This window comes from Nothoprocta perdicaria, unplaced genomic scaffold (genome assembly GCF_003342845.1).
Source record: "Nothoprocta perdicaria isolate Ctin4 unplaced genomic scaffold, notPer1 scaffold_11, whole genome shotgun sequence".
NCBI classification, from domain to species: Eukaryota; Metazoa; Chordata; class Aves; order Tinamiformes; family Tinamidae; genus Nothoprocta; species Nothoprocta perdicaria.
Genome location: NW_020454205.1, coordinates 8168741 through 8233669, shown reverse-complemented (window position 1 = coordinate 8233669; position 64929 = coordinate 8168741). Strand labels below are relative to the sequence as shown.

The window sequence follows — 64929 nt, the reverse complement described above, 5'->3', positions numbered from 1 at the left end:
GCGCACCCGAAAGGCGGCGGTTTAGCAGCAAAGCGGGGCCGGTGCTGGGCCGGGGTGGGGGGGGGAACGTCTTATTGTTTGTTTTCCGGGGAAGGGTGGACGTAGAAACTGCACTGCAGCGGGCAGCTCGCACACCCAGGCGGCTCCCTGGCGTGACCCTTGCTGTGCTTCTGCGCAGGCACAGCACGCGCACACAGATGGGTTCTGGAAGAGCAGGGAAACCGGGGAGCGTGAACCAAAGGCGGAATAAAAAAGGGAGAGGGATCAAGGAGGAGCCCGTAAAACCGTCTGGGCCTTGTACCCGGCGCGGGTTTTATTTTGCCCGGCGAGCAGACGGCTCAGCAGGAGCTGCAGCCCTCAGGCAAGGCGGCACAGAGGCCCCGGTGGCCTTGCCCGGGGCGAGCGCGGCGCCTGCACTGCTCTGGGGGCAGCCGTGGGCTCGCGTGCCCCTGAGCACGCGCCAGGTTCCCAGCACAAGGAGCCGGTCTAACCCCAACCCCCTTCTAGCTGCAGCCTCCGTCCTAAACCCTCCCACGAGGCTGGCTCAGTCGCCCAAGGGTTGCGCTGGAGGCCAGGCCTTGGGTGGCCCTAGCCCTGGTTCCCCCCATCAACACAGCTCTTCCAAGGCGGCCAGCCGCCCTATCTTACCCTTTATTGACAAAGTTACTACACTTTATAAAGGTACCTCGGTTGACATAACAGACTTGGACACCTCTAAGGCGCTAGGGCTGGCCCTGCAGAACACGCTCATTCAAACGAGTGGTGTTCTCATTGCCTGATGACTGGACTCCTTGGGATGAAACTTCTCAAGCAAAAGACCTTATCTCCTAAAGGATCAGTTTTTCGTACTATTTTCCTCCAGCTTGCGTGACCTTCCACCCCAAATTCCCTTCAGGGGCTGAGTTTTCACTCAGCAACAGCCTCTGGGGATGACCCAGCAGGTGTCGGAGCTGCTGCTTACCCCCTGCCCGTCCTGACTAGGCTTCCAGCTGACATCTGTCCTCCTCCTGCAGCAGAGCTGCCGACAGCCTTGCGGAGAGATGTTGTTCTTTCACTTCTCACTTCACCCGAGTTTTATCATTCCTCCAGGTCTCCAAATCCCTTCAATCTTTGAAAGTTACAGAATTCCTGAAAACACAAGACGTCGCAAACTAGGAGCATCACTTGTGCAGCTGGTTCTCCCCGCAAAGAGTCAAGTGCCAAACCCGTTTTTGTGCATGGGGCAGGCACCATTGCAGCTCGGTTTTGCTTTGTCCCACCTGTGGTCCTCTGTGCATCAGTCCAAAACCTCGGCGCAGTTGCCCTCTGGCTGGCACGGCAAGGCCAGCAGATGTCTGCAGCACCCAGATACCTCTGGAAATCACAAGCACGCTGAGAAATCTCCACCGGCCGTGTCCCTAGCAGACCATGTACCAGACCATCCAAAGGTGGAGGAGTTTTTCAGAGCTGCTTCCAGGACTCTTTACCCCATGGTTTATGTGGAAAGTCATTCAGCCTTTTGCTGTTACAGGCAGGAACATCAGCTCTTTATAACCAGGTTTGGAAACCTCAAGGAGAGAGATCCTCCATCCCTGGGGACCTGTCCCGGCGCTGCTCTGTTCCCGGGGAAGGAGACTTGCTCAGTGCCTGACCCAAACTCCCCATCTCCGAGTTCAGCCCGTGCCCTTTGTTGCAACATCTGTGACCATCCAGCCTGCAAAACGGGTGGTTGCTCCTGCCCACGGTGCTGACAAGCTACACAAGCGGCCATGCAAGGACCGGGAAAGCCCAGGTGCTTCCAGCCCTGTATCGCAGAGCGTTACCGCGCCCAGAGCTCTGGCACCCTGCCCCGCTTTGCCCTGCGAATCCTGCCCAGGTATCAGAGCGGCGTGCTATCAGATAAGAGTAATAAATCTGCCAATATTAAACAACGTAGCTTGATATGATTAAAAGGTATTCCTGAGAGCTTGTGTTTCCTCATCTATGTCTATAGTATTTAAGCAGTAACAAAGGGATATCACACTGTGTTAAGGTTTCTTCCATACTTTCCACCACCTAAATACAGCACAAGCAACAGGAAGCTCTTTGCTGAGCTGCTCTTCTGTTTACATTTAAGTTTGCTCTCTCACACTGTTTCTTCCTGGTAGCATAAAAACTCGTATACACACTCTTGAAGCGGATAAAATGGACTGGCCTGTGCTGGAATCAACAACCTATTTTTAAACTTCCTCTTCTGGAAAGGCAATAATCCGGCCCCGGCGCCGGCCGGCGCAGCACTGCAGACGGCCCGCTCCGGGCACCAGAACCGGGCAAGAATGCTGTGAGCCAAAGCGGCCAGACCTTTGCTAGGGAAACGCCTGTGAAATTCCCTCTGATGCTGCTCCGATGCGTCAGGCAGCTAGGAAACCCTCAGACATTGTGGGAAGCTCTTAGCAGCACAGGAGAGGGAAGAGCTGAGGGTTCTCATCTGATAATGCTCATGGTGATGGAGAGAGTGCAAAACGCAAGGGTTTTGCTCCTGATTCAGTTCCCTCCCTATCCCCACAGACAAAAACTTCCTTTCCCTGTTAAAGCCTGCAGAGCTATCCAAGCCCCAGCAAATCTGGCAGGGCCAGGAATGGGGCTCACCATGGGGAGGGCAGAGGGTGCAGGTCAGCATCGCTCCCGACTCCTCAGGAGAAACCTCTCCGATCTCCCCAGCATGACAAAACCTGCTCACCTTTTATTTCCCCCCGTAGGAAACAATCTAGTTCCAAAAGACAAACGTAAGACATTTGATGGTGCTTAGGAAATGCCACTTTCTTCCAAAGAACTTCCTCTTCTTCTTTTTATCAAAAGGTTTTGTTTAAACAACTTTTATTTTTTAGATTGCTTCCCCCCAACTCACTTTAACAAAGGAATGCTTTGGTTTTTCCTTTCTTTCCAGAATTTTTATAAGTTCTGGGAAACTCAGCAGATTAGGCCGCCGCTTGTAAAACAGAGTGGTGCATTTCAAACGCTGCAAGCCCAAAGCAGCTTCACAGTTTTCCAGGTCGTAAAACTGTTTTCTGCTTTGGGGCTGCTTGATTTACACGGCGGCCGCAGCAGGGCCGGGGCTCGCAGGCCGTCGGCTCCATCCCGCTTGGCACGAGGCCACGGGCCGGACACGGCGCCCGCTTTGCCGTCGCGCTGCGGCCGCGGCCGGCTCCTCCAGCCGGCCTCCAGCCAGGTTTGTCCCTCCTTCGAGGTCCCTGTGGTATGTGGTGGGGTTTCAGGAGCTGGGAGGGTTGTGCGAGTGCCAGAGCCACAGATTTCGGAAGCGAGCAGCCCTTCCCAGAACTGTTGCTTAGGATTTCAGGGAATTTCTTCTCGAAATCTTGCCTTACTCTTGCATTTGACTATTGTCCCTGCGAGCAGCTGAAAGCTCCTACTGTTTTAATAGCTCTGCCTGCATGTGCTCTGCACACACTGCGTTAACTTGCTCGCAAGCCCAAGCTGAAGAGCACATGTTATGGTGTCCAGACAGCCTTCAGTGGAGGCACTGAGCACCACCATGCGCCTCTGTCCAATTCAAAATCAGTCTGTGCTCAACTCATCCCCAATCCATGACATGAGCACAGGCTGTGGGTGCAGCAAAGAGAGACTTCTCCTTCCCCAGATCAGAAAGACCTTCAAAACTCTCGTGCACACAAGAATCCTCATCAGGAGCCTCAGTCTACGTTATCTGAGATGTGGCAGAAAAAGCAACCAAACTGCAGTAGGTGCTAGTGCGACTCCAGGCTGGCTGGCCAGGGTCCAGCTCTTAGCTACATGGGCACATGGACACATGCTTTTCTTAGGGAAAATCAATAGGAAGTTTTGGCTCCCTCTCAGTAAGACACCTAGGAAACACTGAACAGATTCCAGAGAGTCTTCGACCCTTGGGCTGAAGAGCAGCGGGTACCAAAACCAACGCGGTAATTCCCATTAGGCCCTACCCTGCGTAGAACTCTCTGTGCCCTGGCACAAGGGCAAACAGTTGTCTCGAGAATCCTCATCTACTTAATCTCCCTGTTAAAATATTTACAGTAGGGCTGGTTCTCTGCCATCAACATTGGGCAGTGTTCTTCTGGCCAGTTTTGACCCTAACTGTAACATACCCACTCTGCAGTTGTTTGAAAGAAAGAGGATGAAAACACTGTGCTAGCAGAAAGACAAGATTTGGACAAATCTTGGGAAAATCCTGATTTTTTTCCTTAGAATAGGGAAAAACACAGGGGAAATGCCCCAAAACAAGCAGCATTCAGTACATTTACCTAAAAGAGAAGCCCCTGCCCACCTGCAGCAGGTAGCGGATGCAGAGAGCAGGTATCCCGCAGGGAAGCTACGGTCCCTCTGCCACGGAAGGACGGGAAGCAGTGGGAACGGGCTCGCGGCAGAGGGATGCCATCGCTCCATCACCTCCGACGTTCCTGCAACATTCCCAGCCCAAGGCAAGCGGGCACGACAGCACTGCCTGCCTCAGAGCATCTCCCCACGACCCAGGCTGCTCATCAATCTGGACCGAGAACCAGTTGGCCGTCGGTCGTGACTGCCACTTCCTCAGCCAAAGCTTAGTGACTTTGGACCCCGGAGGTGCCTGGCACAGCGCAAGGGCTGCACTGGCCCCATAGATGCTCCCAGACGGAGCCTCAGCAGGGGCGAGCACCATCACCGGCCCATTCTAGGAGCTGCTCGCTAGCATCTATTTTTACAGCACGGAGCAGTGTTTTATGCTCCTGCGGATGCCAACCGAAAGGCCCTGCCAGGCCTCCCCCGGGCGGCCCAGCCCTTACGTGGGGAGAACTGCCTTGTTTGTTCCCCTCGCCATGACGACTCCTTAGGCCTCCCTCGGGCCCCGCATTGCTCCAGGCTTGCTCAGCGCCTCGCACGGGCCCGGCTTGGCCCCCAGCGGACCGAGAAGACACAGGCAGCACCGAGGGGTGCTCGTTCCCCCACAGCTGAGGACCAGGAGATGCCCTCGGAGCCGGGGGGAGACACGGCCTCTCCCATCGCTTCCCATCAGTGACTCACCTCAGCGAGGCCCCGGCTCCCTGCGCAGCTGCTCTCGGGGCCGTGGGCCCTGCAGCACCACTGGCTGCTCCGTGCTGTGACACACTGTGGAAAATGCGTTAATTAACACCGTGCACCACAGCACAGGGCCCGGTGCAGAAAGCAGGAAGTTATATTTAGATACGAATGAATAATCTGCAAAGAATGATCTGTTCTCCAAAGGCTGCCTCCCTTTCTGCTCCTGGCTCTCCCCGCAAGCCCCCTGATGCCTTTCAGAAGGTGCTTGTGATCCGATTTATTCACCAAATCACCTTCCTTCCACACTGCCCAGCGGGACAAGGGCTAGGGCCGGCTCCTCCAGCACACCGGACACAGGAGCTCAGGGTGCGTCAGCCTCCAGCTGGAAGGGGCTGCACCACCTTCCAACACGGTGCTGGACGTCTCCATAAGCAGCCCCTCCTTGTGTCCCCTGAACGTGCCCAGCTCAGTCCCGGGGTGTCCTGGGGCCGAGCAAGAGAGGGGTCCGGGCCTGGCGGCTGTGTGATGTCCCTATCCTGCAAGGCCCATCAGCACACGTGCTTGTAGCTCGCTCCTGAGGCAGTTTTCCAGAATAGAGATATACATGGATATACAGTAGACCCCAGCCCAGCTGGACAACCATCCCTGACCACGATGCCTTGACTGTGCAGGCTTTTGACTTCATTTGTTCACCAGTGGTGACCAGGCACCATCCCTGCCCAGCAGTTTGTCCATTAGTCAGTATCTAATCCCAGGGGATCTTCTTAGTCTTGGGTTCACGGCAGCTCACTGGGCTCTGGGCACCGTGTCCCATTGGACGCCTGCCTGGGCAGGGCCACACTCTGTCCCCAAGGCCTCCACAGAGACAGCAAAGCCAAAATATCCATCTCTTTGCTTGTGCAGCCCTCCCTGCTGAGCTTGCCAAGCTCTAAAACCCTTCCTAGAGCTCAGCGCTGGCCATCAACACACGCTGTGTGACCCTGCAGACACAAACAATGCATTTCCCAGCAGAGTTTCTCCATAGAGCATGTAATTTCACTCTCTTATAAAAATCATCAATGTTTCAATTATTCATCACGCTCACTCCACTGCCCAAGCTCACCTCATGATGTTTCCATGCTACCAAGATATCAAATTTTTTTTTGTTCTATAATTGGCGCTGGTTGCAAGGACAGACGCGTGAAAAATGGAGCCTGTAACTTACAGAAATGAGTTCAGCGGCCTGCGATACACACAGGCTGTCCTGTGCTGGGGACATCATAAAACCCAATTCCTATCTTCTAATATCCATGAGCCTAGAGTCTAGGCTCATGTTTCTATGTGATTGATTTCACATGCTCACAGATATCAGCACACCAGAAAACTACTTTGTATGCAGCATACACATGCTCTGCAAAATGAGCTTGAGTGCATAGCACGATACAGACTGTAAGGCCTGTGCACAAGGCAGCACAGTTCAGCAGACCCATGGAACCACCTAGCATCAACTCCCTTATGCAGACACTTAAGTGACACCAAGGCACAGGCAACCACTGTACTTACATGATGGCCTGCACTTGTCCAAGAGAGCTGTGCCTGCAGACAAGACAGTGATGCTGGATTAGGAAGGTCCTAGCTTAGTCACATGGGCTGCAGTCTGCAGTGAGAGCCTCCAACCTCTCTATAGCCCTGGGACAGGTCCTCAGAGATGGGAAAACACATGCAGCCTGTCTGTCCCATGCAGCACGTGCATTTTTGAGCTAAGGCATGGTAGGGAGCTGTAGTTTGTTCGGGAACATAATTTCTGGATTCCCATCTGACTATTTAGCACTGAGACTTTGGCTGCTGCCCCATCACTCACCAAAGGGGATGTCCAGCTGGAAACACAGCCTCCTTGTGCAGCACAAACCGATTCCCAGAAGATCCTACTCAGCCCACACAAACTGGACACTGTGGAGCAAACAGCACGTTTCTGATGCGCACTCATGTTATTTATTCACACACATCCAAACCTTGGCTAATATAAACAGAGGGAGCCATGGAGGCACGAAGTCGGATCGTGGGAGGAACCAGTAGGGTTCCTGGCCTCTGGAGGCTCAAAGTTCACAGCTGCTGGCTCATGGTTCGAGAAAGGACAAATTCACATCAAGGCAATCTCACACCAGTGGCAACAATCCTGCCTCTTCACCCCAGCAGGGATTCCTTTTGCAGATGAGAGTTGAGGAAAGGTCAGCTCTGGCCTCTCTTCATGGTCTGCCTGTGCCTCGTGGGAATGCTCTCTGATTTGGTGTTAAGCTGGATGTCCAAAAGCCTCTGGTGGAGCAAGGCGGCTGTGGGCACGGGGCTGTGTTCTTCCACAGCAAGAGGGACAGTCTTCCCTGCAGCTGGATGATGATATTGCCTCCATGGTAATATCCCAATGCCTAGAGGTATCCTAGGATGCTTCCATGTTCCTCCTAGGAAATACAGAGAGAGCTGCAGAATGGTCCTTATGGGTCATTATGAAGGCAGGATGTGGAGGCTGCTACACAAGAAGCCAAAGTGCAGGATGGTCTCCAAATGGTGATGGCCTCCAAAACCCCCAGAGCTGAGTGTGTGACTGGCAGAGTCACAGAAAACTAAGTGAGGTTCTGTATTTCTCTTCCTTGTGGAAGAGCTGGATGAGTCTGGTTTCCTTCTGTCAAACTGTCTTTTATGGGTTAAGAATCGTAAGAGGACCAGTAGCAAAGCAGAAGTGCTCCAAGAAGACAGCATGAACAAGACCATCAGGGTGTCACCAAGCGCCACAAAGTGATGCCGGGATGAAACAGTTGCACTAATAACCAGATTGTCTAACCTCTCGCTGAAACTATGTGGCAATTAATACAACGCCAATTTTGCAGACGTGAACATCTGGAGAACTGCAGGACCAAGCCTGGGATCTGCAGCAGGCAAATCTGCACAAAGTATTTCTAAATAACAGAATTAATGGATTCATGAATAAACATGACATGCTGGGGAAGTCATGCGACACAAAACCCCTGGAAGTCTTCACACATGGACGAAGGAGATCAATTGATGCAGACTGCTTGGATTTCTAAAGGCTTTCAACAGGGTTATTCACCACTGCTTTCAAGGTTGCTAAGCTGCAATGGGATAAGAGTGGAGCTCTTCACAGCGATAAATCACTGGGCACAAAGACAGGAACAGAGGGTAGAAGCAAAGAGGGAAACAGTTTTCACGGGGAATTCCCAGGAGATCTGTGGCGCACCCATGTTCTCTGACACATTCATGAACAATCCGGGGAGAGCAACACGGGACAAAGGGCATGATTTGATTGTGATACCACATTCAAGACAGGACAGTTAGGGCCAGCTGGGAAGAACGGCCAAAATAAAAAAAAAAAAAAAAAAAAAAAAAAAAAAAAAATTGCAAGGCAGATTGGTGGGCTCAGAAAAAAATAGGTGGGTGAAATGTAGTGAAGGGGGACACTCCAGGAGACACTAGCCCCACGGCCTCGAGCTGACACTGCTGTGCAGCAGGTAGAGCCTGGTGCTGTGGCACATGGAGCTGATTTTTCATGGGGCTATACCAAAAAGGGGTCAGAAAAAAAAACACAAAGGGAATGTTAGGAATTATAAGGAGAAAAAAAAATGGAAGAAAAACACAGCAAGGCTTACAAAATACAAAAAAAAAAAAAAAAAAAAATCTCTGGTTCAGTAATCACAAGATTCAAACTGCGAGATTGGAAAAAAATGGGAAATTTGGGAGGAAGCATTGCTTGAATCGTTTTGCTACTTCCCCGAGGTTGCCCACACTCAGCAAGAGGATGCAGAGAGGCCTTAGGTCTAAGCCCCGTGTCCACACGGCATTCCCACATCTGTCTGCTGCAGCTTACATTGCACTAGGAGTGACCCAGATCTTCCTGAATGTCGCAACAGAGCTAGCAATCAAAACGAGAAGGCCACGTGAAGCAACACGAGTTCTTACCAGAAGGGCAGGCAGCCATTGCCGCTTCCAAGGGCTGTTTTGTAGCTTTCCTCACACGCTTTCTCTCTTAAAACACAGGCGGCCTGTCCCTTATGTAGAGGCCAGTTGCCAGAAGGCACGTGGAGGAGCATTAGTGGCTTTGTAAGAGTTAACTGCTTTACCTCCCTGCTCCCGCACCACCAGAACAAGTGAGTTCATGAGACAGGCAGCAGTTGTTTTATCGAGTGAAGTGGAAGGTGTTTAGATTAACCTCCACATTGGCGAGCAGAGATTAAATGTATCTACAACAGCCGTAAACACAGCCAGTTCTTGTTCTCCCGGTACATCAACACTGCCTCCAGAGAGGAGCTGACGCTGCTGCAGGAGCGCGCGGCTCCCGCGGCCGCTCAGGGCCGGGTCTCCGCTGAAGGGCTCACAAAGCCACCAAACAGCTGCCGGGCAGCCCTTGGAAGCTGCAGGGATCATCCATTTGTTCTCCGTGGCAACATCCCGCTGCAGTCACCCCAAATATACAAGCACTTGCACTGTGTCACCAGCAGTCACTATGCTCCAGGGCATGGGGGCTCCCACTAGCGTCGCCCACAGTAGCTCCCAAGTCCTGGCAGCTGTGAGGGAGGCCGTGTGCCTGGGGACATGGGTTCACCTCCCAGCCAGGACTGTGCCTGGTGGTTGGAGAGCATCTTGGAGAGACGTGGCCTCAGCATCACCTTGCAGGGGGAAGTTGGAGCACTGTCACCACAACCAGCATCCAATGTAGCTTCTGCCGGCAGGAGGTTTCTTACCTGTTTCTCTAGAGCATTTGATCTGGCCTTAGCTGAAAAGCATACCACACATTTCTATGCTCCAATGCTCAACAGTGTCAAGCAGTTGCAAAGATGCCACCCAAGAACGACACAAGACAAGAGGAGCCTAAGGTCCCTCCTTGGTGCGAGACGGGCACCATGCTTGGCTGCTCCAGCCTTGGGGCCTGCCAGGCATGAGGAGCTACCAGGTCTTCGAATGCCGTGTTGTGCTGTACTTAGGAAAGGGCAGCAGAGACAGGCATAGCTGGTCATCTTTAAACACCTCGTTCCCATGGAATATACAAGTTCCACCTGCTGCCAGGCAGGTCCTCCCAAGCCTCCCTCGGTTCCTTGCCCCATTCTCTAGTCTGTGTCAGGTTATCTTGGAGGAGGACTATCTTACTGACCAACCCGTCATGATAAGGTGGTGAAAAGGGACCACCAAGAGCGGTGCCCAAGGAGATGGCACAGCGAGGATGCTGGCACCCAGCACAGTAGACCCAGCACAGGGTCAAGAGATGCACTGGTCTAGAGCTGGAGGCCAAGGCAGGCGGATCCCTGAAATCCGGATGTCCCTCGCATCCCATTCCCACATCTGTGCGGGAAATCACACCAAGAACAGCGGCACCAACAGAAACAGCTCCAGGGACTGCTGCTTCTCCCCTTGTAAAATGTGGGGAAAACACATGTTGCCTTCAGCCACGTCCCTCCCCAGGCAGGAATGAAAATTGTGACTCAGAGGCCAGCAGCCGCGTTCCTGTGGCTACTGACTTTAGCCGTATACTTTTAAAATAACCCAACTGTCTATCCAAGAGCTGAGAGACTCCACGTAAGTAACCAAGATGAAACAAATACACTGCAGTTGCACCGGACTGATCCACGAAGTGGGAATTTTGCTGCCCAGCTACCACCTTCACCATGCCAGCCTGTCAGGAACCAGCATTGGGAATGCAATTCCTCCCCTTCCCAGCTACAGCACGCCAGGACACGCTAGCAGAATCTTGGAGCTCAGCACATGTATTTCACAAAGTCTATTTTTTTACTTTTTGGCCAAATGCATCAATATTTCCCCCTGACAAAGAAAGCCTAAAGACTGATTAGCAAACAGTGCAGAGAAGCTCTGTGTTTTAAGGCACTGTTAACTGAAAAATCCTCTCCACTCACCAAGAATCAGTGATAAAATAGCGAGAGTGCCTGGGAGGAGCTCAGTGGGAAGACGACTGCTCTCCAGGCACCCTGCAGCCCAGCCCGCTCTGATCAACCTCCCTCCTGCTTCCTGCAGAGTCAGGAGAGCCCAGAGACAACCGGGGGCTGAAAACCTCACCACCTTCCAAGCAAGCAATTCTCCTTGCCCCTGCCCCACGATACCTAAGGCAGTATCTGGAAAAGCCGGATAAACAGCATGCTCAAACGCAGTTCAAAGTTTTGGGCTGTGGGAACAGCGTGTCCTCACGGCTGCTTCTGCAGCCCGTCCCTCCAGGCTGGCTGAGCATGGGACAAAAGTGACATGCACGGAGGCCGTTATCTCTTCCTCCATCTTCTTCCTCCACAAGGATATTCTGGCATCACTTGCCTTCACCTCGCTGAGCTCTTCCCACGCTGACCTTTGTTCCCTTCACAGCAGCTTCCTGTTTTGGATATTTTCTTGGTCACAGATTCCTCTCCTACTTGTGCCACTGAAAGTGAGGTCCCCGGTGTGCCCCCAGGACCATCAAGCAAACCCTTCACGTGCCCTGTTTTACACTGCTAAGATCACAGCCAGGGAACTGCCTCCCAAAGGCCTGTCCAGCGCATGTGCCAGCTTCCAAACCTTTACAACAACAACACGGGACAATAAACCAACCCTGGGTATTGAAGCTTCTTTAATGTCACGCGAGAGATGTCACCACTTGCTGCCCCCCCGCTCAGCTGGGTTTCTCGCCAGCAGCTGCAGCCACGAGAGCCCTCCGGGACATCTCGCCCGGTTCCTGCCCTCCTAGCCACAACTTGCTCTCCATGAACAGAGTCTGTGCTTGATTAAAGCATAAAAAATCTGCTCTTTATTAAAGCTGATTGCACCAGACTGAATAAGGAGTCTGGATCGGACTGTCCCAGGGACCCACCCTCCCTGCTGTGGGTCAGCACAGAAACCCCTCCGTCCAACAGCATCAGAAAGCAAACACAGTCCCACTCTATCCCCGGCAAGGATCAATCACAGAACGGACACACATGGATCCGCACAATGACGGGAATGTTTCACATACAGATCACAGCAAGTTCAAGCAGGGTAACTGAAATGAACCCACAACAGGGGCACACCCCTCCTGGCACGAAACAAGGAGCATTAAAAGCAGAGAAACCCTTAGATTATATTTTTATGCGCCCTACTTGAAATCAAGTGATCTGGAAAATCCCAGAGCACTTGGGCACAGAGGCCCAAATCTTAACAACGCAGCTGGCAAAGTTGTGTGTTTTGTTTTTGCTGTTTAACACCTTCTTCATAAGGAAACAACTGACTTGGTGACGGGGGGGGAAAAAATGACTTAAAAATATTGCCCTGCTGTGTGACTGATAAAGCTCCATTGCGAAAGTCACTCTTGAAACTGGGCCCAGTTTGGGTTCTTGCAATTCCAGCACCCATAAAAGCCCCTAAGCACTGGGCTGAGAAAAATCTCAGAGCTGCACTCAGTGACTCCGGCTGCTCTGGGTGCCAAGAAGGCACCGGCCGCAGGGAAATAAAGGGAAATAACGACAACCATTTATTTTTCCTTATTTTTAGAAATATTCCCTTTAGCATATAACAAGTTTCTCTCCTGCCTGTGTATTTTATCACCTTCAGATATCATTATTACCCCCTCCTTTTTTTTTTTCTTAAGAGCATGAACACAATTCCTTCTGGCACCACTGGAACGAGCAGCTCAGCCCTGACAATCGGCCTGCAGCAGGCGGCCTGCCCAGCACGCTCCCCATGCAGAGAACGCTCCTTTCTCTGCCACACGCAAGTCAGGAAGAGACATCCACAAGGCTCAAGAAACCAAAGGAACTGGGATTTGCAGTTTCCCATTTGCACTGGGCTCTCTCCCCTTGCCACTCGAGTGCCGGGCCGGCTCTCTCGTTACGCAACGTTCCTCACGCAGCAGGTCCCACCCAGGCGCTGCTGAGTTTCCACCCTGGAACAGAGCTCACCATTTCCAAAAAAAACAGTGTCTAGCTCAGAAAATGGCTGAACGACGTTAAATTGTTTGCCAATATCAAAACACAAAGCCAGAGACCAGATTGCTAACGTCTTGCGCGGAAGCAAAGTGCAGTTAAGAGCAAAAGCAGCAGATATTCAGATAATTATCACGTCGGAGAAGAGTTCGTATCGCAGGGCACGCTCTTCCCCCGGCAAGGAAACAGTAAGCATGGAGATAAGGGTGATCCAATTAACAAGGCTTTACTTGGATTTCCAAATGGCATGTGGCAACGCTCTTAAGCTCTTAAAGAATGCCCCAAAGCTCTTACAGAAACTGAACCTCCATGAGATAAGAGGTAGAGGCCTCCCGTGGATTAATAACCGGTTAAAGGTTAGAAGGCAAAGAGCAGGAATAAGACTCAGTTTCTCACCAGTGGAGTCCCACGGAGGTCTGCCCTGTTCTGCATCTCCCTAAATGGTCTACAGAAAGGCAGGGCACAGCAAGACAATGAAGTCACCTCTCTGGACGGTTACCAAGAGCAGTCAAAGCAAAGGCCAAAGGATGCTGCATAAAAGCTGCGGTGAAATCTGCCCTCTGAGGCACCAACGCATCGCTTTGCGCTCAGCGACAAACGTTTGATCAGGTGGTTTGCCTCTCCCTTCACTTAAGCAACATGTAGATGAAAGAAGAGGTGCCGGTGCCAATCTCACCTGCTTCCAAAACCAGCAAGCAGCTCAGAGTCGCACACTTCACTATTCCCCAGGTTCCCTGTGGCTGCTCCTACCACATCTGCAGGAACCCACCTTGGGTTGGTTTCAGCTGTGCTCATGGTGAAGACGAGTGGAAAAGAAGCCAACATGAGTGTGCAAGAAACTCCCTAAAGTGTAGGAAATGGAGTCCTCCTGCAAAGATCTGCTAGGGAACAGAGCAGTGGGGAAGGAGAAATAACAACACTGTGCAAGGAGAAGGTTCACAGAAGGACCTGCGAGAGCACAGGGCCACTAGTGCCAGATTGCTGCTGTGCAGCTCACACAAAAGCTTTGCCCTTGTCCTTTCTTGGCCAGAAGAAGGAGTTGCTGCAGCTCAGACTCCCCAGTTCCCAGGGGCACTGGGCCGGTCAGGCACCCCACAGCGAGCTGAGAGTGCCCTACACGCCTGGAGGGAGTTGTCCGGTCCCCATGTTGAGCGCCACGGTCACACAGCGGGCACGCTGCCCCGAGCACAGCGCGCAGCAACAGCGAGCAAGGAAGGAAGTTCAGCGCTACCTGATATTCAAAGGGAAAATCTGGCTTCCTAGTGCCTCAGGATGTCCATTTTTGTCAGGCATTTCCCTCCCTGGGCAGTCAGCTTGTCAGTGGTGGAGCCGGCAGCCGCTGCAGGTCGCGCAGAGGCGGCCGCCGGGTGGGCCGCTCAGCACGGACACACGCGGCGAGGCTGAGTCACCGGCAGCCGGGCCCAGCAGCCGCTTCTCCCGGCAAGGTGTGACTCACCCCTCCAGAACGGCCGCCCCAGCTCCCGGCCCATCCCTCGTGATGGGCTCTTGGGGAGGCGAGCAGTTCAGGGGTTTTTGTTTAAGCTGGACAGACTTCTTCGTCCCTAGACACTAATCCTAGACATGCAGTCTCAAATGACTCGTCATGGGTTCAAGGAGGAGCTCAACCTGCTCCTGGGGATGGCTCCACCACCGGCTACAAACACAAATCTTCAGTCCCTTGTAGCCAGCAGGGCCACGAGAGCACAGCAGGAGATCAGGAATATACTCACACACACCCTGCTGTCCCGTAGTGCACACTGAGGTCTTGCTGTGCTTTGGAAGCTCTTCCTGGGTCTGGCATAGTTGTGACTAGTGCCAGAGGTTAGGAATAAGCCAGAGGACATGCAGGTTAAGCTCAGCATAGCTGGAAAACAGAATGTCCCTGCAATTATGCATCCAGCTATTTCTTTTCCACCTCTAGCAAGAGAGGGTTTCATTCCCATGCAATTTCACTGCAGGGATGGAGGGAAGGTAGGATGTCGGTCAGTTGTGGCAATCCAAATACAGACTATTCATCCAGTTGGGGTCTCGGGATCTCTTCACTGTTCCCGCAGGAGAAAACAAATCAATCTGTCACGCCGCCTTTCTCCTCCTCCGCAAACTGGTGCTGGTCTGAAGAGGTGGCGCCAACAGAAACTTGGCAGCGAGAGGTTGGCTGTAGCGGGTCCAAGCTGCAAGCCCTTGCTCCAGCCCTCCTCAAACTGGCTGCAGAAGTTCCACCTTCTAGTCCAAGTGCCGAGGAGCTGAGGCTCCCAAATGACTCTGTCTTTGGGGATTGTTTTCCTCTCCAGCGTTAACTCAATTTAGCTTTGAAGCTGTGCAAAGGTAAGTTTGGGCTGGAGAGCTCCAGAGATCCCTTCCAGGCTAAATTACTGTCACTTTAAGTGTGAATGGGAGAGCACAGGAGCCTCTGTTTCCCCACTGAAGCAGCACAACCAGAGCTGCTGAATTATTTTTATGAATTACAGAGCAGTAGACCAGCAGAGGATTGGTATGATCTACACTCTTGAAACACCAACAGCAATCAAAAATGTTATTTCATTTGCAAGCTACCTCCAGGCAGCAAGTAGCACTGACCCTTTCACTCCTCAGTGAAGAACCAGGACACACAAAGCACAGGGTGACACTGGGACCTTTCAACCAAGCCATGAATCAGTCCAGGTCCTCCTCCACTTTGCCGTTTTCCTGCCACAGGCACGGGATCTCTATAGACTCCATATCACCCCAGTGCCACCTGGCCCGGCACCGCTGGTGTCCAAGCCCTGGCATTTCTACACGGCACCACATAACTTACATGAGGAAGAACTGTCTGCGACTTCCAAGGACCTCGCTGTGGACCCTCGGCTGCCAGGGTACAAGGACATTTTTTTGTCAACTGAAGCTAAGGTCGGCTTTCACAAAAGAGAAAGAGGTCACTATGGACAACAGGTGACCACAATGAAGGAAGGCAAAGTCAGTCTTCAAGAAAAAAAAAAAAGACTTAATAAAATAACAATAAAAGTGACACTGTCTACTTGAACTCACAAGAAGTAATTTTTCCTCAACAAATGTCAAGTATTTTTGGAAAAGGCTGTAGTTCAAATGATGAAGGGAACAAAGTAAAGTTCATTTTTGTGTAAAGCAGGAAGCAGACTTCACCATCCTGTTTTCCAAGAAAAGTTATTACCAACACCTATTCACAGCCCCATGCCTGTATCCTGCAATGATAACACTGCCTTGACTCCTCTAGGCAATCAGATTTGCCAGCCCAAAGGCTTTGATTATAGACATAGCAAAAAAAAAAAAAAACAAAACAAAAAAAAAACCCAAACAAATAAAAAAATCACACAGAAAAAGAGTAGAAAAAAAGAGCAGAAAAGCAGTGTGCATCAGCCCTTTTTTACAGAATCCAGTACAGAATATATTTACCAGGAAGATACAGACCCCCTGAAGAACTGGAGATGCCACTTTCCAAAGCTCAGCTCCCAGTCATACGCTACCTGCTGCTACGGCAGGTTGCTGCCAGATGTACCCGACTAGCTGCTTCACTCTTCCATTCAGAATCCAGCTACTGCGGTGCTATTTGCCTCCAAGCCTGAACTGGCAGGAGTTGTACCGGTAAAGCCATCAAACAGGCTTAGCTGCAGGAAAAGGAAAGCCGTGGGGCCAACACAGCTCGTAGCTTCAACTGAAGTAGGAGCAAAAGCATTCTGCCTCTGGCATAAGTCATATTTTCCATAAGAGAAAACAACTGGGGACTCCCTTGCGCAAGGTCTGTTAGGAAAATTTTTGGTGCAGACAGGCCAGAAAGCAGAAGGAAAGAGTAAGGACTCTGTACACCCGCTCCAAGGTCTGCCTTGGGTCAGGGGAAGGGTCAGGGCCAGGTCTCTGTGACGCACCAACCTTTTACGATGTGCACACCTGGCCTGATGCAACCCTTAAATCTAGGAGCAACAAAGCATGACGTGGTGCCATCACTGGCACTAGGACAAAAAAAAAAAGAAAAAAGGAAATTGCAACAGGTGCTCTAACCAAATTCCTTTGAAAGTTGTGAACCAAGGGCACTAGGCATGTGCTGCTGGTAAAGGAGAATCCCCACTCCACCCCGAAAACACATTTGGGAGCTTTACGTGGAACGGATGATATCTGCTGGCACCACAAGACGGACAGGACACCCAGGACTTTACTTGGCAGATATGCTCCGGTTCACAGCCTTCAAGGGCAAAAACACCAACAAGAAAAACAAAAGTTGCAAAAATTAGCCTGAAACCTTCCCAGTCCCGAACTTGCAGCGCATTCGCTGCTTACTCACTTCTTGCTAAGCCTAGAGCTGCCAGGTCAGGCCCCACCCTCCCCTCCAGCACAACTGCTCTCTGCAGCTTGGAAGCTTTTTTTTTCCCACCCTGCTATCCAAAAAAAAAAAAAAAAAATCATTGGCGTGAAAGCTTTTATCATCCTGAAAAGGTGCCAGCTGCGAAGGCGACTCTGCGTCTCAGACGCCTGTTTCCTGGCAGATTTTACATCCTTTGCTCAGCTGCTAGGACGGCGGGGGCAGGAGGTGCCTGCAGCAGCAGCAGGCTATGAACCAGTGTTTTAAACAATCATGTGTTTAAGTGCTGCTGAATGCCCGAGAGAGCAAAGCTATCAAACCCAGGGCTAAGCAACAGAAGGGCTCGACAAACATCCAAGCAACAGCATCGGCCTGTCCAAGGTAAGGAAAAGGGGTGGACTGACATATGGTGACGCTGTGCACAGACCATTGGGATGGGCACAGGCTTCCAGACAGATGCAGGAAAGGTGCTTGGTGCTGGTTTGGCACTCAGAAATCCCTCTTCCTCTGCAGCCTAAAACTGCATGGGCTCTTTCATCAAAAAATACACAAGATAAAAAAAAAATGCAATCTCATCAGGATATTTTTTTTAAAGGCAGATTCTGGTAGTTGCTTGGCCTATGACAAGTAGCATCTACCCCATCCCACCTACCTGTAACTAGTTCCTCCATTAGCAGATTTGCCCTAGTAATGCAATTCAGGATTCAGGCCATAAAGTATCCATAAAGTTGGATACAACTTTAAGTTATTTGGAACTGCCTGCGAAAAGGAAACAAAGCAGTCTGGAAAAACAGGAATGGATCCACTTTCAGATTTGTTCTCACCCCAGTGCACGATAAGTGGTTAGGAAGGAACTGGTTTGGTTTGAAGTAGAGGTGGGACCAATCCTACTAACTCTTCAGAGGCCTTAAAAGACAATCCCTACTGGCCAAGTACAGTGCACTAAGTTGATGGTACTCAGAAAATTGGCTTCTATCAAACAAAGTTTCCACTTCTGCTAGATGCCCTCTATGCAGCCCCCAGGCTGGAGTGTTTCATGGTGTTGTGGACAGCGCTGCATGGGAAGTGAGGGCACAGATTGTCTTGCATGATCCAGCTCCCCAAGGAGGCCAAGACTCTCCATGTGTTCTATATTTTCCAAAAAACACACAAATAAAAGCTGCAAAGTTCCCACTGATCACAGGAGGAAAAAGCACAGGAAGTTAAATCCTCCAAGATGTCACAAAAGCTTTCCTCTTTCTACATCTCCTCGAAAGCCCTGCTCACTAGGCAACAGGAAAAGTAAATCTTCATCTTGCTTTGCACTTGTGTGTCTTCATTTCCTTCAACTTTCTCACTTTCTCTCCCTTTAAGTAAATGATGCTGGCTTTCCCAGAGTTAAGTGGAAGGACGAGGCAGGTCTCTGCTCTCCTCCACAATGTCCAACTCGGCCTATAGGTACAGCATGTGGCAGGAAAGGAAGCAGGACCACAGACACGGCTGGAATTCAAAGCTTAAAACCCAAGATGGGCTGAAAGAAACACAACCTACCAGCAGCCAGATGCCCTCGGGAGGGCAAGCGGGAACGGAGAGGAAGCTGGGGAGATACTTGGAGCTGTTTGCTGCTCCCTATGTCCCTCACGGATGCAGCTTTCCAGAGCCAGGGAGCTGGCAGGGGTGGAGAACAGCGAAGTACATTCATCCCAGGAGCAGCACTGACCTGGGAGCCAGACACTCTTCTGCCGCCGGTGGAAAGGAGAGCAACCGCCAGCCCGCTCCGAGCGCGGGAATGCCGGGGGGGAGGATGGGACACAGGCAGCATCTGTGTGCGGCCTCTGCCAGCCTGACTCCAGCCAGGCCTTGGCGGGAGGACGCTGGCGCGGCAGCTTCTCTAAGGACTAGCAGGATCAGCGCTAATGGCTGCAGTCTGCATCGCTGGCCTTACAAGGTAGGCATTAAAAGACCTGCCTTTGTTAGTGCCAGCCTAGAGGAAGAAGAAAAGCAGCATTATTAGCAAAGCAATAGACATGTATAATTAAGGACGCCTGCCACTTCCCATTAGAGCTGATTTTAGGCACTAACTTGGATGGGAGTTGGCTGCCGTTTCCGTGCTTTGTCTGAGCATCAGAATGAATTTCTTTTGTAAAGGGTTCAGATGTTTCTCAGAGTTGATCCAAAAAATGTAGGTTGTTTTTCCAGGGTCTGAAGACACTATTAGCTTCAAGAGACAGCACTGATGTCTCTGGCATTCCAAATCAGGATTATTTCAAACAGAATAGCTTTGCTTTCCGTTATCTCTTAACACATTCAACTCACCTCATTTCTTCAGTCGCAACCTTCACAACCCCATCAGATGGAGAAAAAGTCACTCTAATCATGGTCAACACATTCTTACTTGGCAAAAATTTAAGAGGCAACATCCCTCAAACCTCTCATTTTCCCCAGGAACACATTTTCAACAACTAATGAATCTTTGGAGGAAGCCACTAAAAGGGCAATTCAGCTAACAAGTAAAATATGCATGGGGGAGAGATGAACAATTGGTTAAATCTGGCAACCAGGACAGGCTGGCATTGTAGAGTCATTCAGACAGGTGTGCTGGGCTATTTGGACCACTGCTCTGGGCTGCCTTTTGGTCCCAGACTTACTGCAGCAATGGGAGATTCAACTTGGGCAACTAATACAGACCTGCTGAGGGAAGTTCTTGCAGTACTAACCCCAAATTGGAACCTGGCTCCTGTGAAAAACATCTAAATACCTTTTATGGTCAAGTCTACAAAGATCCTACCCCTGAAAGGAGGCCATTTCTCCCAGCCTTCCTGGAGCTTTCTTATTTGTTCATATTTGAACACAGGCTGTGCAAGGATTTCCTTGAGCTCAGCCCCCAAAATTAAACTAACCCAGGCTTTCCTGCCAGACAAGAGCAGGGGGACACTTGGGGACGTGGGCTGAAACAGCCTCTTCCACATAGTTCTGTTTCTGCAAAGGATTCTGCAAAGTGCTGTGCACTTGGGCCAGATCTCCCTCACCAAGAGGCACAACCAAGTGGAAGCTGAGGGTGCTCTGGGAAGCGCAGATGGATAATACAATTGCTGGTCCCAGACTCAACTGCCACTAAGTGAACAGCTGGCCTTACAAAGCAAGCTCTCCCACTTAAGTCTTTAAACTGCTGGGACCTCTAGTCAAACAGGAATTCTGGTCTGACAGCTGGCACTCCACCCCCGGTTTAGTGCCAACTAAACACTGCTAAATACGGCAGCAGTACAAAGAGTTTGAATTTGTTATTAACCATTTCCAGTTCTTTACTCTCTGCTGAGAGCAGGGATGCCTTCAGATGCTTCCTTTAGGGCAAGCCAAGCAGGGAACACAACACAGGCCAGAAGGAATCAGCATCATCTGCTCAAAGCACACGCTTCCAGGGTAGCGGAAAGACAAGTTCAACTTTGACATGAGCTGCAATGATTTCAAGTGTCTTCTGTTGCGTGCTGCAGCAGCAGTCTCCTGATTAATTTTATACAGGTCAGGGAAAAAAAAATAATATTTTTTAAAGTATTTTTTTCAGAATAAAATTGTATTTTAATTTATAGTTACCAAGACAAGACCCAGACAAACTCAGTACGGTGTGAAAGTGCATTTATTCCAAAGCTGTATTTTCATATAAAACAAGGAACAGCAGCATCAACCCTTACACAGATCTACAACGCTCCTCTAGGCTCCAGGGCTTGGGGTCCTGAACAATCTTAACAGAGCACCAGGGCACCTCTTGTCAAGAGTTATCAGCAGAGAGTCAAGGTAGGGGGCAAGAGAACAAAAGAGCAGACACATTGCCAGTGGCAGAATCTAGGAAATCGTGCCTGCTCACAAGGAGGGAGAAGGTGTCAAGACACTTCACAGGAAGCTTAATGTCTGCGCAAAGATCTCTCAGAACCCACTGCTCTCTGCAGGCTGCTTGCCAAGGGGCAGCTGCCTCCATTAGAACTGCATTATTCCTGCAGACAGAAAACAGGACTGTTGGGCTTAATAATCTGCTGGATGGCTTCCAAGCACTGAAGTGGCTGAGAGGCCGTGTTAGTGCTGTGCTCCCCGGGGCCTGGAGCCCCCGCGCTGGCTCCGGCGTGCGCGGTCGCTCCCGGCTGATGCCCTAGAAGGGTTTACCTTCCTCCTCCTGCCTTAGCCTCTTGGAGAGATGCTCACTAATGGCCAGGAGTGGGTTGGCCTTGTACGTGGGATTCGTAATGACCTCGTGAAATCGAGCCATCTCCTCCTCTCTGGGGAGAGAAAAAAAAGACACACAAACACGCAAACAGTGAGTGCCTCGTGCATAAGGAACCGAGCAGGTAGGAACAAAGCTGATACAGCAACGGGTTTCTGTACAGACAGAATTATCCTGGGTGTAAACCTCAAAGAAAACAGTTCAAGAAACAGACTTAATTCACCCAAGGCCAAAGCTTAAATTATTGCCAGCTCCATGGGCTCCAGGCACTTGATCTCATGCCACAAATGCACAGCCAGCCATGTTAGGTCCCACCATCCCTTAGAAAATCTGGAGCTTTCCCATGGTAAATCAGGAACAAGAGACAGTGGGGATCCGGTAAATCTTCTAAGAATGAAAAACATTTAGAGTGCACTAGCACAAAAGCAGATCCTGCATTTAAGAGCTCATCCCTCTGTGCTCCACACAGAGACTTGGTAATCCTGCTTGCAACACTAGTTAGACACCAGGGGAGAAGCATGATAGAACTACCTCTGTATGCGGGGGACACAGCTGGTTGCTGTGGAAATCTTTTCTTAAAAAGCATCAGGGCTATTGCTTCAGGGGAAGAACAAGAACATAGGAGGAGTGTAAATAAATATATGAAAGGCTAGGTTTCACATAAGCCACTTCCACTGTGGCTTCCTCATCTCCTCCACACAGATTCCCAGGTTCAGCACGGCCCAGCCAGCTGCACATCCCCACGTTCTCAGCAGTTCCCAGGGATCAGCAGAGTGCTCCTCGGTCTGCAGCAGGCAGCCCCTGCCTCGCTCCAGGATGTCCCTTCCTTCAGTGCCAGCCTTATCCCTACCAGAGAAATGGAAAAAAAGGCCAAATCTCAAGCTCAGTGTGAGGAAGTGGAGGCAATGGGGGTGAAGGCTGGAGAAACAACTCTCCTACCTGAAGTTCTAGAAAATGAGCTTCATGATCTCTCCTGCTGGGAAGCACAGCTTTCAAACAGCAAGGTTTGTATAGTAGGATACAAGCCAGTACTCAGCACAGGTGGCCAGATGTGTGTAGAGAAGACAGGAGGATTTCCAAGTGATCTCACACCTGCTCGCTGATACAGAAGATGATGGAGCAGTCACCCACTCAGCTCTTAATCTGGAAAGTCCTAAATGAGTATTTCTCACCCAGGAGCTCCACAACAATGGCACACTGGTGGCATGCCAGGCCACGATCCTTGGGCTTCTGCAATGAGCCAGAGGAGACTCATCTGGAAAGGTGGATCTGAGCTGAAGCCGTTGCAGCAAGGACACCTGCCAAATGTGACCAACCGATAAGCTCCTACAATGGAAGTAGGCTCAGAGGAGATGGGGTGAGGTAGCCATGAAGTTCAGGAATAACGCAGGGTGTGATTCATAACCACAACTGTTGCACAGAAAGCTGACTTTAGCTCAACACAGCGGACAGGAGAGTGAGCTTTGTTTTAGATAAGCAGCAGTTGAGTGATCAACTGATATAAATTTTTCTCCCTGAGACAGCTAGAGCCGTCCAGAGAAAAGAGTACACGGGGCCCAGTTCAACACCAAGTATAAAACCTGAACAGCAAAAGAATTTCAAAGAAAGCAAGACTGCTGGGCTCTGACACCAGCTCCACGCACAGGAGGGTATTCACAGGATATTAAGAGAATGCTGGAACCCACAGACTCACTTATTCTCCTCCACACTTGGAACTTAACAGCCTAGAATTGCCAGACAAAACTTTTCAGTGCAGATCACAGAAAGCAAAGACTGCCAGAAGACAGTGCTTAGCTCCAGGAGGGCTGTGCTGACAGGAAGTCAAGTTCTCAATGCCTGCTTGTGTTATAAAATATTTAGTAGGTCATACAGAGGAGCAAAGAGCTCAGCCACACGACTTAATGAACTGCAGAGATGATTCAAAAGCATGCAGTGCTACAAGAAAAGTTGTGGCAGGGGCCAATACAGAGCTGACCCCATGAAGGAAGCAAGGCACGCAAGTTGTGACTCCAGAGGTGATCCAGCAAAGCACTGCAGTTCGTGATGCTTTGCAGGGATTCAGGAGCTCCTTCTCTATACAACCATTCCCAGAAAGTATCAGCTAGAACTAGACGGGCCTGGTGTTGCTGAAAACTGAGTCACAGCTGGATGCTAGCAGCTCCAACTAAGCAATGTGAGAGAGAGGGAAGGCACCATCTATTCGATAACAGCACTGCCTGTGTCTCACAAGGGGATGCAGTACAGGCGCGCTTGCTTGCAGAGTCAGACCTGAAGGGCCTCCAGTTAGGCAGCATTACCTGCATTGCAAGTGTTTCCAGAAGAGCAAAGCACTCATGGGACAATGGGATTTGAAAAAGGTGTCCCCATTAGTGGTGCCATGGGGAACCAGAGTGGCAATCCATCCCCAAGGACAACAATGGTGAGTTGGGACAAGATGATAATTGGTCTGGGCTTCTCTGAAGCCCTAGAGACCATACACAGGAGGCCCAAGCTAGCAATTCATTTTCAAGGAGGCCAAGAAGGTGAATTAAATGAGCAAGTTCCCAAGTCACCCCCAATCAGAAGACTTGGGAGGTGCAGGCATCTCTGAACACATAAAGCTAATCTAAAATACCAGAAAAAAAGTCCAGCAGAAAGACAACATTGAGAAGACCTATGGGAAACAGAGACCAGATACTCTGATAAATGGTACTTACAAAAGCCTGCGTTTCTGAGCCTGTTTCATGAGACAGAAGTCTGTTGGTTCCGCCTTGGCTGTCAGGTGACTGTGAAGAGAAGATACAAAATAAGTGAGTGGTGCTATAGAGGAGAGAAAATTTATCAATAGGTGAGGAGATGGAAAGAGTCCAATGACTCTGAATCTGTCTTTCCAGAAAGTACTGATAATTGCTCTGCACAGAAATGGTCCTGAAAAGCAATTGTTTCCACACCCAGACAACAAGGGAAGCGCATCGCTTTCTGCCACATGCTGACAAGAGTGCAGGAATCAGGACCGCAAAGGCAGCAGGTTAATGCTCTTGAAAAACATAGAATCACTTAACTCTAGAACTGGCCATGAGCTGTCCATGCCTGGATCACTTTCTGCTCGTCACTAACTTCCAGATCTAGGTGACAGTGTTGCCTGGAGAAGAGATCCAGTGAATTTCCCTGCCCCATCAGTCTAGTGTTATCCTTGTCCAGCTCATGCTACAGAGCTCCAGGCTTGGCAGGCCTCAGTTGTAGAGCTCACACAGTCACTCAGTATGGAAGAGGGAGCTGCTGGCCTTGCTGCCAACCAGTTCTGCTTAGGGTCTTGCAGTGGGGCCATTAAAGAAAAAAAAAGTTCCATTTATATTTTAAGGTAATGAATGGCAATATTCCTTTCTGCCTCTGGACAGAGGAGAAGTTAGCTGCAGATCAGTCAGCTAACGGCAAAGCACAACAGAGCTTCAGCTTTGTGAAGCTGAATCTAAAAATTCCCACGAAGCTACAGTAACGAAATGAAGCACAATGTGCAGCTGAGGCACAGGGGCAAGTCCAGATCTGCACTCTCTGTACTCAATTCTTATTTCTGGATAAAGTCCAAGGAGACCAAAGTTTTCATTCCAACCTACATAGGACACTGCACTGGATACCTGTGGTGTCACCCAGAAGATGAGCAGGAGAAGCAATCCTGATCCCAATCAGTTTTCCTCATGGAGGATCGACACAAACCCAAGCCAATCCCTTCAGATCGGATTCACTTTCTGCCCCAGCCCCCAAGCTCCCTGCCAAACCACGGGAATCCCAACGCCGTGGAGGCTGGTTAGCCAGGCAGGGCGGCACAAAGGCTGCTCGGGAGCGGCGGCAGGGCAGGTCAGCGCCCACACGCTGCTCCCGTCGGCCTCTGCCCCTGCCGCAGCCACCCTGGCACTGCCAGGGCTACGGAACCGGCCCGCGAGGCACCGCAAGAGCAGACCAGCAGCTACGGGGGCCTGAGCAGCCCTCCCTCACGCTGCTCTCTCCGCTGGCGTTACACGGTAAAGCAAGAGCGGGAGCCTCTTTACTCACTCTGTGCTCATTAATTATTTGGCACAGGAGCAATTTCCTGGTCACTGCCCCTGTTTGCCTAGATCACTCAGGACAGCATAAAGAAAACCCTTCTGAAGCCAGAGGGCAACTCACAACCACCAGCTTGCTCTAGGACACTCCTTAAGATGCAGGACTGCTTTAAGGCGTCACATCTCATGTCCACTTTTGCTTTTGGGAAGAGTCCCACCATTGTTTCTAGGGACCCGACGCTTCCAAGGGCTTTTCAGTCTCACCCAAGGCCTCTGCCCCACTGGTCTGACAGGTCTGAAAGGCTGTTGTCCAGATTTCCCCTAACAAATTACCGGGACGCTGCCTGCTCACTCAGAGTGTGAATGGTAGCCCTGTTTCATTACACCCTGTTTCATTACACTTCATTGCCTTCATTCATTATAAATCAGAATAAAAACCCCACTGTAATGCTCTCTTACCCAGCAGGAGATCAAATTCCTGGAGAATCTAATCTTTTATTAATACTGCTGACAAATCACCAGAGTATTACCCTTCATTTATGTAATGATTCAAATCCTATAAAAGCCTCCTCTGATTATTTCAAACACTTATGCACACACATTCTCATGCAGTACAGGAAGCCACAAGCCATCAAGAGGATTAGTTGTCCACAGGGGGAAGAGCACTGTAGCTCTTCCATCCCAGCTGCAAGAGAGGCTGGTTTTTGGTTGACATGTCATGGACAATGTCATGTCACGCTCCCACATCAGCTGAAATGATTGCAGGCAGGAGTGGCCAATATCAAATTTCTCAGTCAGAGCAGTGCCACTCCACCCTTTTGTGCCCTAGGTCTCACTAGGCTTTCTAGATATTAGAGCCCTGCAGCCAAAGTGAAAACAGAGCCAGAAGATGAGCTCAATCTTCCAGAAGAGAAGGGCTGCCAGAGTCCCACAGGAAGATGCTGGAGAGACAGAAAGAGCAGTGGAGCTGACAGCACTGCTCGGAGGAAGTGAGGCTAAAAGCTTGTATAAAACCACAGAAAGCTTCCACGTGTCCTGCACATCCACAAAATATATTATAGAAACAGAACACTGACTGTAGTGGGTCAGACGGAAGGACCTTTTTGGCCGGTATGTCCGTGAGGGCAGCCCCGAGCAGGCGGCCAGGGAAGAGCGCAGTGACAGTAGATGTCAGGTCCTCCTGCACAGAGGAGCTGCTCAGAGCCTCCTGGTGCTAGCACTGAACCTGCTAATCACTGTTTTTGTTAGATGCTCCTAATTTTCCTTCTGGAAAAGAAGATGAACTGCTTCCCCTCCATATCACACTTGACTTTATAGACTGTTGCATTCCCAAGCCTCCTTGTCTCCACACCCTTTTGAGGCTGAGGACTGCCCAGCTCACTTAGGTACATGTTGTTGTAGCACATCACCCACTGCAAGGGGGGAAAAAACAGCTATTTGTCCTTTGGCTAAGACAGGGCCCAAAGCTCCATCCAACCAAACTTCAGTGATCTGCAAGACCTGAAACTCTGTGCATTTCTGCTGCCCATTCTCACTGAAAGAGAAGGCAGACTTAGACTTAGTAAATGGCTGCATGAAGAAAAAACGAAAGACTAAATAAACAGAGAGATGCTATTCAAAGAATTAGTAGCCAAGTTACAAAGGGAAATATTTTCCCTTGCTGAGACACAAGTTAGAAACAAGTTTTGTCTGAGGGTAAATTTCTAGAAGCACAAGGAACAGCCAACCCAGCTCAGCCAGATTCTGCAGGTAGACATCTCACTTAGGTCATAGCTTACTTTTGAGGTGTCCAGCAAGCCATAAGAGTTCAGGGTATCTTCAGCCTTGCTCTGCAAGCAAAGAACAGGCTATTTTGCCAGACAGCCTTACACTTGGCTGTTCTCTAATGCAAATACTGCTTATTACAGTTAAGATAAGTTTCTAGCTTCACTCACTACAGAGTGGCTGGAGATGAGGGACAAGCACGTCGAGCTCTCTTGTTCTGCACTGGCAGATGGAAAAGCACCTGCAATACTGACCAGATGGCCATTTAAAAAGAGAAAGCACAAGGGCAATCAGAACCACCTACCCCCAAACCCGGCCAGGATGGCTGAAATCAGCTTTCAGATGATCAAAAGATTAGGAGTATAGATTATACATATATATATATGTATGTATGTATATATATATATATATATATATATATAGTGAGAGAGAGAGAAGTATACACTATATATAGGAATAAAGATTATAGATAGGAGTATAAAGCAAATTCAGTGCAATTTCCAACCAGAGGAGAAAACACATGGTCAGGTACCTAGGGTAGGCTCCTGGCAAGGCCAAAATGACTCTTCTCTTTGAGTAAAATAAATAGAAAGGAAATACCATCTATCTCTTCTTGTCCAAAGCCATGTTCCAAGCCAACAGGGCAAATAAAGAATCTGGCCAAGGATAAAGCTGTGCTCAAAGGTTTCAAACTGTCTCAGCAGAAAGCCTGAAGGTTTGGAAGGACAGAACAGCAGGCTGCAACGTGGCCAGAGGCCCATTTGGGAAGGAAGCCAAAAATCCTAGCAGGCAGCAGCACTCTTCTCAAACCTGGCTCCCCAGGTCCACGTCCCTCTCTTGCACGAGAGCTGTGTGAATTAGGCAAACCCCTCTGCTTTCACTCTTGCAAAATAAGAACCACCTTAGTTTCCCTTGAATGCTTCAGATATGACTTGCTAGAAAAGAAAGGATTTCTCTTATTTTGTCCTCTATTTTTTTTTCCTCCTAAAGGTGACATTCAGGGCATCTTCCATTATAAAATACACTTCAAGTGCAGATTCTCAAGTGAGCAGAGCAGTACTGCACTCTGGATGCTTGTGTGCCAATCCTGCAGCTCCTAAGAGGGTTGGTTGCTCCCAACCTGTCTGCTGCTAAGCTGCATCTGAGGAAACCAGTTCCCCTCTTACCTGCAGGTTCAGAGGGCACATTTAGGCCTTTGCTTATAGCCAGTTAAAAAATATAAAGCTGAGCGTGAGGCCCTGTTCTCCTGACATTGAGCTTCCCTTGCCTGTAGCTACAAACTGAGCTGCAAGACATGCATGAAGGAGAAAGATACATGACTCATCCCCAAACAACACATACCTCTTAGGTGGCTTCTTGTCCCTGGCACCTGTGGTCAAGTCAAAGAGCTCAGGAAGGGCTTCCATTAGTGGCTGCATGTCTCCCACCACAGGTGTTGCTTTCCGCTTCGCTTCAGCTTTCTGCTTCTGCTTGGCCAGCTTCACACTTTCGATTTCTGAGTCAGAAACAGGGCATTAGTGGGGGGAAAGGGAAGTGTTTCCAAGAGATACTCCTTGATCCATGAAATTTCTAAGTTCCAACCTCCCCCTCTGTTTGCCTCTGACCGATGCACACATCTCTACCAGCATTTACAGTAGGAAAGGGCATGCTCAGAATGACGTTGTCCGAGCTGTTTCCATTCCTTGCATTATGGCACATGAGACATTCACTGCTCACAGCAAGACAACACAGGAGGCTGCTAGGAGCCTCCAGCTGACCTCCAGGGTGCACCAATCTGTCCTAAATGCACCAGAATATCACCAGGAACAGCCAGAGCTCAGCATGTTCTCTTTCCTTCTGCCAAGCACCAGGGCTGGAAAGGAGCTTTGTTGCCTTGACACCATTAGGTGTGCCAGAATGGTGGAGGACACGATGGAGAACTCTGCTTCTCCCATGGCATGCTCAGTTACAGCCTCTGCTGACAGCCCTGAACAAACATGCTGTGCCTCTCTTGGAAAACCAGACCCTCTGACCAAGGCCAGCCAGCTTGTCAGCGCTGCGCTGCCTTCCCTGTGGCCATCACCCTTCTCCTCGAGCAGGCACACACCACAGGAGAGCACTCTGAGGGCAAGCTTCAGCTCTAAGCTGGGAACTCCTCTTATGGACATTATGGAGCACAGGGGCAGCAATCATGCTGCCAAATTAGTCAGTGCAGGAAGGACTATGGGTGTCAATGTAACGTAGCCCCAAAAGGAGGCCTGTGATCATCAAAAGTATTTGTGGTGGAAACAGGAAAACATTCAGTGCCTCTCTGCAGACCCACAGACAAGATGTCACCTTGGTCTAATCCTGTTCCATTCAATAAAACAGAGCTCAAATGCATTGGATAACTGGTTGCTCCTTTAATATTTCTTGCCTTGTTCACTCCCCAACTTCAGCTGAGTCAAACGACAACCGTTCTCGATGAACTGCAATTCTTGCTGTACATGGATGTTTGTGACAAATCGGGATTGTAAATGCTTCTCTTCACAGGAATCCCTGCCAAGAACACAGCTTTCTGTTCTGCATCACTTCTTTTTTTGGTCTGGCTTTATGAAGCTGGCTACTTTAGAGCTTTCATAAACATTATGTGCTTAAAATTTTCAGACACCTGATTCTGAGCAAACATCCCAAATTCTTTTCCTATGAGGTCTTTATCCTTGGAGCCACACGATATATATATTTTTAAATGCACATACTTCTAATGTCTAACACATTGCATAACCTTTTTTTCCTGCTCCGGTCTTTCCTGAGATGATTTATTGGAATGGAAGAAATTTCCAAGTTTTGCATTTGCACTACTGGGCTGAACTTTAGTTCCCAGGGCCTTGGCATCCAATGTCAAAAAAGCAGGCCTGGGATAACAAGAAACAACAAACTCCTGGGAAGATTTAGGAAAACAGAGATTTCAAGATAACCATTTCAGTAAAGTTGGGTTCTCTTTTCGGGTGGCAAGGGGAGATGAACAAGCAAATATTGGAAACTCACAGTAAAGAAGAAGTTATATGCATGAGGCAAAAGAATGAGCTTCAGTTTTAACTGTCTGCAGCTCTTTGGTCTCAGTTATGCCTGTGCTGAAGTGCTCAGTGCCACCGAAAAAAGCATCATCTTGGGAAATATGAGTTCATTTTATTTCAGCAGCTAATAATATCAGGTTCTTTACTGATAGGAATATAGGCTCTTTACAGTTAATCAGTTTTTGTCTTGATAAAAAAAAAAAAAGCTGCACACCTGGTACCAACATTTGGTGTTTTTTTTTTTTTTTTTTTTTTTCTCCTTTCCCTCTTATGGGACTTGGCTAAGCCTTAGTGCAGCATTTCCTAGGGGAATGGTGAGATTTGCCAACTGGCTGCAAGTTTAGCAAGAGTACAAAGAGAGCCAGCAAGCAGGTATTTCTGTATCTGTAAAGCATTTCCAATACTCTGTAGAGCATTTCCAATATCTGATATCTTCTTGGACAGATAATTTGGGTTGAAATTTTTTATCTTTGAGTTTTCCCCAAAGCAAAGCCTGTTCATTTCATTTCTATTCACTCCATTTAGTAATTTTAGAGCAAAGAGTGGGGAAAGGAGTCTGTGTTAGAGCCAAAACACGTGGGATCTTGAGAAAGTCTTTACTGTTGCTGTGAAGACATACCTGCAGGAGGGCACGTTTGAGAGCACGAGAGCCTTCTCCTGGATTCTCCTCTATCTTCAACATGAGTGACCTTGAATATGGGAGCAGTAGTGCCACCCAAATCCAGGAGCTTGGCCTCCGTTTCTTGCAGGAAATACAAGGCATGAATTCTGTGTACCCCTTTTTCGTGAATTCACCATCATTAAGATGCTGCTGAGAACAGAGCATCTGCTACCAGTCATGATGAGCAACAGGATATTAGGCTAGGGAAAGCTTAGGAAAGGCCTGCTGGAGCACAACTATGTTCCCACGATAGTATCAAGTACGCACATAGAGAGAACACTTAAGGAGCACTGAAACTGCAGCCAGCAGGCCAGATGTCAGGACTAGCACAATCAACTGTGTGTTGTGCTTCAGTGAGGGCTGAGCATGAATAGCTTGGAAGTTTGGTGTTATAAAGGAAGCTTTCCTTAGCACTCTTTGTGCTAAATTACCGCCTTTTTATGTAAGGGAAGTCAGAGACACCTTCATTGTGATGGGTGAAATCACAAGCTGATGGACTCAAGCTCAGAGATCAATGAGAGCTTGGGAGCAGAGAACATATGGCACAGCAGAAAGATGCACCGCTCCATCCCACATACAGTCTGTCAGCAATTCTGCTAGGGAAAAGGTATTAAGGGAACAGTGTGCCCCAAGAAAACTCCAGGTGGCAAGAGGAATTTTCCTTTACGCCCCCGCTTCGAAATCTTCTAAGGCTCCTTCTGCTGAAAGTGTACAGCTACTAGTTGCAGAGAAGCTGCCACATTCCTTGTTGCACTCAAAGTGACAAAGCCATCTCACCTGCCTTCCAAAGGTCCCCTAGATGAGAGCACCTTTAACTGCTTTGCAGAATGAGGTCCCTCATGTGCACTCCCTGCACTCACTGGTCCCTATGAGGGGATGTCAGTGCAACAAAAGCAAGACTTGAGTTTTTATGTAATTCGGTACACGAGGACAGGTAGTGCATAACTAATACGAAGGCAGGGTGCCTCAGAGTACCACAGCTGAAAGTCTTACCGTGCTGAGCAACTAGAAATGAAAATACAGATGCACTTCCCACAGGAAGCAGGAGCACTTGGGCCATGGGCTGGTTTTGTTTGGCTCTTATTTCACAGCCACTAGACAGTCAGCGCTGTCTGGTCGGTGGGTTCACTGACTCATGGCATATGGGAGAGAGCAGCAGCACAGCTAGACTCCCCAGAGGCTTTCCTTGCCAAGGGCACTCGGCCCCACTGCATTCCCCCAGCTCTGCTCACAGAGATGGGGGATTAGCTGGTGGCTGTGTGGGGCCCGGCTCCAGCCTCTCCTACCCTGCCCACAGCTCTTCAGCAGCCATTTAGCTCATGCTGTGACCGTACAGCTAGCAGAGATTGTACTGCAGCCTTAACAGTACAGGACAACAAGCTAAACCTTGCAGAGGCACAGGGTCTTACCTGGAGGCCATGCAAACGGCTTTATGGAGTCTCTTGTATCCCATGCAGAGGAAGATCAAAAATAGCTTTGTGGCAAAGACTCCATCTGAGCATTAAAAGCCCCCTGGAAACAGGCAAAACCTGAGACTTCTACCTCATGTACTGGGAATAAACCTGAGAAGCATTCAGCCTCCACAGCCTATAACCCTTGCTCTGATACCGCCCAGTACTTCCAGCCACTGTACACGCCTCATTTAGAAATCCAGAAGAGTCATCCAGCAAGATACATGTGATACAGTTGTTTTTCAGGACTACTTACTCTGTAGCCATCTTTCTTTCCTCAGTTTCATTTTTTCTTTTTTTGAAAGAATTGTTTTCTCTTCTATACCTAGAAGGGGAGAAAAAAAGAAAAAGATGTTAAGAAAACAGAGCCTAGCTACTGCATACAACTTCCGTGTCAAACATTTCATAAAGATAACACTGCAAAGCCCATAAAATTTTGTTCAGGCTTTTCCAGTTTTGAATTTGTCAGTATGGCAGATAGGCTGCATTTCAATCCCGAGCTGAACAAATCCAAACTGGCTCCCTGTCAACAGAGAAATAAGAAATAAGGAACAAGATTAGATTAGTGGCAGCAGCATGGGTCCTGCTTTCTCAGGCTAAGGAGTTGTTCTTGAGAGCCACTTTTCAAGAGAACTTTCCTTCCAGTCTGTTACATTCCTATGGGAACCTGGCCTGAACAGACTGACATTTTCTTCTGAAAACTAGTCGCAAGTGAGGAACACTCTCTAAACATCTATGTGAAAAGATGAGTAGCCACAGTGATCTGAACTAGGCCTAGTCTGACTTCCCTTTTGAGGTTGTGTGAAATCAGGAAAAATCCAGGTAAATGGCATCCATACAGAGCGGTCAGTTATTAGATAGTTTGTAAATAAAGGCTAGCACCAACTAAACACTGATTTCACTACTTGGAAACCAGTTGTGATATCCAATACCAAAGCAAATAAAGACACAAATATTTTTACTGGAGATTTCATTACAGACACTGTAAAATTTTATCTTATCTTTGGTGTTTTTAAAAAATGAGGGAAAAAAGACAGACTTCAGTCTCTGAAAATGTCTTGGGAATATTGCTCCAAGAATGTTAATACAGGACAAATCTCCCTAAACACTGCTCCTCTCACCTTAGGCTATTCTTAAGCATGGCAAAGCAGAAATACCCTTTTTTCTCCCCTTTCAAACAGAAATCAAACAGGATAAAGGAATTCAACACAACTCGGAAAACTGTTGGCTGCAGACAACATCTCTGAAGCTTCAGATCTTTCAGGATGATTTAAATAAAAGCTGGTGCATAATTTAATCACTTCAATGTCTTAAGATCGAAACAAGCCTGCTTAGGGCAGGGGGTCTTTTTCATAACACTAAGGACAACAAAAAGTTTTGAATTTCCAGAGGACAAGGAGGATGATGGTGGAGTTGTCATCATCTCTTATTCCAGAAAATAAAAATTAAAAATTCTACTCATTTTAAGCCAATTTCTGCCCCAGGCAGGATACACTCTGTGGAGACCCAGGCAAAGGAGAGCAGGAACAAGCAGGGCAAGGCCCCACAGCTGCAGCTCCAACCCTCCTGCTCCCCCCAAATCAGCTCCTCACAACCCTGTATCCCCCTCTCCCCAACATCCCAAATCCCACGACTTTGCTGCAAGGATGTGGGACACGGAGCAAGGATGTGGGACACAGAGAGGCCAAAACACAGGGCACAGCCCCATGGGCTCCGAGCAACAGCCCGGGCCAGCAACTTTCCCTCTTTCTGGCTTACACTGAGTGTTTCCAGCTTTCAGGGATGATGCTGGTGGTGCTGGTGGGGGGTGTCTCCCCTCTTTGTCTGAAAACATGTTCATTGCTTCATTGGGAAAACAGCGCCTGGCATGATTTGCTAATGAAAAAAATAAAATAAAGTCCTCGGCCAGCTGGCCAGCTCTAGCAATAACATCAATTCCGATATTTATTTTTTTCCAAACAGCAGCAGAATATTTAAGGAAACGTGAAAGCTGCTTTCTTGGCGAGAGCCCAAGGGCGGCGCGGCGGGAAGACGGACAAGACGGACACCCCGGCAGCGGGGCCTTAAGCTGCAGCTTAGCAGGCAGCGCGGGGGGCAGGGCCGCTCGGGAAGGCGGCGGGATGGGCAGACCCACGGTCTGCAGGGGAACAAGTCCCATGGGGGCAATATGAACCTTCAAGATGTGTCTGGGGCTTTAGCACAGGGATGATCAAGTTGATGCGTGCAGGACAACTGTCAAAAATACTAAAGTTAATTCAAAGGCCCCAACGCCAGTGACTGCTGAGCAGCGCCTAAGCTAACCTCCAAAGGCACCTGTGTGGAATGGGCTGCTGCGGAGGTGCCCGTCAGGGCTTCGGCATCCCACACACATACACAGCCAGCAGACGCCTGGCATTAGGTGAGCAAGACTTGGAGGAAAGTCCTCCAATCCATCCCACACACAAAAAAAAAAAAAAAAGCTTCAGAGAAGCCATCAACCAGAGAAGACACCCTTGCTCCCATCACAGCCCATCATCTTCCATCAAGATACCCCATCACAACAGAGATGCAAAGCAGCCCATTTCTGCCCTTCTGCACCAAACTCTGCAAGTCAGAGCCACACAAGAGTCACACGGCCCCTTCTACAGACATTTTCAATTTTACATCCCTCCCTGCCCATGAGGAGGATTTGCACTCGCTAGAAGTTGCCAAGTTGCATTTGGCAACGTCCCCTTCATGCACAGCATGCCAAGGCCGCTGGAGACTCGCGGGCGAGCGCTTCGCACGCAGGAGGCAGCTTCAGTTAGTTAATTAACAGCATGCGCCGTCCCAAGGTGGTCTTTATTTTTATTTAGCTCACAAGCACCTCTGAGATCAAAGGCAGACAGCAGCTCTGCTTTATTTTTTTTCCTGTGAACTCAGGAGGGCTCGGGTCCCCCCTGCCAGCGTCTGCACGTGGAACTGAAGTACCACTTGCCTTTGAAACCTTGCTCACAGGGAAGAGGGGTAGCAAAGCCCTCACGCCTTAGCTCCAGCAATTCAGATCCTGTAAACTCGACAATTATTCCTGTTAGCAAGGATGTGTTTATTTTCTCTGATCTGTGCGGTACAAAACATCTTAAACACAAACAGATTAGAAAGGGAAAAAGCAGACTTTCTGCTCCTACATCAAATGCTTGTTACTACTCGTGACAGTTCTCAGAACCCAGCTTTTGAGGCAGACAAGTAGAATTTCTCCGTGTTTCTTCCTTCAGTTCAAAATGGTTGTATGAGTCTTTTGGTAAAGGACTGCAGTCATAGGCTTTATATATATATGCATGTATATAGATAATATTTATGATTATATATACACCTACATCCATATATATGCATCAATCTAAAGTATATTTGTGTGTACATATAGATATATAAATAAATATATCCTACCTTAAAAGGATATCGATTTTAGCACTTCCAGGCGTGCAGGAGAAGCCTTGCTCAACCAAGACACTAGGTTAAAGCCTTAATACTCTAGACTTCCCTCAGTCATAAGATACCATTTTTAAACTGGGCTGCACAGTCAAAAGGGCCAAAAACATGGACTTTACACTGGAAGAGCTCCAGCACCTGCAAAGACTCTGCCACAAGCACAAACATTGGTCATAAATCTGCTCCTGCATCATGCTGTGCTGTAGAAGAGGAGGATGCTCTAACACCAGACATCTACTTGCCCTGTCTCCTCGTCCCAAGCCTCCTTTTGGTCAGAACTATTAAATGTATCATGTGGTGTTTGAGTCGTATTCCCAGCAGGCTGGTGATACACAGCAGTGCGGGTGTTGCTGCTTGAAACACGCTATTTTGGCAAAGCAGGGTGCCATATAAATTGCAGTTAAACAACAACAGATGTGTTATTTTTAGCCTTGGTTGTATAATAGGAAGGGGAAAAAAGCAGCCTGTGCCTACAGCTGTGCAATGCTGAATTCACTAAGGAAATGCAAGGAATATACTGAACAGCAAACATTTTTTTTCCTCTTAAATTACACAGAGAGTCATTTGTAAATTGTCTCAGACCATTTTGCACTGAAAGGAATGGGGAAGTAGGAAATCACGGCTGAGTTTCCCCTAGCCCCTTGCAGGACCTGACAGGTGCCGATGCAGGAATCCCAAAGGTACCCGTTTCCTCTTGGAAAAGAGCTCACGGATGACACAAGCTGTGCAGAAGACCAGCCAAGACATCCTCCAGCACAGTGGTGCCTGCCAGAGCAGGTGCCCACGGGAGTCAAGGAGCTTATTGGGCTCATCCACACTCCCCACCTAAAAGCCCAGCTCTCCTGCTCCTCAGCCCTGAAGGCAAGGCTGCAGAAGTGTCCTTGGAGCCAGGATCGTGTGGGACTATCGGGAGCTGGGCCTGGAGATGGCAAGGCCAGGATTTGGGGCTGGTATCGTGGCTCTCTTTGCCTTGCTCCCAGCAGCAGCCTGGTAGCCTGAGCCTGGTGCACAGGGACCGCAGCCAGGCTTCACCCGCTCCAAGCCCTGCTGCTCCGGGTAGGCTTGGACACCAGTGCTGGAAGAGAAGGTGACAGCCCCTGCTGGCCTGCTGGGACAGGGCAGCTTGCACCATGGATACGGCATTTGCTTTTCTATTCAGAAGCAAGCCTCGTTTTTAATAGCATTTAACCATTCCTCCTGCACAAAAATAGCTCCTCCTTCCCCTAACAAAGAATTAAAACGGGATATCCATTCTCCCCGACTCACGAATTACCCAGTTATTTAAAAAGGAGCACCCTGCCAAGCCCAGCTCCACCACCAGAGACCCAGAGGAGCAGCGTGACTCGTGTCCTCACGCCAAGGTCAGGCCTCCATCAGGCCTGGTAAACATCCTCAGGCTCTGACCCGTTACAGCAAGGGCACGAATCCCCCCTCTGCGGAAAGAGCCGAGATTCAGCTCCAGTTAGCCGCATAAGCGCACAAGTGACATGCCAGCTGAAGCTGGAGCAGATGCCCTCAGGAGGTTATGGAGAAGCCACAATTTGCTCAGCAGTCTGCGAAAGGCAACGCAGGGGACAAATTCCGTCCTCCCCAGTAACGTTTTAAGGTGCTACAATCACAGCCACAATGTATAAAACTATCCATTCAGAAGCACTGAGTGCTCTGCTTGAAACATTTTTCACTCTTCAAGAGCCCTCAGTTCCTTCCTCTTCCCATCCACACTTGCTCTAGCAGCTTCTCTGGCATAAATATTAATATTTGAAGGGTTGATCTCTGTTATGCGCACAGGATACTCAATGGGGTCCAGTGAGTTAGTGTCCTTAAATCCACTTCTGCAGCCTGCCTGCAAGGAAGATGCCACAAGCCTGAGAGCACAACAAGTCATTTTCCTTACCAGGGCAGAAGCAGGTTACAAGGCACCGGAAGACTAAATTAAGAGAGTGCCACCGAGATCACAAAATGCCTTGTGAGCCAGGTGCTTGACCTTGACAGCTCATGGTATGGACAGATCTCAGGAACCCCCTTGCACGTGGGTGTCACAAGAAGCAATTCTCATCTCAGACTTCCTCCTGAAAAAAGCTGTTTTGTGTCTCAAAGCCTGCTTATTTCAGGGGCTAACATCCCCTTCGGTAGGTAAAAACATGGTGGGAGCACAGGGATAAGTACCTTCTTCCATATCACGCAGCTGGCTTACAGGAAAGATTCCCAACGAGCCGCACTGAGGGACAGAGAGCCAGGTGGCCTCCGCTCCCTTGTTCACGGATTTCTGCTGCAGCTTTGACTTTATAACCTCCCTCTTGCTGCTAACACCCCGGGGGCAGCAAATCAGGTCAGATGTATCACTAAGACAGGACTATGAGAAAAAAAAAATCACCAAGCCCTGCTTTTTTCTACATATATTCTGTGCATTTTGGAAAGTTTCTTTAAAAAAAAAAAAAAAAAAAAAAAAAAAGAGAAGACAAGAAAAAATGCTGACAACCAGCACATCCTGCTGAGTCACCGGGTCGAGGTGGAAAGATGCTGAGGAGGGAGATGAGACGCAGGATACCAGACAGACAGTGCTTCTGTCTGATACCAGACAGACCACGCTGCGGTTCTCCTTTCCCAAGCACGGGAGGCACTATGAGATGCAGCCCGTGGAGAGGAGGCAGCTGCAGAAGCACATTTACTAGCATCGATAGCAAAAGGAAGGCTTGCTTGAAGTGGGCAACCCCAAAAGTCTTGAGTGCACCTTCCAAAAAGCCTTCCTTGAAGCCAACCGAAGAGCAGACGTGCTGTCACTCGGCATCCTCTTCTCCCGCAGCCTCTGCTGGGGGAGTCCCGTTCCAGGCCGCCCGCCAGCTGGCAGGTCCACCTGGCTCAGCTGCTGGCGCTGCGCCGTCCAGCTGCCGTCCCGAGTGGAACGAGTTTCTACACAGCTTGGTCACTCGTGGCCAGCTGTGCGTGAAGGACAGGGGCATGAGGCCCACAGAAGCAAGTCAAAAGTTGCACTGAGCCAAACCGGGGAAGGAGAACCAACCCTTCTCAGCACTTCTCAGGACAGGAGCTCCCTGCGGCCCACGTGCAAACCCTGCTTTGGGCAGACTGTCAGGATCAAGCACCGCTGCAATATTCTACCTGTACAGGCCACAGGGACCTATACCTTTCTTGTGCTACCAAACGGAGCAGCATCTTGTCATCCAGTCACCACCAAAGGACTGGAGAGAAACAGTAAAAGCCAATTTCCAAAAGCAACTTCCTCACAGAGGCAGAGGAGTGTGAAGTTGCCTCCAAATCATACAGAGAACAGCACAGCAGGTGAGTGTGCCATGTCAGCAGGCAAGCGCAAAACAAGGGGCAAAGCCTTCCTGTCATCAAGCTGATCTGCGGAACCTCGGGTTTGCACCTGAGACTTGGTTCTTCCCCACTCAATCAAGAAAAGAAATCTGACCATTTCCAACCTCCCACCTTCCCTACAACAAGCAGACAAACCCTCTCAGCCTGCCTTACAGGAGGAAGATCTAGGTGGTAGCTCATCAGCAGCCTAGGTTGGAGCTGGTGTAAGCTAGGGCTGAGAGCAGCCTCATCACCATGTTCTTGGCTCTGCTGCAGACACTTCTGACCTATTTTTTTTCCCCTCCAGTTTTGCACAATTTCACATTTCTTCAAATACAACAGAAAAATTAAATTCTGCTCCCTTCAGCAAGAAGCCTGGCACTCGCTCCCTGAAGAGAAAATGATTTCCGAAAAAGATCCCCAAGGATCTGGGAGTTCAGGCCCTTGGCTCTTATTAGCACACAGTCTCAAACATCAGCCATAAAGTGGAATAAACAAAAATTAAACAGCCACATCACTTTCCAGTTTGCTTGTTGAGGCACAAAAAAAGCCTAAATGGAGACCTCATTTTCTAGACTTCCCTTGTGCCATCACGACTGACAAATGCAATTATGCCTCCTGCATGGGGAGAAAACACAACAGAAACACAGAGGAAGTGAAGAAAACCCTGAGCACTGTGTTATACTGCATATAGAAGGGCTGCAAGACTCTATTTAAGAGTTGGCCTTTGAGGAAGCCTTAAAGCAAGGGCAGGCTGCACACTTCCACAGGTACCCGAATCCCTCCTGCTGGACTGGTTATGAACTCATACCACAGTTAATCAAAAGAAAGATCCCCCATAATGAGTGAGAAAGGTCAAACTTAAGCCACGTGGGCTAGGCCCAGCAGACCCCTTAGGCCTTGCCACACCTCTGTCTGCTGTCAGTGCCTTCCACAAACGGGGGCTCCGAGAAGCCCGGTGCTTCTTCTGTCCCCCTCACCTCTGCTTTTTTCTTTCCAACAAATAGCACCTTCACACGCACGATGTGGCATGAGGAAGGGAACACTGCAGAAGAGTTTTCACCCCTGCTCTCAGCTGCTGTCGACAAGACTTCACGTTAGATCGGCAAAGCACACAAGCTTACTGCATCGCAGCCCTCAACTCCAGCTTCAAGTCCATCATTCTAGCTCTAACATGACGAAACTGAAATAAAGGACAGCAGGAGCTTCCCAGCTGCCCAGGCTCCTCTCTGTATTCCTGACCAGTTGGTGAAAATGGCTCTATTGCCCTTCCGAGCCTGCCTGCCCTCACTTTCTGTGAGCAGAGGCAATCAGCCTGAGCTGCGGCTCCTTTGCCACAGCAGCCCTGCCCCTGCAAAAACAGTATTTGAAAAATCACCTTGGCAACAGAGTTCCTTGGAGCGCGCATCTGCAAGGCGATGACTCACACGTCTGTCACTGCATCTCACAGACAGGCACTGAGGGACACAGAGAGGTGCAGCTCGGAGCTGCCTTCACCTGCTGCAGGTTGTAGGGCTGGACACAACTACGGAGCTCAGCAAGATGAGGAGCCCTCAGTCTGTACCTCCCCAAACGCCGCCAGCCTCTGCAAAGCGCTTTTGTTTGGACCAGGTAGTGGTCAGTCACTGGGAGGGATGATGACTCTTCTACCTGATAATCCAGGCTTTGGAGACCTCCAGGAAGCTCAGGGCACAGCATGCTCTGGAGTCAAACAAGCCCCATTTAAGAGAGAATAAAGCTTCCATATTAACAATAAAAAACCAAACACAGAAGCACTATTTCTGGTAGAAATTGCAATATTGCAGTTTGGATACAGAGCGGTGGGTACAAGAGAGGAAGCAAATAAAATATGTCTCTAAAAGCTTAAATAACAGCAAATATGGACAGCAAGATTTATTCTGAGGCCAAAAGTAATCCATATTTATCAATGGGTAAATTCCCTCCTTTGGACTTATTAAGAGAGACAGAAGAGTGAAAAATCTCTACGCTTTTTGACAATGCCTTACAGGCTTGTATTTTTAAGAGATCTGCCCCAAATATCCTTTCTATTCCTACTAATAAGATTACATTTGACTTCATTCACTTTTGAAAAGTTTAAGGAAATCAAGAGTTCAACAACTCTCTGTAGTGTTAAATCTTCAAAGAAACAGATCTGAAAAGGCTCTTGTAATCTTACCTGGAACTTACAATATACGGGGTACAAAAAGAAAAAACATTTTAACTCAATTTCCTTGTCTTTTTATGGTATATTAGCTAGAAAGTAACTAATTGGTGTTTTTGTAGGCAAGTTTTGACATCACCCAAAAAAAGAAAAAGTTCCACAGGAAAGTTTGGTTCTTCTGTTCTCATAAACACTGGTGTATTTCATCCTCACCCAGATAAAGCCCCCACCCAGGACCAAACATCCATGCTTAGCTATGTGGTCATTACCTGAGCTTTGAACCTGAGCATTGCCAGCCTTGCACATAATTGTTTAAAACTCCATCTTCAGCTCTTCATTATTAACTAACATCTTAAAAACTGCAAAGTCATCACTATCCAAAACAGTAAATCACCTAGAGCTGAGCAATGCTTAGGAATGGCTCTGTGGGACAGCAAGCCAAAAATCCCCGCTGTGTCCAAAGATTCAAGACATTTCTTGATCCAGGAGGCACAAAACCTTCTCCCCCACGGACACCTGAGCTTTCTTTGCTCACAGAAGTGAAGCATCAGCCTGTGGGGAGAACCCTGGCATCAGAGAGCACTAATGGTCAAAGCCTGGTCAAAGCTGCATAATGGAGGGACCCCAACTCTCCACATTCTCCCAAGAGGTAGAACCACCAGGATATGGAGTTTGGATGCAAGTGTGCTCCTGCAATCAAAAGGGTTATCTTCTGTTCTCTCTCCATATTCCATTTCAAACTCTTAGTAGAGGCCATGCTCTGCATACAGACAGAAAGAGGAAACTGCTCAGGAGTATCACACACACACAGTCTATTTTTGTGTGTGGAAAAAAAAATCTAAAATCATTAGGTTTAGAATGGAAGAAAAAATTACACACACTTCGTTAGCACAATTTCTTATTTTCACTCTCAGACTGAGCTTTAATAAAAGTACCTACTTCATAAGGGCCATCTAAAAACATTCCCCAAGAGAGAGGTAGTATTTCCTGTACAGTTTGCTTCTTTGATAAGTTATCTTTGTGACTAGTTTCCAGTTTCAGTTGTTTTCCATTTCCAGTCTCTGGCTCCTATTACCTCTCTTACATCTGTTTTGAGACCTGGCATTTCTTTTTTCCCCCAAATTATCACTTTATTTAATGCTATTCAGCTCCTTAGAGAAGCCAGTTCTGTTGAGCTGTATTCTTACAGTAGTCTCAATGCATGGATTTAGTAGTGACTCTACCAAGCTGTCTCCGAAACTCCTTCCCCAGGTTCTTTTTCTGAAGGTTCCTTTGACGGCCAAGCATACAAGAGACTTCTGTTTTTAACCAAAACACAGATTTCAGTGTTCAGCAGCTTGATGCAGTTGAATCCACTCCTCCCTAGGACAGTTTTGTAACTTGTGCAGTTTGGGCATGAGAGATTCTGATACTCACACGCATCCTTGCCTTTTCATGTTTATAAACCCATTCATATATTCCCTGTGTTTCACCCATAGGTATTGAAGTTTTTGAAAATATGCAGTACAGAATCTCATTGCTCTGAAAGCTAAAAAAGAAGCTGATAGAAGAGGGCAGAGAAATACTGGAAAGAGGAGGTAAAAAAAAAAAAAAAAGGTATTTAAAGATGCACAGACATAGTAAAAGTACAGAGAAGGAAACTTCCCAAGCAGATAAGACAAATATTTAACTTTCAGCTGCCATGGCAGCACTGAAAGCAGACCAACCAAGATAGGATTTGTGTGAAAATCCCCAGGAGGAGCTGTGAAGTCCTTTCCTGCTATTCAGCAATTACAATGGATGCTATAACGTATTACATGGGGAGCTCCATACTTCCCCCTACCTTTTAAGGGCAATATTCTTCAATGGTTAGTCTGTTTTTAATTTTTTTTTCCCCTCCCTCCACTGGTAGACCATGGGAGAGACAGGAGATACAAAGTTGTCTTTTGCAATGTTCTTTAACGCACCTCAGACTGGACAGCGTTCACAGGACGTGACTCAGGGAAACAAGCTCCTGCAAGAACCTTTGGCTCACCTGCAGGTTAAGTCATGGGAAAGAAACCGTTCGAGCTGCAGCTCATCCTATTCTCAGAGGGGAATGGAGAAAAGAAAAGTCAGGAATCTCACAGTTCTGCTATTCCAGCGCTGCAGAAGGGGAGCAGCAGCATGCTCTACCCAGCGCAGAGAGCTGTGGAAAGATGAGGCACAAATAAGTCACAAGGCTAAATGTTCTATAAAAACCTCGATGAGGCTGCACCTCCAGTTCTCGCCCCAAACCCTCCTAGGCAGATGCACGTAAGTGCAGCACGCTGTAGAAGAGATGCTATTTCCCAAGTAACATGTAGCTTGAGCCTCCTGAAGGCCTCGAGCCCCGTTCCATCCCTCCCGCACAGCAAATTTATTAGAGAACTGCACAGCAAGCTAAGGCTGCCACAACAAGCTACACATTTAAACGTGCTGCAGAGTGGCCGTGACAGCGGCTGGCCTCCACGGGTCACGCGAGCTTGCAGCCGGTCACTAGCATTTGCTGGAAAGCAGCGAGCCCTTGGGCTGACCTCCAGAGCCCTGGGCTCTCCCCACTCAGCCACATGCAGTACTTTGTTATTTTTGCTTTGTGGGGAGCTTCAGCACACCCCACAACCTGAACAGGTTCAGTATTCGAGGGAAGATTAATGAAGATCATAAAACTATCTGAATAAAAAAAACCATTTTGATGCTTTTTTATTTCAACACATTCACTTTGAAAACACAATGTTGCAAAATGACACCATTTCAAAAACAAAACAAAAACAGGTCCATTTGGACCCTCCAATCTGCCAAAAATGGATACTCCCCCTGGGAGTGAGATACAGCAGTAGATGTTAAAACCTTTCTAACAAAATAGTTGAGCTCATCAGCAGCACGAGCAACAGAGCAGGTGGGACGCAGAGGGGAAAGCTCAGCATCTCTCCCACCTTCGCCCGAGGTCAGGCTGCACGAGGGTTTTACACTCTCGAGCAGTACCTGGCAAGCCAGCAAGGACAGAGCCTCAGGTAAGGCTTGTTCTGAAGGCCTTCTTTGATCAGAGCTTTTCAGACCTTCCCCCTGGACAGCATCCCGGGTGAATCGGTACCAAGGCTTCACAGAACACTGTTCTTCCATCCGTGCTTCCTGAGCAGCGTATGCACAACGGCTCTCTGTAGCACTCCTGCAGGCCTGGAATCTCCCAGAGAGGAGACCACCAGGGAGCCCAGAGGACAAGTTTCATGTATTTGCACCCTCCGTGATGTACAGAACTGGCAGACGTGGGGCCCAGCAAACCACTACCCAGCTCCTGCATCGGGTCAGTGACTGACAGACTCAGCTCTGCTGGAATGTGGGAGGAGATGCCATTTTCCAGGAAGCCCCCAGAGGACTATATCTTACCAGGATGCATTGAAACCTGTCTTCCAGCAAACTTTGCAATAACCACAGAGGTAGCACAGGAGCCTCTCCTGGAAATTCATGAAAAGCAGAGATCAAATAACTAGCTAGAGCATGCCAGAAACAACAGCACCAGCAAACCAGCAATGCCTACGCTATCCCGGATCAAGGGATTTAACTATTAAAAAGACAAGACAAGGAAAATATAGGCATCTATGCACAGATTTCTTCCTTTGCCTTAACTGGTAGGTACCAAACATAACTGGAACGACACACTGTTGTACATAATACACTAATTTGCCTGCTTTTGCACAATGATCAATAACTTCATTATATTTCCAGGCAATACAGCTATCCTGGGCAGCAATTGAATTGAGCAGACACTAGACACATAACTTCAGGGTACAAAAGCCCAACCAAATAAAGAACAGCTCATAAGCACAGCAATAACTGGGGCTCATGCAGGAGTCTCTGCAGCACGTGTAGAGGAGAGATAATATATCACAGAGGTTTTCCACAGGGAAGGCAGCAGCAAGATTGAGCTGTGAAGGTCAAGAGAAGAATGTCAAAACTGCCTGAAATTATAGATTCAAATGGCAGGAAGGAGAAGTCAGTGCTCCTGTCCAGAGAAGGGGGAAAAAAGCAAGGACACCTAGTGAGGGGAAAGGAACATGGCTATTGATGCAGGCAGCCATCTACAAGATACCATTAAATACACGATGAAGTTTGCATTGTGACAGACAGGACCAGGGTTCCTAGGCAGCTGATATCACAGCAAAGTCAACAAACAAAATCCACCCGGGCAGAGAGGAGATGCTCTCACAGGGACAGAAGGACCGTTTCAGTCCGCAGCCTTGTAACTTCAAGAGGCCATCTGCTCAGCCTTCTCTTCCCCACGGGGCACAAATCAGATAAACTTAATCCTGCCCTTTCTTTGGTTGTTAAGGAATAAGCATTGACAGAAAAAAAGAGAATGCAGGGAGGAGTTGGGAGAGAAGGTTTTTCTCCCCCAAATATTATTTCCTCAGTCTCTAGCATAGTCCTGCTTGAGCAGCATTAGATCCTTCGTTCCATATTTTACTTTTCAGAAATAACTGCTCAGACCTACCAATTATTTGTAGAAAAAAATCTGTTTTTCTCATTTCAGAGACAGAAATGCCTTCCAGAAGTCCAACATCCAAGCCTGGTCTCTGCATCCCAGTTGTTTCCCAGGCCACTCAATCTTCCAGCAGCAATGAGGACTACAGACCTGAGCTTGCTAGAAGCAGGGGCAGACAGCCTAGCCTATTCCTGAAGCCCTCACACTGCTTCACACATATCTGTAAGTACAAGTATTCAGTCAAGCTCTCTGTTTCAGTAAGCACTACAGAAAGCACATATGGGGAAAAAGCCAGGAGAAATCTTAGCAAAATGCTTCAAAATCCACACCAGTGATCTTCTCAGCTAACAACTTCCCTGATGCTCCTTGGGACGTTCATAAAATTTCCATATAAAATCTACATTGCCTTCCAGGTGCATGAAAGTGTAAGATCTGCAACTTGCAGATCTGCAGCATATTGCAACTGAGCCTTAAGGCATCTGCTAGGTGGCCGTAACCAAATTGTTCCTTTAATACTGGCATGGTATCTATCTCTGGGTGACTTTTTACCAGGTTTGCTCTCTCAGAAGGCAGAGGAGACCACTGAGCTGCAGGAAAGAGCATCTTCTTTGCATGGTCCACGCAGTCTCTTGCTCAGTCTACCATCAAGTTCAGAGCATAGCAGGAAATGAGCGATGAGGAAGGCGAAGCTTAACTCTACTGCTTTACCACCCCAAAGGACCCCTCACTGAACAGAATCTTTTAAGTGTTTATCAACATGGGCTTCTACCAAAATCTTTACTCCAGAAAAACATGTCAGGCAACAGTCAGCAAGCCTGGAGCCACACCTCAGGCATGCAAGCATCGGCATCTGCTAGATTTAAGCACAACAGAAAGAGGCTTGACTTAATTTAATAAACTCTGTTCAGTAAATCCAATTTCCTGGCACACTGGCAGCATTTCCCACTACAGGCTTGGACAAGTAATGTTTGCAGTGTACCATTTTGAGGTATATGTATGCCAATGCCCAGCTACCATTAAAAGAATTGCGCCCATCAATCAGCAACCACAGATCAGTATAGCAAGACCAGCTGCATCTGCATGAAGCTCAGGGCCCTCACGCTCACTTTGAACATCAGAGTAACTTACTTTCAACATATGGAAAGAGATAAGTGTCTTCAGCGTGGCTTGCTGCCAAGAGTCCAAGCCTACAAATAAAAGAAGAGACACCCATCTTATACAGACATTCTTCTTGCTGTAAGGCAGAAAGCTCGGTGATAATTTGGGGAGAAGGGAAAGGTCTGGAAGGCAGTGAATTGCTTCAGGAAATAGTGAATGGAATATTGTATTGCTCGTCTCTAATGGAAGTAGCAGGGGAAAAAAAATCGATCAATTCATTACTCTATCAGTGACAAAGCGACTGGGCTGTTTCCTCTGGAAAGATCGACATGGGATGTGCAGGGGTGTTGGGACCAGCGGCATTATGCACACATGACATCCGGAAACTTGGCACAGACACAAGAGCAGGCGGGTGCCAGGACAGAGCAGCTCAGGGCACAGGCAAATGGGGGTTCAGCCTGTCCAAACACTTGGTGCTGCAGTAGGGGGACAGAAGTCTTGGCTACTCCCATCCCTGTAACTTATCTCTGGTGTGCACCTGCAGCAGAAAAATCTGATACGCTTCTACCTGAGTTAGTCTTCTGCTGGCTTAGGCAGCTGATCTGAAACAAGTCGGCAGCAGGGCCAGGGAGACCATGTGGTGAGAGCAAGCAGGGAGCAAGCTGGCTATTTTGCAGCATTGCAGGTTGCTTGAGACAGCTGAATTGCTCTTTCAGACTTTATCCCAGACCTAAAATTTCCAGTCTATTTTATACCCATGTTAAAAAAAAAAAAAGATCAGCACCTTTCTAGGCCAATTTTTGTCTTTATTCCCGTCCAACTTGACTTTGCATGAGAGCTTTCCACCTTCCTCAAATGGGGGGGGAGAGGGGAGAGGGGGAAGAGAGAGAGAGAGAGAGAGAGAGAGAGAGAGAGNGAGAGAGAGAGAGAGAGAGAGAGAGAGAGAGAGAGAGAGAGAGAGAGAGAGAGAGAGAGAGAGAGAATAGCTATAGAAATTCTTGTGGCTGGGGGAAGTGAGGGCTCCAAGGGTTTGGCACTGGCAGGACCTACAGTTTTTCACTGCTTGAGCTCATTAGTTTGCTTTTCATAATAGTTATTAGGCCCTGGAGGCCGTAAGTGCCCAACTGCAGTACAATAATACACATGATACATGATTCATAGAGATGCCTTTTCGATATATGCCTGATACGGCTGCTTGAGGAAATAATCCTTCTGTAAAGCCAGCTATTACTGTCTTATCTCGATTGTGACTCCACTTTGGGGAAGCAGCCCCATCGCACAGACCCACAGCTCTATGATCTGCTAAATGAGGGTTGCATGGAGACCTACATCACTGCTAAGTGACCCACCAAGCTCTTCAAGGATCTGGCTGACCTGCCCTCCCTACCTCCTTGCCAGGCACAGCTCCTTGCCCAAACGAGCCACAGAAATGTGAGCTTCTTGCCGTCGAGCACAGAGGTGAAGAAAGCAAGCTCCTGATCGGACACAGCAGCTGCAATTACTGCCAGTGGCAGCTCAAAATCATAAAACAGAAACAGCTTCAGAAGCACTTCAGGGCCTCAGCATCAAACCAGCTGCTTTTAACCTGCTTTAATACCACCACAGTTTGAAAAATCTCCTTCCTCTCCAATCTCACTTTTTTCCCCTTAATGTTTCTGGCTACAGGTTCTTGGTCTGAGCTCTGCCATTTCCAGAGGGCCAAATCAGACCACCAGCCACGCAGGCTCTACAGCTCCAGTGGGGAAGAAGCTGACATATAGCATGGGACAAAGCAGGTTACCAGGGGAAGAATAACCAGAGAAGTTACCAGAGAGAGATGTGGCAGGACCTGATTTGACACTGGCTTCACCCTTCCTGGTCCTGACTCCAGAAGAGTCATCCTGGTAGAGGACAGGACAATTAAGGAGAGGGCAGCAGCAGGCAGAGGAATCCTAACAGGAATATTTGGATGCACACTCTGAACAGAGATTTTTGGAGGGCAGTCAGGTCATACATCTCAGAAGATCTATCTGTTGAACAGTTATGACAAACTCTGCTATAGAGTCAACTCCCTTTCCTTTTCTCCCACAGATTACCGGCGTGGCAGCTGAGGAGCTCAGTCTCTCATGGCACAAGGGCCTCTCCTCTCCCACGAGAAACCCATCACTGTCCTACTAAAGAGCTTTCTGCCATCTCTGCAGAGCACATTCACAAAGTGTCACAGACACAGAGTGCAGAATAAACGCAAGACTTTGCAATGGGCAGAGACTGAGTGTCAGACTTCATTTATCAGAGCAACCGAGTGGACAACTGCTGGGTCAGCTACTTTAGGCAGCTTCTTATTCCTGCAGTCATTCCTTGTGTACAACAGGTTAAAAATCTAGCCCCACATAATCCTGTATAAAATTGGAATAACAAGTCGGGACTTTGTGATTGTTAAAGCTAGCAGAGAACATGACTATGGAAAGAGTGAAGCTGAAGGGCATTTCCCACCTCCAGCTTGATGATGGAGAGACACCAAGCGAGACTGCACTGTAGGCTCCAGGAAGGGCCAGCCTCAGAAGTTAACTAGCCAGATCATTTACACAGAGAAAGGGGCAGGAAGAAAGCTCAGGTCACTTTTGTACAAGCTGGAAGGAAGCTCCAGTGTCTGCTCCCGGGTGAGACTAAACAATAAAAAAAAAAAAAAAAAAAAAGAAAAAAAAAAAAAAAAAATCATCATCTCGGATTTTTTTTTGTCATTCCCAGAGTGTAAATCAAGAATAAATCCATTGGAATCTGCTCAATACCCAGATGGATTCAACTCTTGAACACTGACCCAAAAGATAAAATAACACAGAAAAAAAAAAAAAAAAAAAAAAAGGCTTTCCCCGTCTTATTTTCATTAGGGAAGTGCTTGAATAATAGACAGTAGCTTTTGGCTTTCAGCACCACAGCAGTTAATCCAGCCCATCCATCTCTGCGCTGCTCAAGTGAAACAAACAGTTGCTTCTGAGCAACTTGGGCTCAAGATACCCTTTTCTCCAGCTGGTAGCATCAGCATTTCTATCGTCCTCTATCTGTTCCCCTTTGTTTAAATGCAGGCACTCCTCTCCTCCCCAGCGCTACAGTAGCTGACATTCCCAATCTTGGCCATAGGCCTCATTTTCCAGACAAAACCCACGCAATCAACCTTTCAGCAAGAAGCATGGAGCAGATGCAGCCTTTCTTCAAGGCTTAACTAAAAGCGTGTGTGTGAGCAAGTTACCACTTCTCCACTCCTGCAGAACAGACTGGTAAAATTTAACAATTTTCAGCCCTAAGATCATCATGGATGGAAGAGAAGAAAGAAGCCCCAAATGTAACTATAACGTAAGGGCACTTCAAGGGCTTCAGTTTGAGCCCAGGTGTCCAGTTCTACCACTCAGTGATAGTACCAGTGAGATAACAACATGCCAGGCCTAACCAAAGACACATGCAGACAACACCGCACTTCCAACAGGCCCAACTATCAACATCTGAGTTTAGAGAGAACATCTTTAGGACTCTAATGTATTTCTTTTTTTTTTGGAGGAATTTGACCAGTTGCATTGAAATCTACCTGAACACCAGAAATTTGCAACAAGGACTTTTAGAAACCCTTAGTCTGAAAGACCTTTGCACATCCTTAGCCTAGACTCTTAAAACTGACTTGAGTTACTCTGGTTATCTCATTGGAAGAGCCTGTCATACCTCTACTCACCACAATCAAGATTTTGCAAAACTTCACCAGCTGCTCTATTTCCAGACAGGGGAAAACAGCCTCAGCCCATTTAAATCACTGATCCTACTTCATGCCTTGAACATCAACGCTGAAAAACTGAACTGCAGATGAATCTGAAGGCAAAGGACTGCATTTGACTGCAAACACTGTTAGGAACTTACACCTCCAGGCTGGCTAATAGCTTTTCCCTTCAAGGTGATCAAAGCACGTGTGCTTTTTCCATCCCTGTGCTAAAGATGTTCAGCAGGCCCCCAAATCACCTTCTGTGCATTTACAGCCACATGGGCTCAGACAGTGCTGAAGGCCCAGCGGAATTAAAGCAGAGTTTCCAGTGATGTTTCCATACTGCTCCCATCCAAATTGTCATGAAGTAATTACTCAAACTTACTCAGAGCTCCTTAGGATCACAGCAAAATTTCCACTAGGTTATTTTAACTGTTGATTAATTCTACTTTCCTGGCAGATTTCCTTGGATTCCTTAACGTGTCTGGTCTTAGACTTCCTATATTACAGGCGTATTTTTTTTTCCACTACTAACTCTCCATGCATCAACAGGGAAATGAAAAAAGTAATCACATGTCAGAGCTTACCCTTGATTTTTAAGTCTTTGTTGTAGATTAGTGTGCTGTGCTCCCCCGCCGCACGCTGGCCTATCTATTGCACAACCATACGTCAAGGGCTAATCCAGCCATCTGCAGCTCTCGCAGCGCCGCACACCAGGCCACCCAAACACCTAACAGTTTGTGAGCACCAAGGGACTGGGAAGGCAACTATATCAGCTATTTCATAGTTTTTGCCATTTAGCTTCTCCTACCTGCCTGTCTGCTTAGGCAACATGAGGATTTTGACCTCTAGGCGTGGAAAAATCAGCCCACGTGCTGCCTGGGTACTTTCATGATTTACACAGCCTAAGATTCATTAGCCAGATCCTGATCACATTTTGAGCTGGCAGTTGTAACCCCGCTTGCATAAGTGGCTTTAGAAGCTGCTGCACTGTGTGGACTGAAACACTGACATAAATATGAAGGAGGGTGGAAGCACCTGGGAAAGCTTCCCAAATTGTTTGTCACAGGCACCGAGTTGGCCTCCGGCCCCTAATTCCTCATTGGGCTTTGCCCACATGCAGCCAGAGAGCAGCAGTGGGATGCACTGCACAGCTCGAGCTGCACGGCCCCTTTTTCCCCCTCCCCTCTTGCTGGAGCACGTACAGTAGATCTTAAAAATGGGAAAACATTCAAGCAAAGGGCACTAAACACCAAACAGCCTGCAGAAGCACAAAAAAAGAGTAACTCAAGACACTCAGCCTCTCTGCAGCGGGGTCAAGAGGCAGCTTGATCCCAGTTTCCAAGCATCTATTTCCAAGCATCCACATTAGCATCTATTGTGCCCGTGTACTTTATCTGGGCAGACCCTGGCAGCTGAAGGAGCAGGTAAATTGCATCCAGGTCAGAAACACAGTGTCTTTTTCTGTGCAGTCCAAGAGAACTGATTAGCAGCTCAAAGTAAAGGCTTCCCCATCAGATCAAGATCGGGTATGTCAAGCAGATGTCCCCAAAGCACAGGCACAGGTAATCCAGTGTCGGTATTAAGATCACTATAATGTACCTTTAACCTCAAAAAGCTGTTCTAGTATTCTGAATTTCTGAATTCTAGTATTTAGAAGCCACATATTTTGCTGTTGTTGAATACACACTCTGACATGCCTAATCCGTACCACCCTCATCCGAGTAAACTGGAATTCATTATCAAAACACTCATTCCAAGAGGTGCCAAAGCTCACACCAAGCCTCTCTCCCTTCTCACTGGTACCCAGACTGTCCCATAGGTAGAACTGGTCTAAATCCTGCCTCAACACTTTTGCCAGGCACCATCTCTGGCTGCTGCTGTTTTTGTTCTGTCTCAACCACTCTTCTGCTCGAGCAAGCAATTCTGAGCTCCCAAACGCCCGGAGGTTTCGGGACGTTCGCTGCCTCTGCCATCTTACGTAACCTGCTGGAGCCTCCCAAGGTCTTCTAGTCCCGCCAGCCCTTTATTCTCCCTCGCACTTCTCTCTCCTGCCTGGCTCCAAGAAAAACATGGGCATCATCCCGCAGCTTTACCAAACCCTTCGACCAGCCACTGTGATCATGACATCATTACACAACTCTTCCAGGATTCTTCATCTTCTGCCAAAAGTTGGACTTTATGACCCTGCCAAGGACTCTTCATCTTTCCCATAACGATTCTCACACAAGACAATTTACTTTTTTTTCAAACAAATCTTAAATTAGAGCAAGCCAGTAGGCTCAAATATGCCTGTTTGGCTCACCAAAACGGAGATGAAACTTTTATGAGAAAAATAAACCCTGGTTGCCTCTAGGAGAGGCAGAACCTCTTTTTTTTTTCCCTCCACGTCACCATCTGCTCCCTTCCCATTAACCTGAAGTTTGCAAAGCAGGCTCAGTCACCATTCTGGAAACAATGTCCTCTCACGCCAGATCTGTTTTAAAAGAAGGGATTTTTTATAAAACAAGGGCTGCACCATTTCACCCAGCACTGCTCCCTGCACCTCTGCCAGCAGCGCGCCGAGAAGAACGGGCCTCAGGAAGCGGCCCGCGCTGCGGCAGCGCTTGTCCCTGCGCCCCCTGCCCCGCGCCGAGGCATCGGCGGCCGCCAGCTGACGGCTCCTGCAAAAACACCCCTGTTCTTACCAGAAAGTGTGTGTGTGTTTGGGGAAGAAGGACCAAAACACGGGAGATGCTTATCTGACGCACCAGCGGTTTTCAGAGCTGCCAGACTTTTGGCATTGCCTTGATCTTCACAGATCTAAGAGTGCAGCACCAAAACAGAGTCCTGAAATCTGTCAGCTTGGGAGCATTAGGAAATCACTTCATTTCTCTGCTTCTCAGCATCCTCCACTCTAACAGGGTAACTTTGTCCCTTAAAAAGCATTCGGGGCACCTGGCAGGTGCCAACCAGTGAGATTCCATCACCAGGAGTTGCTCCTTTAATGAAAGTAATCCTTGAAAAAGAAACACCAAACACAACAAACCACACTACACACCCCTTCCTTAATGATCATCTTAAGATCTTTAGGCCTTGAAGCGCACCTGCTGAAAATCCTCCTCACCATCCTGCCCCTCCCCAAATATATCTGGTTAGTTCAGAAGAGATAGACTCTTCCTTCTGAAAAAAAGGGGCCAGCAGAAGACCTCTCCATAGTGCACTGAAAACACTGGCCAGAAGAGAACTGCTTGGGGAAAAGGATGCTAGAATAGCCCTTGTGGCTGCTGATTGCATCTAATAAGGACCAAGCAGTCAAATGAGCTTAGATCCACACACAACACTTCTACAGAGCCATCACTAGTGTATCTTTACTTGATTTTAGACTGAGGTGAAACTTCTTATCCCAATGACAGCATAGGATTGCAGATCAAACCACAGCGCAGCATCCAACAAAATGCCCCAAAGGTTGGGGGCATTGGGGACTGAAAACGTGCAATATACAAAAGTATCCAACACACTGTCGGAGGAAAACATGGTTTTTCATCCTGCAGTTAACCCTCCAACATGATCAACTATCCGAGGTCACAAAGCTTCAGAAAGGGGAAGATTCTGCAAAGGTTCTCAATATAGAAGCCCCATCAGTACATCTTTTGAAATATTCATTCTCTTCTTGTTAATGCAGTTTGTTTCTGAAGACCTTGCAAAACTAGAGCCATCTGTCGAAAATCAATGGCGGATGCTGCTAAAACTGAAATACAGAGTTTTCCTGCTATTCCAGCTGCCTTGGACCAACTCACACTCCCTTGGAGAGGTCAACAGTGTGCAAAATATCGCTATCAAATAAAAACGTGTGCTGAAATGCTCACGCCTAGCCCGAATTTCTGCACAGCTTTTTCCTAAGCCAGAAATACACTAGCTGCAAAGCCAAGCAGCACTACAGGCTTCTTCTGTGAGTGTTACATAATAAATAATGTATTAAGTATTGTGATGTTGGGCTCCAAATCCAAGCCTCGCTTAGCCTTTAAAGACTACACCACAATTACTTACAGTATTTATGTTACAGAGACTGGGGGTGGGGAAAGGGGTGCTAGCAGATCTCATTTAAAGATTACTTTCATATCTAAAAGGGAGGCTGGTTCTTTAGCTTTCCTCAAGCAGAAAAAGGCAGCGGTGGCAGCTGGGGTAGAGCACACAATCAATAGATGCATATGGACATATAGGTCAAAGAAGAATTAGGCTGAGGGGAAAAAAAAAAAGTTAGCTAGCTGTGAAATGTTCCTTTGGATGCTTTTTCACATATGGTGCTAGCTGTTCAGGGTTTAATCCTGAAGAAGCTGCATCTCCTTTGACTGTGCAACACTTCCAAGCAGCAAGTTTCTACTGTTATTGCTTTATGTTCATTTATACTAGATGAAGATTTTATATGAACGTTGCTGTTTTCTGCACTTCATGCACTAAGAAAAAGTGAAGGGAGAACTGGAAAATCTTGTTTGCATGTCCTGTGGAGCAGAAAAGCATCATTCAAAAATACAGAACTGACCTAGAAAAAACAGAGAGTTCTGCTGCTGCCCTCTAATGCGGGCATCTAACATCCAAAAAAAGAGCACACAACAAAAGCTGTTCTGCTCTGCCAGACACCTCCTCCCCTGCTACTGAGCCAGCAGCCGCAGCTGGAGCAAGACACAGCAAAGACATCAGAACAAGTATCTGGATGGATCCAAGGTCTAATCTAGACTTCTCTAAGCTTATATACAGCGGCATGTATCACTATCCCCTATCCTTTATCTCTCTTTCCCTTCCCCAAATAGCAGGGGGAAAAGAAAAGCTCCTAATTCAGACTTCTTTATTTTTAATAACATTTTAAGTCCCAGCAAGCACACCAACCTACCTCTGCAGCTTCCATGAGGAATGTGCTTTTTGAATTCAGCTTTTGCATCCCATCCTTGGGTCTTTCTGGACCCTCTTCACATGTCAAATCTCTTTATTCAATCTAAAGAAAATACTGTAACCTGTAAAATGGAAGTAAAGCACATACTTCACACGGGCCCAAGGATGCTGCCAAGAACAAGCATTCAGCAAGAAGCAGGAGGGCAAAAGAGACCACAGCTAACTCTGGAGTGTCTCAGCATGACAAGTCACTGGAGGGACTGCTGACTTGGGAGGTAACTGTGGGGGCTCTTCACTTGCCATTATAGTCACCTGGACCTGGGATTAGAATGAACTGTTTTATGAGCATCTGATCCAAACACACAAATGACCCAAATTTGAACAACCGGGACTCAATAAAAGCAAGCCCTTCTGTCCTTCAGTTCCACCTCCATTTTTTAAGGCTGTAAGAGGGCACAAGAGATGGGCTACGAAAGAAGAAACCACTCAAAAGGAGGTCAAGGCTACAAATCTGTAACATGACTAAATCATAAAGGTACAGGGATGGTGCTGACCTGGAGGACTGATCTGCGTCAGCAGCTCTGCACCCTCATGAAATGCAAGTTATAGCAAAGAAAATTGGTTTTCATGCAAAGGCATCTCTGGACCTGGATAATGTGCAGCAGAAGAGCCATTAGGGAAGGTAGAGGAACAGCCACAGAGCAACAACACTACACAGCACTGAAATCAGTCAGAATCTTTGCTGGATCAGAGTAAGTCGGCCTACAGCCTCTATTTTGGAAGAAAAAGATACATGCAGAAGTTAAAATAATTGCATATAAACAGCAGCATCTACATATTTGTATGCTATTCCCACAAACAGAAAATAGCAGAGGCATTAAGCAACACAGAGGCCTGCGGCAGTACGGCAGAACACATATGCCAAGCCCTGGGATCAAGAGGCACCTGTGTAGAATGAGCAGCGATGGCTTCCCTGAGAATCAAACTTAAAAAGACACGAACACCACTGAATGCAGCAGCTCAAACTCAAAATTGTGGTTTCTCCTAGTAAAATTCCTGTAGTCCAGGACAGCCTTTATGTACCTCCCTGTCAACAGACATATCCAGGTTATTCGAACTGAAAACACATTGCAAAATAACTACCGCATGCACAGGCACAGTCTGTATCCATAGCAGCCAGGAATGCCCTGTCTGTGTGAAAGTAGCCCAGTCTTCCAGGTACACAGGAATATACAGTGACCTAAATTTGCAAATAAGCCTCAGCTTGAAAGGAATGAGAAGAAAACAAGGGTAAGTAAAAACAAGGGGCTGTGTAACTACGAAATCCATTACACAGAAATCAGCCTAGAACACTGCACACACAACTACATCAGGCGTGAATGTCCCTGGTATTCCCAGATCTATCTTTCACTGGATCTGTCACTTGTCTGGGCATTCTGCACACGTGCAAATAGCACCAGCACATCAGGAAACAAATCTTTCCTCCCTTTTCCCTGGAATATCCCTGTCAGACCCTTTGAAACACCTTTTTTACATTACAGTTGACTACCAGCATCACTAGGTATGATGCTTCAGAGAGTCCCTTTAAGCTAAGTCACTGCCTGCTTCAACATCTGCTTGGATAATCCATCCTATCCAGCATAACCCATATTCCACTGTTAGTTTCATAGCACATTACTAACACTGCTGGTTCAATCTAAACTTATCTGCATTAGCATTTTGAAATATCCACACTATTTTGAACACCGAAAACAGACTTCAGGTTCTTGCACATATTTTTCATCCACAAAGAGAAATCTTGTTCACAAAAGGCTCTGAAAATGGCTGTATCTTCAGGATCTCCTGAGCAGAATGGATCTCAGCACAGGAATGAGCACTGCAGTATATTTCCTACATGTGCACTGCAGCCAGTGGTAGACTGAGGGAAAAAAGATGACTCTGGAAGTGGATCATGTCTTCCCATAATTATAACCTATGGGCCATCTGTATTGTAACTGAATCATTACAGATTATCTGTGAGTGCCCCTATTAATGGCCTGTATACTACAATAAACCTTGGGCAAGCTACACTGCTACTATTCCATTAAAGGATAACTTACATACGATAATATTTTAGATCCCACTTAGCCTGAATTACAGACATCAACTCTTGCGAGCTTTACCATTAAATACAGTGCCTGTAGTTCACGTAAGACCCACATTAGCAGGGCAGAGATTTATCCCTTGATAAATCAGCCTAATTTGCATAGATGACAATTGCAGCAGAAAAGCCCTTAGAAAGAATATCCGAGCAAATATCCTTCCTCACACGGACATTCCTGGTGGTATTGTCAGAGGAGAATGGAGACTGATTTATTTTTGCGCTCCGAAAGCATATCAAGGCAAGGCAGAAGAGGCAACCCAAAAGAAAAGGACCTCTCTTCTCATCTGCCCTTTATCAATCTCTAGCTATTTTCTAAACAGAGCATGTATTAAATATTTAGCTCCCAGGACGCACATTTCAGAAATGTGTTTGACAGCTCAACACAGCTCTGTAGCTGCTCTGGTGACAAGGGAAGGGCTCGTAACTTCCAGAGCTGTCAGTGTGGCCCTCTCCCAAGTCCTTTCTTCCCCTCTTCATGGGAATCTTTCTAGATGCAGCCAGCATTTAACTGTTCATTTCACATCCCATGAGAGTTTAATCACACAGACTTCTGAGGGGGGAATAACTTTGACAAAGGTGCAAAACTATGTATGCTCTCCCTATATATTATTTATAATTTTACAAGAACTCAATCGCATCAAAGATGTTACAGCAGAAAAGGAAAGATATGAATTTTGGTTCGTGGCACTGCAGCTCTAGGACTGTCCTAAGCAGAGACAATTTATTTTTCTGCAAGCACAGGTGTCTCACCATATTAGGTTGATTGCAGGAGATGAGTTTCCCATTTAAGCTCCGGAAAACAGTCACACAAAGCAAGGTACCATATTCTGTGGCATCTATCATGACCCAGCACATCCGATCTGGAAGCCCAGAGGTCATTGCTCCAAATGCAGTAGAGCCCTTCAATAAGCCTTAAAGGTTTATTACATTATCCCTTCAAGGGATCAACATATTTTGGAACTAAAAAGTCTACCTTGAGTAGACTTTTTAGTACTTTAGTAGACTAAATTGAGTGCTCAATTTCTGCAAAGGCTGGAAGATTTATCTCTGTGGAAACAAGTAACAACATCGCCAAATACCACAGCCACTGAATGAGTCCCCCAGATCCATTTTTCATTGAGCCCTGTTCCCCCCTTCAACAGTCTGACTGCTTCTCCTGCATCCAGGGCAACTTCCACAGCAGTCCAGCTTTCCACCTTGCACAGACCACTCCAGCAGCCGGCAGGAGCCTCCCTCAGCTCCAGGTAAGCATCCACACATCCTCCACCGCCACTGACTGTGACCGTGACACAGCAGGCACAGCCACAAGGAGCAGCCATAACAAGGATGTGACTGCAGAGTTCAAACTCCCTAAACTCAGTCCAGACTCTCCCCCCACTGCCTCCTCTCCCTGAAGCTGGTTGCTAACGTCTTGGCAGCTTCAGACACTCTGGAAAATGTTACCATGTTTGTATCGTGCAGAGTATCCATGGCCACTAGCTAACTGAAGGGGCTTTTTTTTTTTTTTTTTTTTAAACACTATTTTTAAAAGCTTAGCCACAGCTAGAAGGAGGGGAAGAAAAAGAAAGTTAATTACATCCGCAAATATCAACAGAACTGATCTCCGTGATCAGAAGGCACCAAACAGAAGATGGCCCGTTTCCAGAAGGAAGTCAAAACACTTGAAGCAGTGCAGATTTCAGATGATCATTTAGATCTTTTCTTTTAATTGCACTGCCTCTAATTAAGCTGGAGCTTCATGAAGCCATTCTAACAGCAGGCAACAGACTACAGAAGCAGTAAATTGGTAAACCCATTTTAAGCCACCTGCATTTTTTTAAGCACTTGCATCTTAAGCTTTCAGCAGGATTCCCACTTCAAATTCTCCAGAAGCCACCCAGAATAGGTCACTATTTTCCATTTCTGATGACTACTAGGGTATTTGGACAACTCTGCTCTTGAAATAAAGTCTCACCAGTTTCCATCCTTCGGACCAAAGTCATTGAAGAGTCCTCAGGCTTTGAGGTGATTTGTTGAGACCTATGATCTTCCCTTTCAGTAATTACATAGCATGGGATCCTCTGACCTCACTGGCAGGGGCTTCCCAAACCACAATTCACTCTGAGCAGCTCACAAACACCATGCAGTTTTTAGAAAGTCTGCTTCTCAGCCACAGATGCCAAATCAGTGCTCTCAAATTTATGTGGCATTGCCAACATACAAACAGTTCCTAAGGGCATAGCCAAAAATCAAAAAGTTTCAGCCACAAAGCAACTTAGAAGGAAATTATGGGAAACTGCTATTTAGAGCAACCCTTGCAAGCTTCCCATGGTGGCAATTCTGGACGCAACCCCTTTCTGCCAGTTTAACCAGCACACACCTAGATCTTCAAATGCTCTCTCCTTTTTAACTCAGGCCACGGCACAGCCTCCTTATGGAGTCAACAGCAGCTGACAAACACTCGTAAGGCCAGAAGTAAAAATCTTTCCCACTCAGAGAGCTGCTCAATGCGGTCCTTCTCCAGGAGATCTGCGTTTCCTGCTTCCTGCTCCATGAGGAAGGACGTGGGCTCCCAACTACTACAATCAGTGCTCTGTCTCATGCAGAGCACAGTCCACACAGGGTTTCTTTGCTTCCATCTCACCAGGTTTGACTCTTGCTGCAGTGTGTCACACAAGCCAGGGCACAAGGACAGAGAGTTAGTCACAGCTCAATTCAAGGCCTGGAAGTGGCAAACGTTTTATTGACTGCACTTCTGCTGCCAACAGACGGAGGAAACGTTTGCTCAATTGATGCAACAAAAACAGATACACATGCAGCATCTTTCACAGCCTCTTCTAGATGCTCACTCTTTAACCTTACGGCAGAAGAAAGCAGGAAAGAATATCACTTTGATACTTAAATCGCTATCTAGCATTTTCCCTTTCCTGGGGATTTTTGTTTTCTGATAATTTTTTTTCATGCACAGAAGGAGGTGTCTGCAGCAAACACCTACCCTGGAAGGCACAGCAATCTGGGACTGAAGGGGACATGAAGCTGGTTATACAGCTTCTTCACGTCTGCCATATGGCTAAAATTGCAGCAGACAGAACAGGAAAGAGAAACACAGAGCTGCTGCAGTGGTTATTGGCTCTCCTGAGCCCTTTTTCTCCTCCTGTTCCTCAAGCCTGAGCAAGGAAGGGGAACTGTGCTTTGCCAAAGGCTGGAGGCCCACCAGTATCTCCCGCTCTCGCAGCCATTGGGGCAAGAAGCCTTGCAGAGCTGCTCTGCCTGGCCCCAAGACCCAGGAATGGCAGTTTTGAAGCCATTGTGATATCTAGTTTTCACTTGCAGAAATGAGAAATCCCAGCTCAACCACTATTCAAATAGCAGCGTCTCCAGGGGAAGCCTCCACAGGCCAAGTGGAATTCTTCAAATCTCTTAAAATCAACTTGGTGCAATACAACCGAGGGCATCTCGAGCAAGCTGCCTTCGGTGCCGCTTACGGGACAGTCATTTAAAAGCTTCACACTTCACATGGCCTGGCCCAAAGCTGCGCCTGGGCAGTTCAACAACAAAGACAGGTGGAGCAGGAAGATCTCACCGCTTTGGACCACCACAGCAGGCTGCACTTGATACACACATTGCAGAGGCTACAGCCACTCCTCGCAGGCCACTTGCTGTCAAGCCTCAATTTGCCAAGCAAACCGCACTTGTCCCGCTCCATCTGAAAAGCGTTACAGTAGGGAACAGCTTGAGAAGGGAACTCCTCACAAAACAAACAGAAGAGACACAGCAGCTGCCAGCACAGAATTAAATGTCGTGGAAAACCAACAGCAGCAGAATCCTGGAGATAGAGCAGCTTTCTGTGCCAGGGATATGGGGAAAGATCAATACTAGCGGAAGACTTAAAAATATCCCGAATTTTTATTTTAAAAAGCAGCAAAGACTTAAACTGACATTCAGAAAGAACGCGTTCTCACAAAAACAAAACAGGATTAAAAAGCTTTTATACCATTTGATTTTAAATGCTCCAATATATTATCAGTGGAGGGGGAAAAAAGAAAAAAAAAAAAAAAACAAAGAAAATCTCTTCTATTTCACAGGGGAAAGCACTATGCAACATAGAGAAAAATACAGCTGCTTCCCAGAAGAAGATGGAGCCTACATGCTATGGCAGGCAGTATGCTATATGGGAGACAAAAAAAGGCCACGAGCAAAAGCTGTTCAATGGGAACAGTGTTCACAGCTGTCCTTAGAGCATCACAGTGTAAGGACTGGACGCATCAGGGAGGTACCTCACTCTGCGGAACAAAATATCTTCCTGAAGCAGAAGCCACCTGCTCCTGCTTGCACCAACAGTGCAAAACCCCAGCATTTGCACAGAAGTGTTTCATGAAGAGCTATGATAACAAGCAAGGGCAGATGAGGCAGAATTGCAGTACCACAAACAAGCAGATACTGAAGGAAGAGACAGAAATAAATTATGGGAGATTTGAGGATTTGGATCCTGCCGTGTTCCTGGAAGACTAACAGTGGACTGGCCACAGCTGCATTGCCACAAGCAACTGGACAGCAGAGTCACTGCAGTGTGGTAAAGAGTTCAAAACTATAGGAACAGAGAGGTTAAAAGAGTCCATATGAGAGGTCTTTCCAAGCATTCTTGCATATCACCCACCAAAAAAGCAGACAAAACCAGAAAAACAAGTGACAGCCTGTGGAGCCAGGGCACAGTCCTGTGGTACAACCTCAAAGCCAACCGCCCACAGCCTTCCTGATTCTAACTTGAGGCTACAATGGAAGGAAAAAAAAAAGCAGGACAAGTAGGTGCAAAGCTCAAGGATAAGGAAGTAAAATGTGATAGAAACAGCAAACCCGGAACATGAGAGCTGAAGCTGAGACACAAACAGAAGGGGAGAGTCAGTGCCTTGGCAGAGAAAAATGTGGTGACAAAAGGAATGAATAAAATACCTACAAAAGAGGGAAAAAAGCAAGGCTGGGGCAGAGTCTGCGGCCTCCGGTAGCTCCAAGCAGTCAGGTTCTTCCTTGGTCTGATTTTATGAGCTCATATCTTTATAGCTTACAGCCCATAGGAAAAGACATTCCTCTTGAGCAGAAAGGGACCCTTTCTTTGTCACAAGCTGAGTAACTGCATTCTTCTGCTCCTCTCACTGCTGAACCAACGTTGAAAGGAAGTCTTGCTTTTCAGAGGACTAAAGCTCTCAAGATATGAAGAGGAAAAACAAATATATTAGAGAGCCCGGTTGCCTGAAACCTTCCCACATCTTTACACATCTTCCCACATCAGGCTGTCTAAGCTTCAACAGTGAGGCCCAGCACATTTATTCAGGTTAATATCCTACATCAGCTTATGTCCCCATATCAGCAACTTTCGCGGAGTCTTTGCTGCAGTCAGTAGTTGGAATTTTCCTGCACCTTCATGCACATTAATTCATGCTTTCTAAATACTGTAATTCCGCTGCCAAATTTGACCAAGGTGAAAGACACAAAGACAGCCCCTGCCGTCCGTTTTCGTTAGTTAAACTAAGAAGTCAGCTTAGACCTTCACCTAAGACAACAATAAAATAACATAAAAGACACTACCCAAAATAAGGAGGGTCTGGACAGAACTGGGCAAGCAGAGCTTAAAAGCACAGTTTTGACAGCACACCCAAAACAGATCGTAAGAAAGTATTTCTATAAGGAAATAATTAAGACTAATAAGGATCAAATATACATATATATATATATATATATATATAAATCAGAATGTATAGTCCTACAGTAAAAAAAAAGCTGTCAAGGAAAGCAGACTCTAGCGGATGGAAACCTTTGACCAGACCACAACCAGACACAGCAAATGGGTTTGCTCTGCTTTCCACATTCACCTGGATCATCAGTGCCAGAGAAAAAGCTCCGTCAGTCTGGAAGAAAAAGGACTCCTGCCACAGTCTAAGAAATCAAGGTAAAAAACTACCACATTTCAAGTGACTCTAACATGGCAACACTTGCTATTGCTGTACTTTTTCCTTCTCAGCAACACATCTTGTGACGATTCCCTTCTGTAGAAGCTAGAAATCAAGCAGGCAACTGCCAGTCCAGTTGTTTGTATCATTCCACAACTTTTTCATCATCCACTCCAAAAAAGAAAGAGGCATTCCCAGGCATGCACCCTGCCAGAGTGCACTTGAACAAGCCCTTGCTTCAAGGCGCAAATGCAGAGAAAGTAAAGCCAAAGGAACAGCTAAAAAAACTAAACAGAACACACATACTCCCCGTACAACAAGCCATTATTTCTGACTTAGTTGGAAACATCCAATTCCCACGCTACGGAGGCTCACCCAGATGAGATTTATTCACTTATACTAACAACAGAGGTCCTTGCACGGATTAGATTATGGCAAAGCATTTGATTTACATTACGTCAGTGGCTAAGTAGACCGTACTGATAGGAAGCAATCATTCAGCAACAAACTCATGGACTTCATTCCAGCATTAGCAGCGATGTCGCTGGTTTTTGTAATCTACAAGCATGTGGAAATCATCTGGAATCCAGTGTTAAGGCGAGCTAATGATTAAAGACAAGATGCAGAGCAGAAGAAAGTAGCTGCATCTTGTCTGCTTCACAGTAGGACATGATCAGAGCTCCCTACAGTCAAATAGTTTCCATTTTAGACCACTGAATTTCTGCCCTCAGAGATGCAAGGTTTATCTGAAGTGAATTTCTTTTTATTATTATTGCAGTTCTACCCTTTCCTTCTGATGCTGCAAGAATCAACCATGCCAACACTGCCAAAGCTGATACCTTGTGCTGATCACAATAAATATATCGAAACAACTTTGCTTCTCATGATAACAAAAGACACTCAGGCATTAGCAAGTATTCAACAAGAAACTGAGTGAGCTTCCACAACACACACTGAGAATCCTCAGAAAACCTTGCAAAATCGGAGTCTCCAATTGGCAAGAACCAATGCCAACAAAACAAGAAGCATTTGTCATCTCTTTTGAATTCTTTATACCTCCACATGAATGCCCGCAACCACTAACACTGCTGTGATGGTACCTTGCCCACAATGCTGCCCTTCCTAACTTGGATATTACGTCCTGTTCTCTCAGAACAATCCCAGGCCAAAGAGCAGCAAGAGCCAGTTATCTAACAGCACTGAGAGAAACGGGGGGAAGGAAAGGGCTTGCTCTCTGGCTGGTGGCTAAATCATGGATGAAGGCAGCCTGGTCTTCTCCAGATCCGCGAGGCACAGCCTGACTCGGGTGTGTGCGCGCACAGCCTGCAGAGGAAGCCTCTCGCCGCTGGAAAACAAACCGCTCGCTGTATTTTTAGCTGCCCTCGTCAGGGCGGCCCGCCCCGCATCCCGC

At 47.6% G+C, this 64929-nt stretch overlaps 1 protein-coding gene across 1 annotated transcript; it reads right to left on the bottom strand.

The window, feature by feature from the left end:
* Nucleotides 1–20835: 20835 nt before the first annotated feature.
* Nucleotides 20836–32644, bottom strand: FAM207A (family with sequence similarity 207 member A). The gene is made up of 4 exons (XM_026049939.1): nt 32614–32644; nt 28552–28705; nt 24124–24192; nt 20836–21482 (listed from the first exon to the last, which is right to left on the bottom strand). The coding sequence occupies exons 1-4, from the start codon at nt 32642–32644 to the stop codon at nt 21356–21358; spliced, it is 381 nt and encodes a 126-aa protein (XP_025905724.1). The 3' UTR covers nt 20836–21355.
* Between the last annotated feature and the right edge of the window lie 32285 nt (nt 32645–64929).

Coding starts and splice junctions, on each gene's coding strand:
- FAM207A (XM_026049939.1), bottom strand. CDS start 32,644: ATGAAACTGAGGAAAGAAAGATGGCTACAGA. Junction 28,706..32,613: donor GAAAGAAAGATGGCTACAGA/GTAAGTAGTCCT, acceptor TTTCTGACTCAG/AAATCGAAAGTGTGAAGCTG. Junction 24,193..28,551: donor GACAAGAAGCCACCTAAGAG/GTATGTGTTGTT, acceptor TTCTCTTCACAG/TCACCTGACAGCCAAGGCGG.